The following is a 72,089-nucleotide window of genomic DNA, read 5'->3' as shown; positions in this document are numbered from 1 at the left end:
TGAGTTGCCCACTCCTTAATTCACATCCCGGAAGGAAGCAGAAATTTAACCAACAAGAGTAAAATATGAACTCCTTTCCGATGCAAGTCACTATACTCCACTCTAAGATATATCTTTGTTTCTCTTCTTTTTATTTCTTTATAAAATAATTGATTTATATGAAGATTTATTCTTTCATTCATTTCTATGAGCTTTAAATGTTTGAAATTCTACTCGTTTGTTGGCAATTTTACAAATTACTAAATAACACACTAATAATTCTTTCTCGTTGGTGTAGTTTCCCGTGTCCGCTTTTACTCAAAGAGTCTGTACCTAGTGTAAAGGGTCCCAAAACAGGGTCTGACTTTCACTTTTGTTCAGTATATGTTAGTTTTTATCATGATAAGGCTACCATCTTGAATATTTATATCATCATATTAATAGGCATCTAATGTTGTTTAAAATAATTTCAATCATCATTGTTTCATTCTGGTTATCATCATCTTTTTTTTCATGATCACTATCGTCATCATATTCCTTGGCCTACTAGACCCTATAATTGTTTTTGATCATCATTATTATTTTGATCGTTTTTGTTGATACTATCATTAACAATGTTAAAGCAATTATAGTTATAACACTGTTAGTTGTAGGCGTATTGGACCTGTAGGCTATTATTACATGGATTTAGACCTGCCTTACCATCTTTATTCGAGGTATACCTAATGACGGGCCCCGATGGGGATGTCATGGCAGTGACACTGCTGATGAGGGATACAATCATGTACCCTGCATGTGCAGTAGTGCCCACTACTACTTTTTTTTTTAATCACTGTCATCATCACTTATGATATAAGACGAATATTTTTTTTTCATACATTGTATATCATTAGGGGACCTACTGTATCATCGTCATCATCATCATCACCACCACCACCACCACCATCATCATCATCATCATCATCATCATCACCATCATCACCATCATCGCCATCATCATCATCATACCAAATAGTGCGGTGTGGCGCTTAGTAACGGTCTTTGTTCTTTTATGTTTTGATGAAATCTCAAACTCGGACAAAGTGGAAAAAGCGGTAATCTTTATTTCATGTGAAATCCTTTCTAGAAATCTTTTCTAATACTTTGTAGCATATAGGGGTCCAAAAGCCTGTAGTTACTAATCTTTTCTAATACTTTGTAGCATATAGGGGTCCAAAAGCCTGTAGTTACTGAACCTATCAACTTCGTACCCGTTCAATCTGTGGTCCCTTGATACTCACGTCCCACACATGTACATGGGTACGATCTTTTCGCGCGCGGAATTCGAAGTGCGGGAAATACTACTTCCGTCTTCCTTTTATATCTGATATACTGTAGCGTTGTGCCTACATTTGTCTCGCCGGTTTTGTTGCCAGTGTAATCGCACCACAAAATGTCTCTTCTTGACCAGTGTGAAGAGTTGTTCGGGTCGAAGAATCTTTATGATGTGCTTATGATCAAGAAAGATGCGACGGCGAGTGAAGGTACGTATGAAAAATGTGCATCCACGTAAACTTCAGTTTATCGTTTCTCATGAAGTTCTGCGTCATGTCACAGGAAATTTGCTTCAGCCCCACATACTGCAATTTCTGTGGGGTACGAGCATCGCGCCACAAAATCTGTCCGCGCAGTTTATTGAATTTACACTTGGTTACTAGACCCCCAGTATGTCTAAGGCAAAACTTGGAATGAGTAAAGTACGTGGAAACAGCTCCTCATGTATGTACCCCCTCCCCCCCCCCCCCCCCACATTGCATGTGCAGTTAAAGATAATATAAAGTTTTGGTACCTCAAAAGTTTCCCTGAATTTTTGCGTTTCAGGTTAAAGTACCTTTCATATAACTGACACTGTGACACTTACTCGCCCCAAAGTGCTCTCAAATGGTAGTCTCATGTGTTAGTAATCATGCAATTAACTGCGACCAGTAGCCCCATACGCATAGCGTAATGTTGACCGAAAGATCGGTCTGTATCTGTCCGTCGGGGAATGTTCGGCGGAGACTGCGTCTGGCTTCACGGATCCCCTCCGTATACAGACTGAAGTCAATGATTGCGGCTCCTGTGTGGAGCAGTCGCGCACAGATCAAACGTTACGATAAACCAAATTTCAGACAGCTTTTTTACATTCAAACAAGTATGACATGACATGACACATTATGCAGCAATATTTGGGATAAATTTCTCACATTGTGCAATCGAAATACTCACATAACCTCGGTTATAATGCAGAAATTTTATCGATATCGCAACATCGCCATTCGCGAGCAGTAAGTCGCCATTTTGAATCTGTAACAATTGCTAAGCCAATCACATGCGAGGTACGTGTTTTAGTAAAACAAACACGTAGAAACTACCTCGCATGTGATTGGCTAATAGATTCATAGTGTATGTTTCTGCAGTTTGAATGTGACGACGCGACAGGCTGTGTTTTACGTTGAAAATTCTCCTAAAATGTTGGATTATTCATTAATCTGGTGAGTGTAACGTATTCTTAAAAAAATAAATTCACCATACAAGCTTACATTTGCCGACCTAGGGCCGTGAATTAGACGCAATCGAGAAGGGTGAGGTACCTCACCCAATTTTCCATAGAGACAGTGGTTAAGAACATCCACACAGCAATGGGTACTGCAACCTTCCGTCTGTCTACGGAGGACAGCGTTAATGGCAAAATATAAAAGAGTCCTCCGGACAGACGGATCTTTCTGTCTAAGCGTAATGGGGCTTCGCATTGCAGCATTCAGGATCATGACAGATTTAGTATCGTGGGTAAATATCAACTTAAAATCCATAGATTTCTTCAATTTGAAGACTTACAGTACCAATTATTGAATTAAGTTGAAGTATTGAAAACAGGCTTTGGGCAACGTTTGGTTCTGTCAATAGTCCCTTTCTGTTCGAATTGATGACTGAATGTGACTCGGTCGAGAGGACCTTGGGAGAGCTACATACACTGAATACCATACTACGGCCAGCGCATGTGCACACAAACATCTTATCTGTTCATGGATTTGAAATTTGTGCGCATGTGATGTGTGCACATGCGCTGGTCGTAGTATTCAGTGTATGTAGCTCTCCCAAGGTCCACTCGACCGAGTCACATTCAGTCATCAATTTGAACAGAAAGGGACTATTGGCAGAACCAAACATTGCCCAAAGCCTGTTTTCAATACTTCAACTTAATTGGTAAGTCTTCAAATTGAAGAAATTTTTGAATTTTAAGTTGATATTTACCCGCGATACTAAATCTGTCATGATCCTGAATGCTACAATGCGAAGCCCCATTACGCTATGCGTATGGGGCTGCTGGTCGCAGTTAGCTATGCATACACATGTTTTGTATGGGGCTGCACGCTGCTGGTCGCAGTTATCATGCAATAATGGTTTCGCACAATACGTGTACTACCTCACCGTCGAACGGCGGCGGCTCTGGTACGAAACTATTATTGCATGATTACTAAAGACATGAGAGCACTTTGGGGCGAGTAAGTCTCACAGTGTTGGTTATATGAAAGGTACTTTAATCTGAAACACAAACTAAGACAAGGAAATTCAGGGAAACTTTTGAGGTACCAAAACTTTATATTATCTTTAACAGTTGTGCAAACTTTTAAACGCATGCTGTTGTACTTGTATGGTACTGAGTTGACCGACAAGTATGTCTAAGGCAAAAAACTTCTCATTTATAATAGTGACATTTGCTGGGTCAGTTGTTCGCTTCCTAGACAGACACCATTGAATCATACGCCATTGCGACGGTTTCCATCGTTCTGGCGGAAACGCAACTTCGACCCAGTTCCCCCCGCATAAAAATGGTTACCATTATTTTTTTCCAGCTTGGTTTTCAAACTGATCTGGAAAAAATATATACAGGATTAACCAGTAAACATTTTGACTCTCCTCTTCCACTGTTTCCTCCTGTTTTCTGGTTGTTTCCTTTGCAGCGCTCCCCAATTCATCGCCGCCCTTCGTTTGAAAAATGACAGCACGAACGTCTATGGCAAGCCAAATGCATGCTCCATACAATCACTATATCGGTACACTTACGTGCAGTAAACGTAAGTGTACTGATACAGTATAGTGATTGTATGGATCATGCATTTGGCTTGCCATAGACGTTCGTGCGGTGATTTTTCAAACGAAGGCAGCGATGAATTGGGGATCACTGCAAAGAAGTGGAGGAAAAACGGTTGAAACCGTCACAATGGCGTATGTACATTGTATCAATGGTGTCTGTCTAAGAAGCGAACAACTGACCCAGCAAATGTCATTATTATAAATGAGAAGTTTTTCGCCTTAGAAATACTTGTCGGTCAAGGTACTGTGTAGACGAGACTCTGGTCCCTAACACGTTAGATATCTACCGCACTCTATTGTCATATTAGTCTATCTGATGGATGGTATTGATATATTATGGTAATGACTAATAGTAATGTTAAGGTTTACTCATTGTTACAAGAGTCCTCAAACTGTTAGTACAGTTCTAACCATTATTAGTAACTTTTGTATTAATAGCAGACTTTCTGGGTCTATGCGTGCATACAATGTACATTTTAGTAACATTTTGGCAAATGGTGGGGACGTTAACACAGTGCAACACTGTAGCATAATACAATTACCACAATACACAGCATGCTTGGCCTGGCATGACAGCCTTGTGAAGTGCATGTTGAGTGGGACTCGGAAACTTGCATAAGTATGAGTTCGTTATTAATTTTTAAGCTGTAAACTGTGTGATCTAGAAGTCTACATGTAATCCTTCTACACTACATAGTAACTCTATAATGTTTTGACTTACCGGTAGGCCTACACTGTAAGAAAAAATGATTATCCTAAAATGTGTCTTTTGGTGGTTAGAAATCCATAATTATTTGTTTGTTTGTTTTTTGTGAGGCATTTGAGAAAGTTTGTTCGGCGTGTGAGCATTAGAAACACCCCTAAGGCAGAGACTCCAACCCTCCCGCTTTCGACAGGAGAATATCTCCTGGCGAAAGCCCATTTTTGCAAAATCTCCCGTTCTCCCGCTTGAGATTTGATTTCTCCCGCCCTGGCTCTGTGTCTCCCATTTGAAAGGATTTCCTACTTATTGCCATCATTTGTTGAAAAATAAGCCTTAGATAGCACGAGAGAGCATCTAAAACCTAGAGCTGGACCCCGGCCGCAAGGAACTCCACGCTCATGAAGTGCACTTTGCACACATCAAGTTGGAGTCTCCCGTTTGCTAGGGGTTTCAGGCGGGAGAATCTCCAGATCATCAGGTGATTGGGGTTGGAGTCTCTGCCTAAAGGTGTGAGTCTCACCTGGCTAATAATACACTAGACTTGGTTTCTTCTGCAATCAATGCTTAATAGCACTCCCCACCATGAACACTACTGCTCTGTTGAACTCATGCTGATTTCATGCTGATTTTCATTAACTCATTCAATGCTGATTGTGTTTTACCTTTTGGATCCTGCATGCTTATAGTGAAGAAAGGCTACTTCAAGCGGTCACTTCAGGTCCACCCTGACCGGGCTGCTAAAGAGGACAAGGATGAGGCCACACAAAAGTTCCAGGTCGTGTCCAAGGTCTACATGGTCCTGTCTGATAAGTCTCGGAGGAACCTTTATGATGAGTCAGGTTGGTAAAAGTTCTTGAGCTCTCAATTCCAATCAATGACATCACTACATCTGTCTGTGGCTCAGCATGAACATACAAATGCAAACAAAGCACCCCAGTGCATGTGCCAATCCGTGAACAAAGCTCGGCATTAAGGGTTAATATGTCATGGAGAAATGATTGCTCGGGCATGTATGGCTACATCATGCATGTTTTCTTCGCACAGAAGTTTAGACAAGACCCAAATGGCAGACTACTTCACTCATATGACACTCACTTTACGTGAATACATTCAGGCATCATATTTTTTTTTTCTTCTTTTCTACATACTAAAATTTGAAATTTGTGTTCACCTTGTGTAGCATAAATTTTAATCCACAAAGGATAATTGTGGTACAGCAACATGACTTCTTACCTTATCAAATATTTAAAGAGACTCTGAAAGTCGTTTAATGATATATTCACCCTTCAGGAGAAGTTGATGATGAGGTTGATATGGACCAACAGAAGGACTGGGATGCTTACTGGAGAATCCTCTTCAAGAAGGTCGACGTCAAGGACATAGAAGAGTTTGAAGAGAAATATCGAGGTAGGTATATCACTCTTTATGCATTTTTGTTCTTACTTTACATCTCTGTTGCATTCATGAAGTTAGGGGTTCTCTGACGTTACAATTTCAGTTCATTGTACAGGGGAAACTCGGTATAACGAACACTGCTATAACGAGATATCGGTTATTACGAGGAAATTTTGCCAGTCCCAAATTTCCTTCCACACAAGTCTATGTAAAATGCTACTCTTATAGCGAGATCGGCTATAACGAAATAACTGCTATAACGAGATAAATTTTGTGACTTCCAAACAAAGAAAAACATAGCCAATCAAACCTGTTATAGCGAGGTAAAGCAAAATGTCCTCGGGTGAAGCTTAACTTCGCCTGTGCTATCACCTTCCGAGATTGTAATAGCTCGATGCGCCTTGAGTCTTGTACACACATATTATTTTCTTCAGTGCACTCCAGCTAGCACCGCATGTTGTACGTGTATGTGTGCGTGTGTGCGCGCACACTGATACATGCAGAAAATGTGGTGGGAAGGCCATATGTATACATGACATCATCATGACGTTTAGCAGGTGTGAGGCAATCTGATGCTGTGATTGGCTTTCTACGTAGGGAATTCCCCATCTTCACACACACGCAGTCATAATGTACATACAGAATGTGTCACATACACACACAGCATTGTGCAGACCATATATTCCACACACCCATACCATAACCACATACTAATCTACAGATGATCTTGACACAATCGCAAGCTATATAATTTACAGATTCAAACATCCACAGTTAATAAGAAACACCCACAATTAATAAGAAACACATTCTTGATATTGGATTTCATTAGCGGAAAACATCTTCTTACCCATAAAGGTGAGTAATTCCCTCACACACATTATCAAGTTATCAGTATTGATTGAAAGATGATGGGTAGTCCCACATGTGCAAATTAATGTCTTTATGTTATGCTTTCTGTAATGCCTACTGATATAACGAGATATCGGCTATAACGAGAAAAATGACTCGGTCCAGACCATCTCGTTATATCGAGTTTCCACTGTATGTAGAGCAACTACTGTTGGATGAGCAGGTTTTAAGCTGTAGTTTCGTAGCTTATGAAAACTGCTCACATATAGCATGATGCACTGGTGACGCAAAGTCTCAGAGTTTACAGAATGCCTCTTTTAGTTGCAAAATTTGCTTCTCTTTCATTGGCTTTTTTTCCCTTTAGCTTTGTTTTGTGTTTGCTGGGCCCTTATTGTGATAAGAATTAGAAAAAAAGAAGATCCGATAGAATTTATATGCAAATTTGTGGTGAAATGAAAAGTCAATTGTACTTAATCTCATAGAGTCTGCTTAGAGTTGTTTTTCACTGATATAAGTTCAAGCTTTAGCTGACCACTGTATGGTAGAACTCAGACAGAACCTCCAGAATCTTGCCACCCAGGAGATAAGAATGTATGGCAGTTGTCGTCACAGTGCACTCCCATTATAAAAGGACACAGCCATAATGGAAGTCTTGTAACAATGGAGTGAAAATTCAGGTCCTAAATTTATTATTTGTAAAGCTTTATATGCCTTATTGTTCGAATGTAACAAAACTTTGATATAACAAAAGAAAACTGGGGGTCCTGAGGACTTAAATGGAGTCACCTGCATATCTTTAATTTCCGTGGAACAATTTCAGCATATCAGTGTGCAGAAACATTAAAAATGCTGCATTATAGATTAACTTTGCGCAATCTTAGAAAGTCATATTCATTCTTACTAAGCCAGTGGATCCAGTCATCAGTTTCACTTGATTTTTTAATGCAAAAAAACAAACAAACAAACAAACAAACAAAACCACATGATGAGAGCTGTCAGATTATGATATCTTTGTCATTTTTTGTCACATTATGTAGAGTCCGATGAATACGGTGGAACCACTCTGTAACAGTGTCAGATATAGCAAGATATGTGATATAACAAGGTAATATTGCAGGACTCATTCCTTTTATATTATTTTGTTCTTATCCCTACTAAAGGACAAGTTCACCTTCATAGACATGTGGGTTGAGTGAATGCAGCAATATTAGTAGAACACATCAATGAGAGTTTGAGGAAAATCGGACAATCCGTTCAAAAGTTATGATTTTTTGAAGTTTCTGCTCAGTCACGGCTGGATGAGAAGACTACTATAGCTTGTGATGTCATATGAGTACAACTATATAAAGAAAGTGTAAAGAAAATTCAAGATATTCTCACTTTTCTCACATAACAAAAGAACACTCGACTTCTCTCTTTCAGAAGTCAGGGGGAATAATATTACCCCTAATGTAAGTCAGTAACAAGTCGAAGAAATGTGCACTTTATTCAAAAAGTTAAGATTTGTGAAATTCTCTTTTTATTTTCCTTATATCGTTGTACGCATGTGACATCATACACTGTAGTAGTCTTCTCCTCCAGCAGTGATTGCACAGATATTTTAAAAATTCATAACTTTTGAACGGATTGTCGGATTTTCCCCAAACTTTCATTGATGTGTTCTACTAATAATGTTGCCTTCACTCAATCCACATGTCTGTGAAGGTGAACTTGTCCTTTAAAGGTAACCAATACAATGAGGATATTTCAGTGATTCCAAGCAGCTCATACAGAGGTTCCTGTGCAATTATATTCAGCGGAGAGAACTGACTACATTCTCATTCTTTCTTTTCAGGATCAGCAGAAGAGCTCGATGACCTGAAGGCAGCCTACATCGAGTTCGAGGGCGACATGGACGAAATCCTGGCGAACGTGATGTGTAGTACCATAGATGACGTCCCCAGATTCCGAAAGATCCTCAAGGGACTTGTGAAGAAGGGCGAGGTGCCAAAGTTTGAGGCGTTTGAAGAGAACAAGAAGCAGGAGAAAGCTAGACAGAAGAGAGTGAGTTTGACATGTTTGTTACCTCAAGAGATATTCAACATCAGAAGTTTCTAGATGTGTAATTTGCTTCTCCACTCCCCAAATCCTCATTGTAAGGTATATGTATGCATTTGGATTTTTCCTTTGTTATAACTTTTCTCTCTCATAATTTTTCCTTTTCAGTGTATATGTATCATGTATAAAAGATTCCTCACATGTTTGTTTTCATCAAATGCTTGTGTTTGTTTAGGTGTAATTTGTTAATTATGTGTGCGAATGTGTATTTGCAAATGTGTTTGATGTAAGATTAGTGTTAGTGTGATAAATGATATTTAATTCTTCATTGAAGATAGTGTGATGAGAAAACTTCAAAGCAGAAAGATGATCCAAAGTAGTCTCACCTCTGAAGAGCTATTGATCGATGTTCATTCCTGAACTCATTTCTTTGTCTATGAATGCCCCACCCCTCTTTTCTTTTCCACCCTATTCTTATCTCTTGAATATAGGCTGCTCAGGAGGCTGTGGAAGCAGAGGAGATGTCCAAGGAGCTGGGCCTTAACGGGGCCAGCGGTCCAGGGGACGGGGGCGACGATGCCCTGAAGGCCCTCATTCTTGGCAAACAGAAGAGCCGGGAGCAGCAGATGGATAACCTCTTCGCCAGCCTGGAGGCCAAGTACTGCCAGCCCAAGAAGGGAAAAGGGAAGAAGCAGAAGAGGTAATGGGCTACGACCACGCCCATTCTCCATTGCTCCCCAATTCTTCATTTCCCCATCTCAGCGGTGGGGCATTCTGGTTCTTAACCCGGTAATGGCCTGATTTCTCTCACCGGATCATCACACTTTCTTCTGTGCTGAAAGACTGGAGATATGAGAAACTAGAGCTATGAGGAACTAAAAAGCAATGTGCATTTTTTTTGTCTTCTGTTTTTCATTTTGCTTTTCACCCCAGTTTTTCATTAGTCATATTTGCTCATGTACCATAGCAACCTGAGTTTATATGGTATTTGTTCTGAAATTCGAAGCTTAGAAACTGGTTCCTCTGACGTCGATGATTGATTTCAAGGTTTTTCAACCAACCAACATTTTTTACTCTTAGAGAAGCGAAAGTGTGTCTTCACAGGAACTGCGATATGAGCGGGAATGCAAATTGTTCAAATTATGATATTTGATCAGTAATTTTGCATTTCACAGTCTTGCATGAAGCTTCCAACAATGTTAGTGCCTTTTCCACTTCACTTCCTTGTCTGTTTGTACAGCTGTCTCGAGGGAAATAGGGACTGCTGAAATAGCATGATATTATAGTTATACAAGAGGTATGTAACGGCATTTTGTATTTATCTTTACAACTTCTGAGTTCATCACTTATGAATTGTTTTCTACTATCTAATGTATTACACAGACTTCCGGCCTCCACAATTTGATTGATCCATGCGAGATTGAGCCCACTACTAAAGGCTCATGAAAATGTTAGAATCCCTAATGTAGTGTGCTTTCAGATATTCTCCATGCTGAAGTTTGCAATAAATTTTCCCTTTAAAGGGTGAGAAACCGAGAGTTGCCAACTAAACGCCCCTAAAAACACACCTGAAGAGGGACCATTGTGTAGCACAGATGAAAAAATGAAAGTGAAAATGCTGTCCCAAAGTTGACAAAGGTAAACTGTAGCTTTTCATCGGTATGACAGCTGGTGATCTATCGAGAACTTGTAGAACCTATATTGACTAAAGTCACTTTTGGTTCATTGCAAAATTATTGTATGTTGTCAGAGACTCCAACCCCAAGCACCTTTGATCTGGAGATTCTCCTGCCTGAAACCCCTAGCAAACGGGAGACTCCGACTCGATGTGAGCGAAGCGCGAAGTTCCTTGTGGCCGGCGTCCAGGGGTTAAGGGCCCTGGAAGCTCTAGGGTGTTAGATGCCCTCTCATGCTCTCTAAGGCTTATTTTTCAACATACGATGACACTAAGTAAGAAATCATGTCAAGCGGGAGACACAGAGCCAGGGCAGGAGAAATTAAATCTCAAGCGGGAGAACGGGAGATTTTGCAAAAATGGGCTTTCGGCGGGAGATCTCCTGTCGAAAGCGGGAGAGTTGGAGTCTCTGTGTTGTTAAATGTGTCAGTGTAATTGTGAAGTATTTAATGCACTTAGTCTTTGGATGACCTCCAAAACCCATGTAAGAATTGCTTTGTAAATATAAATGTAAAGTATATTATCAAACAAACTATTGCAGCTGTATTTATTTCTCATGAGACTTTTTCCCTTGGATGCCTGTAACGGCAATGAATTACATTGCTGCTTGTTGGAAAATAGAATGTGGTTGTGAGTACAGTCAACCTTGCCTATAAAGTTGAATCTATTTGGACTGAAGAAATAGCTTTGACTTAGAGAAAATTTGACTTCTGAGGGATTCAAATCGATAGAATGTAAAGAGAAGAGGACTTGCAAAGACCCTCGACTTAGGTGATTGTAATGCGAGGCAAGCAAGGTTGACTACTTGGATTTGTGTGTGTGTGTGTGTGTGTGTGTGTGTGTGCGTGTGTGTGTGTGTGTGTGTGTGTGTGTGTGCCATACGAGGCCATGTATTATATTTATGATATTTATCATATTATTTTTTTTTCTTCAAAATAACGTCACTGTTGATGTCAGATGATATAGGAACATTATTTTGGATAACATTAATACTTGTAATGTTTTGGAATCTCAAATCAGTATTTTTGATGTTTGGAATGGAATTAGGAGAATTTTGAATTGAGATATAAGGTCCTGTCACCCAAGGGACAACACATACATAGCGATACATACATACATTCACACATACATACATACATGCATACATAGGTAGATACATACTCCCCTTTGCACAAGATTATGATGTAAAAGCTTCATACTATGGATATATTTAAGACGTTTTCTGTAATTCCTGTATGCAATCTTGAAGGGGAATGAAACCCAAATATACATGTGGATTGAGTGAATGCAGCAGTATTAATAGAAAACATAAGTTTGATGAAAAAGTTTGAGGAATATCAAACAATCCATTCTAATCCGAAGTAATGAATTTTTAAAGTTTCAGTGCAGCCATTGCTGAACAAGAAGACTGCTGCAGTTCGCAATGCCATGCATGGAAAACTTTATAAAGATAATGGAGAGAATTCCACAAAATTTCATATATGCAGGGGTGCAAGAGCTCAGCTTCAAAGCTGATTTTTTTTTTTTTTTTTTTTTTTTTTTTTTTTTTTTGGGGGGGGGGGGGGGAGGGGTTGATTTTCGGCTTATTTTTCGCTTCTGGGGCACTTCCTCTGCTCTGCACCGTAATGTAGGAGCTTTTGTGACATCGGCTATGATGTTGAATTTTCTTTATTGTCCCCGCCGAACGAGTTCGAGCAGGGGACTATGAAACGGGCTCCGTACGTGTGTGTGTCCGTGTGTCCGTCCGTCCGTCCGTGTGTCCGTGTGTGCGTCCGTGTGTGCGTCCGTGTGTGATCAAAATCTTCAATTTGCTACTTCTCTGTCATTTATGAGCCAATTTTGATTCTGTTTGCTTTATATGATAGCACTACATGGGAGCTTTGAAACTTCTACACAGAATTTCAGTCGTGACCTTTGACCTTGACCTTTGACCTATATTGTACATTTTGCTACAAAATGCTACTCCTTCGCCATTTCAAACCCGATTTCGATTCTGTTTGCTTTATGTGATGGCACTAGGTGAGGGCTTCAAAACTTCTACACAGAATTTTGACCTTTGACTTCTTTGACCTTTGACCTTGATTTTTGACCTATATTGTACATTTTGCTACAAAATGCTACTCCTTCGCCATTTCTAACCCGATTTCGATTCCGTTTGCTTTATGTGATGGCACTAGGTGAGGGCTTCAAAACTTCTACACAGAATTTTGACCTTTGACTTCTTTGACCTTTGACCTTGATTTTTTGACCTTATTGTACATTTTGCTACAAAATGCTACTCCTTCGCCATTTCTAACCCGATTTCGATTCTGTTTGCTTTATGTGATGGCACTAGGTGAGGGCTTCAAAACTTCTACACAGAATTTTGACCTTTGACTTCTTTGACCTTTGACCTTGATTTTTGACCTGTATTGTTCATTTTGCTACAAAATGCTACTCCTTCGCCATTTCTAACCCGATTTCACTTCCGTTTGCTTTATGTGATGGCACTAGGTGAGGGCTTCAAAACTTCTACACAGAATTTTGACCTTTGACTTCTTTGACCTCTGACCTTGATTTTTGACCTATATTGTACATTGGCTACAAAATGCTACTCCTTTGCCATTTCTAACCCGATTTCGATTCTGTTTCCTTTATGTGATGGCACTAGGTGAGGGCTTCAAAACTTCTACACAGAATTTTGACCTTTGACTTCTTTGACCTTTGACCTTGATTTTTTACCTATATTGTACATTTTGCTACTAAATGCTACTTCCGGCGGGGACATATATTACGCACCGCGTAATTTCTACTTTTCCTTGTATTTTCTTCATATGTGACAGACATTCTGAAAATCCTGCAGGTTTTCTCACCTCAGTGCTTGACATTTGAACTTCAGGCACCCTGTGCTTGCTTGAGCTGAAATTTTGTGGAGATGGGATGTGTAGGTATGCAAAGCAAGCAACATTTGACCTTTGTAATGTTCATACAGAGAAGAAATCTACTGTATATTCCAAAAATAGCAAGTCAATTTTTTTGAGAATCAGGACTTCAACAATTTCATGAGTGGTAAGATTTATAATCATGGAGTAGCGCAATGAATGGAGAATTGTATGTATGTATGCTCTTTGCATTCATGTCAGGACTGGAGTTGATATTATCATGTGTTGATAAATGTGCAAATAGCACCCGACTAACAAAATTTGCAAAACAACAACAACAACAACAAACAAAAAAGCCAAATACATGAGTATGTTGCACATATCTTGGCACAAGAGAATAAAAGGCTTCAGACGTCTTGGCTATATGATATTCATAGTGATTTATTGAATGAATCTTTCATTTTTAAGGCATTCGAAAATTGCATAAATTACCAAGAATTAGGTACATATAAGAAAGTAGTATTACAAAATACAAGGTATTCTCAAGGCACTACAGTATACTGAATATCACACACAAACACACACTATTACAATAAACCATGGGACAGCCTAACTTCTCTAGGATTAATCAAAATGCTATAACTTGAGAGGCTCTTAAGTCCCCTTAGCATTCAGATCCTAATGACCAAGAGCTTTGACAAGTTAAGATATTTGACTTTGGATGTCAAATTCTCCAAGGTTGTACATATATATTACAACTACAGTACTACATCATACTTGCTTTACACACAGGTTTTGAGACATTTTTACAAATGTTTTAAGACACAGACTAAAAAAGGCCAAGTACAGTATATAAATCATCTCTTCTTTTCTTTTTCTTTTTGAATGACTTTTGACAGAAGTCAAATCAAGTAGAGCTCCATATTTAACATTACATGATATGTAACCACTCAAACAGTATGTGTAATATCAATTCAGTGAACTCAAAATGATGTGATTAAAACTTCTTGTTAGCTGGTGAAGGATTCATTAAAATTCAATTGATGTGTTCAATAATATCTCACAGCATACATATCAACCTAAAATAAAATTTCAGTGTCTTGATAAAATACAATGAAATGACATTTGTTTTTCTGTCTAGCTGCAACACAATGATGATGTTAAGAGTATTTAAGGAATCAAAGTACATTATGTGTCAAAGTTTCAAATAGGAAATATGCCAATCTATGCATATGTTAAGAAATTTGTACAGAGTTGAAATGGAGTGTTTGATTCCAGTATCAATATCAACATAGGAATTCCAACACTAAATGTAGTGGTCACTTTCCCTTCTGAAATGTAACTATTCCAATTCCCGATTGAAAACTTCTTCTTCACAAATTACAACAGGCCGTCTCTGTTGACACCACAGTGTACTATCAAGTGGCCAAAATTTGGACTACATGATTTCATATCATTATCTTTCATTAATAGTTGTTTAAAAAAATAAGATGTTACACTTCGAAATTTTTGAATATGCCACAGACGGGAAGTGCAACTTACTATCCTGGTGGTGCAATATAAAAATAGACTGTAGATAATACTTACCATATGAAATGTAAAGGCTCTTAAAGACACACTAGTCATTAAACAGACTGCTTAAATTATGTACTCATCAAGTCATGCATTCATCCCTTTTTCACATAGGTTGTCCAAAACAACCATACTGCTTGCTTGAATGTGACTGACATGGTGGCAGTTATTTGAACGCTCAGATTTAGATTCAGATTATATGACACACAGCAAAAGCCAAGTTATGAGCTATTCACTTTGCCTGATTCCTTCTAATGTTTTGTATCCAGCTTGAATTTCTTTGGTATCACTAATATCACAAAGGTCAGGCAAGCCTTTTCAGCAAATATCAAAACTTTGTGGCTGTCACTAATATCTTAATCAGAATGTGAAATGTAAAGCTATAGTAGAATCCTACATCAACGTGCATTTGCAATGGTAAGTCAAAATAATTGCATATCCATGGCATTCATTGCACACACTCATATATGTTGCTAAGAACTTACAATCTGTTACATCATGATCATTGTAGAAATTGTAAAAATAAACAATCATCAATTAATTCCTATCCTTCACCGCTTTAATCGACGCCTCCAGTCAATAGACAAATATTCTAACCCCAAACCATTTCTCGTTTCAGGAAACAACCTTTCCTTTTTAAAGATGTGTGAAAAAAGAAGACTAATTTCAGGTTCATTATATCAACAGTAACAGAAGTGGTACATGTATGATTTTTTGCTACTTGAATGACACACTAATGGAGAATGAATAGAGGTAAACTAATTTCTGGACACAAACCAACTTGTCATTTATACAACTCTGCATTCTCAGTGAGCCTGCATCATATTCACACAAATATAATGAAGAACATGATTTTGATTTGAGAGAGAACACACACAAATTCAGTATTCACAACATTTGTTATTACACCATGTGACACATTCAACAAGGTTTTAAATAGAATACACGCACCTATTACACATTAGGACTGGACAAGAAAACAGCTCACTATGCTACTTCTCTGTACACATGAATACACGATACATGGTATACATATTTTGCCAGATGTGATCGAATGCTTGCATCAGCTTTTCATCAATGACTTGACCTCAAAGTAGAAAGAAATATATTCAACAAATACTACACATATTTCATTAGATGTGATTAAAGCTTGCATGAGCTCACTGATGATATGAACTTGATTTACATACAAAGAATCATAATAAAAAATCAGACATTTGATGACTTTAAAAAACAAGAAGAAAAATTAAAAAAAATCACAAGAGTTGCACAGTAAAAGAGATGGTTGTACAATTCCACATATGAAAAGAAACGTTCCAACTGTCATTATTATTTTTTTACACATCTTTACACAGAGATGATATTATTTTTACACATCTTTGCACAGAGATTTTTTTAAACAACATATTTACACAAAGATGAGAAATTCAGAACACCTCATGAATAATGAGTCAGGACTAACATTACACGCTGGTATGTACAATAACTTATAAAATAAGCTACCCCGGTATGTAAAATAAATTGAAGCATACACATTGAAGAGCATAATTTCTTCCTTGTCTCCTGCCTTATACAAAACTCCCTCCTGTACTAGAAACCGTACAAACCTGAGAACATTTGAGGATGTATTTCAAGAGGATAGCAAACTGCTGAGAGCAAGTGACAATATTTACATTCAAAACCCCTTCTTTCTCCTGTACAAAGGTTAGGGGAGAAGAAAAAAGAAGACAAAGAGGGAAAATGACAGACATTGTACGTACGCACAATCTTAGGTACCATTTCCTGAGAGTGGACAAACTTCAAAGTACTTCAGTACTAGAGTCATACGACCCGTGTGATGATTATATGATGATGTAAAGGTACAGTAAAAGCTGTTATTTTTGCTAGGGTTTAATTTTCACAAAATTTCGCTGCTCACCGTTGGGTGGTGAATTTAACAACATATGAAAATATCATCACCTGATCTTGCTTGCATTAAATTTACGGACAGGCATCAGTGCACCTACGATAGCCTCGTTGTCAAATTGCAAAATATGTCTGTGACCTCCTCATTCGCGAAAATGTCTGCACACAAAAATAGCAGCTTTTACAGTACTTAGTATACTAGACAGCTCTGTAGAGGACGATGCTGGAAAACGCTAAACTTAAACACAGAGAAGTGCACTTCATTTCATCTACATCCTGATGCCCAACTCCCTGTTTGTATTTTCGTGTTTTCTTGCATCCCAAGCAATCTATGGGTGCGTTCGAGTGCTCTAAAGCGAACCAAAGCGAACTGAACCAAAGCGTACCATACCGAACTGTGCCAGTTTTGGAGCGTTCGAGCGCTCTGTCGAGAAAGTGTACCTCACGAGTTATTTTTAGAAAAGGTCACGAAGAATGTCATCCACCTGGCGCTTGAACTACTTACAGCTGTCCCGAACAAAGAGAATGATGTTTTTGCATTGTGACGTATACGCATGATACGCGCATGCTTTACAGCGAACTTTTGGTACGCTTTGGTACGCTTTTGGAGCACATCGGGAAGTGGTCCACTTTTGGCTGGGTACAGTACGGTACGGTACACTTTAGGAGCGTTCGAGCGCTCCTCTTGCGCGGGTACGGTACGGTACAGTTCACTTTAGGAGAGCGCTCGAACGTACCCTATGTTACTAGAAGTTATTGCTTTCATTTTTGGCTTTGGCTTTGGGTTTTTTTTTTTTTTATATATTCCAAGAGTTATTGCTCTTATATCATCTGAATATGATCTGAATACAGCTGCTGATATATGCAAACCAAAAATGGCACAAAAGACAAACAAACAAAAACAAACAAAGTGGCACACACATGCACACTTTTAACTGAGAATTTGATGGGAAAACATTTTCATATTTCCCATTTCTGTTCAAGGGTGGCAAAACAATAATTTTATGCTTGTTAACTGTCCTTCCAGGTAGAGTAACAACAGCAATCATTGAGTATTTACACCAATATGACAGATGCTGATTGGCTGTTGACCTCCTGTTGCCATAGAAACTGCAACTTCCAGTCATTGTCAAAGTTTTCTGAAGAACTCTGGGGGACACTATCACTATATTGGAGAGTGACCCAACCACTCTGCATTACAAGGACGGTAAAGAAAGAAAAAACACAATTCGATGTACAGGTAGGTAGATAGGTAAGTAGATAGATAGATAGATAGATAAATAGATAGATAGATAGATAGATAGATAGATAGATAGATAGATAGATAGATAAACAGATAGATAGATAGATAGATAGATAGATAGATAGATAGTGATATTGACATATTTATACATATATATGTATACTTGATATACTGTAAAAGTGGAAATTTTCGCGGTGTTGAAATTTTCGCGCATTTCGCGCAACCAGAAACTAGCGCGAAAATAAAAACACGTAAATATTTTTGCTTGCCATATGCTCCTGTGCGTGATGTCTTGATTCCGCGGAATTAAAAACACGTGAAACTCTTCTTACCTGGCGAAGCGCAAAAAATTAGTCGCGCGAAAATATCCACTTTTACAGTACATACTTATAGAGAGAGAGAGAGAGAGAGAAAAAAAAAAGTACCTAAACATATATGTATATAAATTTTGTATCATGCTGATGTCTGTGAGGTGTCTGAGTACTGCACAAGAGAACTTTCCAGAATATACTTTGTATTTTGCATTTCTCTCTGTACATAGCTCACGGGATAAAGAGGATTTGTGTGTGTGTGTGTGCTGTGTGCATTATCCCACAGTATCTTGTCAATAAGAGAACTTTCACTGTCAGTGCCAGCAGATTGTGCGATAGATAAAACTGGTATATGCACTCCATGGAGTGTTAAGGGAAGTTCAGCTCTTGTGCTTGCTAAAACAAATACTCATAATGTTGAATTTCAGTCTGAGAGACATGTGCTTTATAGATGCTATAGACTCGAGGCATATTGGTTAACTTCCAGTAATAATTCCTGAAAAATAAAGCGAAGAGTTCTATCTTGAAAATACATATGCATACACTCAAAATCACTGCAGCTAATACTGACACAGCAGTGAATCACCAAGATATCCATATTGCTTGAAGAGCTGCGTTTCTTTGATCGATATTAGACTGTAGTGTGAACAACTCCTTTGGCTTCATGCCCTGCGTAAGTGCATAGCAAATTACATTAGACTGTGCAGAGAACTGTAATCTATGCAAGTAAGAAACTGTGGAGAAACTCATGTTAAGGCAAAACAGTTTCGCATATCTCAGTAACAGTGAAAATAATGACCCACCACCATCAACCAAAATCTGAAGTGCGCCCTCTACTGGTGACTGGCAGTCATCACATCTTGTCGGTTCCTTGAACACAACAGAAGATGAGGACTACTTTTCCACTATTGTGCTCCACGACAAGTTTGACGTCCAAAGGCAAAGCAAACCACCACTCCTGACAGGCACAATATACATCACCATGGCGATGTCTCCGGAGAGGGATGCGATCCCTCTCACTTCTGGGTGCCTCCAGCTTTCCTCTTGGCACTGCGACGCCCCTTGAAGTTCTTCTCCAGGTTCATGGACACCTCCCGCTGCAGGTTGGGCTGGCGACCGGTGGCACCCTTCTTGGCCACCCACGGGTGCTTGAGGACCTGCTTGGCCTTGTAGCGCATCTTGACGTCCACAACGAGGAGGTGATCGATGAGGTCTTTGGCAGCTGAGGGAAGATTAAAATAGATTAAGATTTTTAGTGAATTGGCAGTTCTGGTTGTAACTTTTCATGGTAGCACTAGGAATAACCATTCAGCCACTGCCACACAAAAATAAGTGATAACTGAGTATGTGATTGTACTGTGTAGCAGAGGGAGAGACAGACAGAGATAGACAGACAGACAGAAAGGCAGACACACAGACAAAGAGGCAAAAAAAAACAACAACAACAACAATGAAAATGCAGGAGTCTGATTAAAGGAAGGGAAATGGATGGCAAACTGAAGGAAGATGAATAAATGCACTAGATTTATAAATAAGACAGAACAGATACTGACATATGAAGTTAAATACTCATCAAACGCTAAAATGAATATGACAAACAGATCTTTCTTGGGTACACATCGACGACGTAGCATGCAAACATGTAGATGCAAGGAACCAACATAAAGCATAAGAGATTGAACTGCAATGCTTATCACCTAACAGAAAAAAGTACATAAACTACAATGGGAAAAAAAAGACCTATTTATTTATATTCATGATATGATCAATCACTGAAATGAAGGGGGGGGGGGGGTAGGTGCAAAATTAAACTGTTGCTATGGATACCTTTGGAGATGTTGTCCCAGTAAGGGGAGATGTACTCAAAGTGGCCAGCCTGGATGAGTTCAAACAGTTCCTCCTGATCTCTGTCTGGGCTCCTGAAGGGAGGGAAGCCACACAGCAGGATGTAGGTGATGACTCCCAGGGCCCACATGTCAACCTCCAGGCCGTAACCTAGGCAACGAGGAGACGGGGAAGAGGAGGGATGTGGTCAGTGGATTGATTCAGCTCATAGAGGAGACAAAATAATCTATATAGACAACTGCAGGCCTTTGGTAGTGAGGTGGTAGTATTGATGCTTCACACATTGCTTCTTTTTTTTTAAAGACAGCTGCATTTACTTGTGAATTACTATGGAAATCAAAGAATTCTGTGAATAAATGTTACTTTTCAACCTTCAGGCATCAGGCATGAACAGTTTGCATGTTTTCCCTAGATTTTTATTCATTTATCATTATTATTCTTGTTTTTTTTTTTGGGGGGGGGGGTGGGATGTAGACCATAATGGACTTTCATTCTTTATAGGAAACTGATAACAGGAATATTTCCTGCCCTTCAACTAAACCAAGAAAGTGTACACTTTAAACTTCCTTTAAAGGGCATATACAGTTGTACTCTGGTTTCATTGAAATCACGTTCCAAGCCCATATAGCTGGTTCAGTTAGACCCATCCAGTCCCCAAAACTGCATTTTCTATGATTTGCAAGTTGTGTTAGTAAGTCTAATTTTAGCAAATCAGGACTTTGTGACAATTTTGCGAGTGGTTAAATTCATGGTAGCAGAGTCCAATTATGCATGGAGAAATATATGCATGCACATTGCATTCATGCTGGGATCAGAGTTTTGCAGTACTTTCATTTGTTGTTTAATTTGCAAATAGCATCCGACTGGTGACATTCACAAAAATAACAACACCTTACATTCATGCTGAGATCAGAGTTGTGTATTATTGTCACATGTTGTTTAATTCACAAAAAGTACCCGACCGGTAAAATTCGTGAAAAATACGACCTTATGATGGAATACCAAGTGTATGTCTTTATCCTAAATCTATGTTTGACTCTTTATTTTTTGGTATTTCAAAAGGTAGAGTAAAATACCTCCTTTCACTGGAACCCTTTGATGTTCATGCATAATTTACTGTTTCAGTTCCAGAATTTCTGAAATCATCCTAATTGCTAAAGCCATAATTGATTCCGATTTGGGAAACAAGTTTACGAAGATTGAAAGTTCTGTTTCCTCCCTCAAATTGTCAAATATTTGAAAACTTCTTTCTGACTTTGTGCAAGTGTATAGTATTGGTTGAGATGATGATTTAGCTTTTAACTTTATGCGAGATACTTACAAACTACTTTTAAAATGTTGAAGAGCATATACACAAGAGGAATTAAAGTTTATTTGATGAAAATCAGCTTTGAAATGGCTGAGATATCCAAAAACAAAGTAAAACAAAGTGATCCTAATAAAAGGTGGTTCCCATATTTTATAAGGATAGATTTGTTCTGCATATCTCAGCCATTTCAAAACCAATTTTCAACAAGTAAACTTTGAATTCCTCCTACAATTATTTGCTGTTTCATATTTCATATGAGGTTTCTCATTATCTCAAAAAAAGGTTGAAAACATGAAGCCCCATCTCAACCAAAACAATACCATCCTTTTAACCACCTCCGTCTAATCCTTATCCAATACATGATATGCAGTGCAAATTCAGTGTTGCCAATTTAGTGATGAAAATATGATAATTTCTGCAGCAAATTTCCCCAAGGATTTGATGGGTCAAAGGTCAAAATTTTCACCCACGCGTCCTCAGTCTGCTAGCAGATGTGATACCCAGAATCTGAAGGCCAAATCATACTCGTCACGAATGGGAGACTTTAATATATCTCTGACCTTGTGCATGTTTTCTCTCACCTCCGCTCTGACGTTTAATTATCATTTCAACGCATCGGAATGCAGACAACCCCAATACACAAAAATGTACAAAAAGATTTTGCCCGAGGCTAATTGAACCCAAACACGTGAAACATGTTTTGCTTCACAGTAAAGCAACTGCTTTTCTTTCTGCAACTGAGGTTTAACAAATTGATGTGTACTTGCATATCCCAAACATTAATGTATACTTTATAAATTGTACCAAATAGGGCAACTGCTGTAAGTAGAAAGCTGAATATAATAACTTCAAAGCCTGACATGTACAATATGGACCCGATTGCCCCCCTCCCCCCACCCAATATTGATTCCTAATTTATTGAGTTCGATAAAATTTCACTTCTACCCTGTGTCATTAAATTATTCATGGCATTGATGATTCATCCCAAAGCGCCCCCCCCCCCCCCCCCCCCCACCCCCTGATTGATTTGCCCCAACGCGACTGGATTCTTGATGCTGCCTAGCAGGTCACCTACAGATGTACAATGCAGAATTGAGAACTGAGTGCATTAGCATACTGAGTATATTGCACATGACACAGCCTGCCAAAGAGGTCATTAGAAATCGCAGACTCTGCTGTAAATGCAACCCAAGTTGTGGTTGTATCCGTTTGTCACACAACAATATCATCATATCATATTTAAGGCAATCCCAATATCCTCAATGTATTCATTTATACACTTGCTTCAGATTTGGGGGTTTGTTTTTGTACAATCTATAATTTTATCTCATGTACAAGAGTGAGGCAAATAGAATTGTGGTTAGAGTTTATATTGTTTCCACTTCACTTTTTGTTTAACACATTTTACAGTTATATCACTCTTCTTTTGAAATCATCTACACCTACATAAACTGTAGACATGCCACGTCTTGCGGTACTCGGAAATGATAGGTTCCAATTCCAAAACCACAGTGCATGTGCATGCCTTCAACCACAGTAGAAAACTAAGAAATATTTTTCTGTGGTATTCAATTTTGCAATGATAGGGAGCAGATGTCACAAAGGCAAAATAATTGACACTCAGCAAAAATAGATGTAGCTTGATGGATAGATATATTAAGGCATGAATAAATGAATAAACAAATGAACATACAAATAATTATAAATGAGCTTTCAGAATCCCATTACCAATAAACTACTAGTATGTAATAAAAAACAGATTAGGCATTAAAACTCATAGGTACATCTACCCTGAAGTCCTGTTGCTGAGTTTTGATCATAAGGAAGAATGGTTCTAATGTCATATGATGTGCAGACAGAGTAATAATGGCAGTCAAAAACAGAAACATTTCTTTGGATCCTGTTTAAAGAGACTCTTACCTGTCTCGGCGAGAATCTCTGGAGCCACATAGGTTGGCGTGCCACACACTGTAAAGATTGGTTCCTTCACCTCCATGGCCAGACCAAAGTCGGCTAACTTCAGCGTGATATCCCCTGTCTCAGACTTGTTCACCTGAATTGAAGTGAGCACAAGATTTTTATTCACTTGAATAACCGTGACATTGTAGAGTTAGAAATGTAAAAAAAAAAGGGTCTTTATGGATCTGTTTCTAACTTACTTCTGACAAGCTGGTCTTAGCTTGTCTTCAAGATTTCAGGAGAGTATTACTGTACTAAAAATGGGCATAATATACAAAAGTACAGGCAAGTAAAGTAAGAGGTTTCTTTGCATATGAGTGCAAAGTAAAATCATACCTGACTGGCAATCTCGGTTGGAACTATCATCTCTTTGTCTCACACACTAAACTAGAAAACAACATCCAGTAAAACAATCTGCAGTGTCTTAAAGGGACTGCACAGTACTGGTTGAGGCAGGGATTCATGTTTTGAACATTTCTAAGTGAGACAACGAAAAGCCTCTTATGAAATATGAAAGAGCATGTAATTTTAAGAAGGATTCAACGTTTATTTGATGAAAATTGGCTTTCAAATGGCTGAGATATCAAAAAAAGTGCTAATAATAAAAGACGACATGCCACAACTTTATTGGGATCTCTTTGTTTCACCTTGTTTTTGGATATCTCAGCCATTTCAAAACCGATTTTCATCGAGTAAACTTTTGATACCCCTTAGAACTGCATGCTCTTTGACATCTCATAGAGTGGTTTCTGAATATCTCGCAAAACGTTATAAGCTAAATCTTCACCTCGACCAGAATTGTACACACCCTTTAAGCTTTTTCAAACAAGCAAACAAAACAAAAAAATGCAGGCTTAGCTTTCTCTATTTCTTGCATTTTCTTCCACCAGTGTCTGAGGCAATCCACAATTCAACATTCAAAGCTGAACTTGCTGACAGAAACACAAACAATCAATACTATTTGACACGATCCAGATGCAAAATAAATATGCAAAGAGAAGAAAGACTATAATTCAGCACCAGGCAATTGTACACTCTGGTATAAATGAAATGCCAAGCACGAGTTGCATGTTTTGAAGGTGAGCATTCTGAGAAATACCACTGACTCACAAGATTAACAAGATTTCAAATTTAATTACTAGATATGCAAAAAATATTTAATATGTTTTTCCCTTTGTGTTTCATCCCTTAACAAGCCTGACAAGTTAAATAATCACAAGAGAAGAAAACAAATGGCCAAAGGAACTGATGACAGAGAAATTGTGTTGCACTCACCAGAAGGTTTTCGGGCTTCAGGTCCCTATGTACAACATTGAGGTCATGTAGGTACGCAAGGGCACTGGCAAGGTCCTCAACCATGAGGGCAGCATCACCCTCTGTGAACTTGACGCTCTCAGTGATGGCATCAAAGAGGTCACCACCCGACACGTACTCCATCACCAGGTAGATGTGGCCCCGGGTCTCGAACTCCTCGTACAGGCGTACGATGTTTGGGTGCCGTATGTACCTCATGATGGCGATCTCATTTTCCACCATGTGCTCCTTGTTCTTCAGCTTGGCCTTCTCAATGATCTTCATGGCATACATCTCATCTGTCTCCACATGCGTGGCCTCATGAACATCGGCGAAGTTTCCGTCGCCGATTTTCGTGCCAATGCTGTATTTCTCCAAGATGTGGGTCTTTTTGACGAGAGTCCTCGGCTGTCGCACGAATCTTTCCTCGGGCTCTGATTCTGGAACAGGGCTGTCCTCTGTGTCGTTCTCTTTGTATGTGATGTTTTCATTCTCATCGCGTGGTGAGGCTGATTCTGAATGACCGTCATCGTCCCCCTTTCTGTGTTTTTCCTCCTCTGCCCGGCGTTCTGCTTCTCTACGTAGCTCCGCCTCAAGCTGCGCCAATCGCTCAGCCTCCTCCCGTTTCCTGCGCTCCTCCTCCTGAGCCTCTTTGTACTCCTCAGCTTCCTTGGCTTTTCTCTCTGCTTCCTCCCGCGCCTGTTTCTCTGACATAGCTCTGCTCTCTGCCTCCTCCCTCGCTATCCTCTCCGCTTCCTTGGCCTGACGCTCTGCCTCCTCCTGCTCCTTGACTCTCTCTTCCTGCTGCAGCCGTTTCTTGGCCTCCTCCCGTGCTCTCCTCTCTGCTGACGCACGCCTTGCTGCCTGTTCCTTGGCAGTCATTTCAGCTTCAAGTCTGGCCCTTCTTGCAGACTCCTCCCTCTTCTTGAGTTCATCTTCTTCCTTGGCTCTCTTCTCCAGCTCCTTCCTCGCCCTCCTCTCTGCCTCCTCTCTTTTTGCCGCTTCCTCGTTGGCCCTCCTCTCTGCCGCTTCTCTGGCTTCCCTCTCAGCCCTGGCTTGCGCCTTCAACTCTGCCCCTTCGATCTTCCGCTGGGCGTCTGCCTCCAGCAGCTCCTGGAGTTTTTTTGCATCTTCACTCTCTTTACTTTTCAACTTTTCCTCTTTCTCTTTCAGCTCTGCCTCTTTCCTGGCCAACTCTTCCTCCCTCTCCCGATCTTTCCTCTCCCGATCTTCCTTCTCCTTCCTCAGCATCTCCTCTTCCTTCCGCCTCAGTTCCTCCTCCCGTTGCTGCAGTTCCTCTTCCCTCCGCTTGACTTCATCTTGCAACTTCTCCTCCCTCTTCCTCCTATCGAGCTCATCCTCTCCCTCTTTCCTCTTCCTGTCCGTGTCACTTGTCCTTTCATGGATGATCTCATCATAGTCTGAGCCCCTGCTATCATTCCCTCTGGAATCACTGTCCTTTGAGACCCGGGCTCTTCTGCTCTTTCTGTTCTTCTCATCCTCCTCACTGATCCCACTGTCAAGTTTTGCAACATCCTTCTTCTTCCCTTTCTTTTTCCGTGCAAACTGCGAGTATGAACTGTCGGGATAGAGTTCCTCATAGATGTCAACGACAGTTTCCTCCGTAAGGCTAGTCCTAGAAGGGGAGGCAATGAGCACCCCATCTTTGTCTCTGTAAAAGTCTGCCAAGCTTTTCACTTCCTTCCCTCTCAATGTGTACAGTTTGCGGATTCTGTTGTTCTTGTACTTTGGGTAGCCGAATGCATCGGAAATGTCCTGGATCAGCTGTTCGTACGATTGCACACTCCGCTTGTTGATCAGCAGCGACACCACCTTCCGGGGCCGTGACCCCGTCTTCACGATCTTGACCACTTTGGGTTTGATGGGGCTGCGATCAGAGTGCAGGATGCCAATAGCCTTGGACTCGTTCTCCACACTTTCTCCTGCGTTTCCCCGGTTGTAGGCAAATGACCCTGGGCCCGAATGGCCGGTGCCAAAGGTGGATCTCCCATAAGTCCCTGCATACTTTCCTGTAGGTGGGTAGGAGAACCCAACCGGGATGTGGGCGTAGAGATGAGACTCATTGTTCTGATGCTTCCCTGAAATGAAAAAGTAGAGAGAAAAATATTAATAACAATTGAATTGTAGAGATACTCATGAAGAAATGTAGGGTAGATTTTGTAATATCCTGAGAGTGTCATCCTCATGTGATAAGTTAAAGGTATTGATTGACAGTCCAAATCACCCAAACATTCCAGAATATGGAAATGGTACAACTGGATTGCACATCATTGTTTAATATAATGGTTAGTAGCACAATGCACAAAATCTTAGACATAGAAAATTAATTAAGTGCCAAAGGAAATAGAAAGTACCACTGAAAAATGACTGACTCCATTTGTGACTTAAAAAACACAGAAAATATCAATGTGACTGACATGTCAGAACGTATCTCCTCTTATTCCAGTACATCTTCGAACATTGTCATGTGAGGCAATGAAGACCAAAGGTTAAGTGCCGTGGTTAATCCGCTCTGTGATAGTGACGATCTGAATACCATACACAGTGGCAATCTGTAAGGCATCAGTATCCCACAGCTACTCTCTCTCTAATACTATACAGATCGATTCCTTTCGTACAATGATTACTTCCCTACGTTGATGGATATACATTGGTACAATGTATTTGTGTTTTGGTCGTCACATGGTTGTCATGGAACAGGGTGTGACTTGACAAGAAGGTTTGGCAGAAATTTGCATCTTCGTCACTGATCGCACTCAGAAGAAACTTGCACTGGCTGTTAGCAAAGTGCGAGCAAACAAGCATTCCCTTTCAACCACCAAATTCTTCATGAGATGCTGTTCCGTTGCCTGGACGATGAGCCAGAGATAGGCTGTGTGAACAGCACGTACAGTATGTACAGTCTATGTAATTTGCTATATAAATCCACTTAGTCTTGCTTCCAGGCTCCGTGCTATTTTTTTTCTTCTACTTTCTGCCATCTGTACTCTTGTCAAATTCATCAAATGCATTGGCAATGGATGACTAGTCTCATACAAGAAGCCAGCATATCTTGTTTCTTTGCTTTGGTTTTTTATGTTTCATTTAAGCAGTAAAACCTAGGAAATTTTCTCTTTAAACTAAGAGAGCTGACTGCAACCATTATTTTACTCATGTAAGCTGGCTCTGTCCTGTCTGCACATACATTGTAAGCCATCACATACAAAGACTAATAGCCAGATATATCACCTACACCGTATAAACCTGTACAATCACCATTAACAAAGTCTGGAAAGTTACTGGGAATTCCTAAATATTTCCCTCTTTTCTTTTTTGACAGAATGCAATATAAGTAAAATCATGTCATGAGCACAACTATCATCCATGCAGGGATTTTTCTCTGGAACCTGTCATTAATGTACATCTTTCATAGATTCCTTACGTTTAATGTCAAATTTAACAATGTACATGAAATTTGGGAAGATACAGTGTATTGATACTGGACTGTAAAGTGTGTTCACGAGGTATTCTGGAAATGGCCCAATTGACACTGTAAAATGAGTACAGAACTACCCTTTTTATTATCATTCCTTACAAATATATCTCATGCTGAAGTACAAAGACTCACCTGAATAATTTCTATAATAAAATGCAAAATTTCACACTGAATGTCGAGGACATGTGATTGTTTGGAGACAAGCAAGAATGCTGACTCTTCTGTCCTTTTTTTAAAACATCTTACTGTTAACAAAAACAGTTTCCTTGTAGCACATTGGCCCCTAAGCATTCACAATACACAGTGTGTCTATATTTACAAGGTTGGCCAATTCATTAGATGTGATATCTGTCCCTAATACTAGTAGGCCCTACATACGCTATTCTGCTTTCTGCTTGGTGAATAAACTACGTACATAATGGGGGTTAAAGACACTTATGCACTAAAAGTGTTTTGAGTGCAAAATATGTGTCATTATTATGGGTTGTTGTTTTTAAAGTGCACTTGTTAACCACTCGGTACAGAGAGACAATGAACATCAATAATTGCTGCTTTTACATATCTGTCAATTTGACTTGTCACTAGCATATTCTGGCATGGGTCTCCAGAGAATGTAGAATAAAGTAATCAAATCATATTCTGCAAGTACAAGCTTTTGTCCTTCTTTCAAGGGTGGGTGGATGATTGTCTTTGTGTTTTCTGAAGGTGCAGTACTGAGCAGGTGGGATAACAAATATAAACACACACTGAGTTAATTCAGCTTGCAAAATGAAAGCTACTTCCTCTTTGTGCCCTAAAAACAGGTTTTCTTTCACAATAGGGTTACATTGGCCTCATGCCATATTAAAGGCACAGTTCGGAATGTTTCTGATTTGCGAAATATGAGCTGCATTGGTTCTGCATGCTACCAACGTCTCTAGTATGATGACAATATCAAGATACTGTATATTGTGGTTGAAAGCAATTGTGACCTGCCACGACAAAAGGATCGTAAAGTCGCTAGTGACTGAGCCGAGCAAATATTGAGTTTAAAGTCAGATCATCAAAATCGGTCAAAACCATCAAATTTTGGTTTTTGGCAAAATTTTGTAGCATATCATCTGCTGAAATTTCGAAGCTATATGATTAAAAGGAAAGACAAGAAAATGTGCTTTTCTGGACCATGATTTTCTGACTTGCAATGGAACAGAAACATGTCCGAAGATTTGGATTTAGCACCACAGAGAGACTCCGCCCAAAGCAATGAGGGAGTGATCCTATTGGTCAGTGTGTGGCTCCCTGGTTACTGATTGGTTGTGTATAGACCTCTAGCACTAAGCTTGAATGAACATCACGGAGGTTGCGAGGACCATACCTTCTATTGTCAAGTGGTGAAAACTGTCTCACCTCCCCTTGATCGTGATTGCTTAGGAAGGAAAACTTCAAAGACAGTTTTCTCGAAACACTGATTTCCTAGACTACTCAACATGCTCTCATAAAATCATTGATTACTTTTATGAGTCGTGTTATTATATGAAATTAAAGCTGAAGAGTAAGGGAATAATTATATCATGTCATTTTCAGAAAATTGACTACCCCTGACTGTCAGATCCTTTGAATGTTTATCTACAACTGAAAGGCTGTAAAGTGCCTGGATCTACAGTGTACCACTATAGCTACTCAGTTTCATCCACAGAAAGTACACGCTGTAGTGTTTGAATAAACCATTAGCACTGAACAAATTAGCATAATTTACTGATTAGTCATTTTCCTACCATAGAATTCAATGGAACTGGATATTTCTTTTGTGTTCCATACACAAGGGAGAGTCTTCCACAACATGTAACTACTACAATAAACAACAACAAAGAGTTGCAACCACACAAAGTCAATTTGTAACTGGAAATGGCTTGGATATACGATATACTGTAAAAGTGGATATTTTCGCTCAACTACGCGTAATTTTTCGCACTTGGCCAGATGAAAACAGTTCACGTTTTTTTTAATCCACGGAATCAAGACATCAACCACTGGATCATACGACATGCAAAAATATTCGCGTGCTTTTATTTTCGCACTTGTTTCTGGTTGCGCGAAATGCGTGAAAATTTCAACACTGCAAAAATTTCCACTTTTACAGCAGAAATTCCTGGTAAAAAAAAAAAAGAAAAGAAAAAAGAATATGCAAATCGAATATGCTCAATTACATTTATTGATATCGAGTAACCTTGACATTATTATTAGTATTAGCTACTTTTATGACATTAACAAAACAATGTAATGACATTTCACGGTGGTAATACACTCGGTTGATACTAGCGCAAGGTACGTTATCCATTCCTTAATTGCTTCATCTCTTACATACCACAGGTAATACGGTTCGATGCTTCGAACAGGCATGATAAAATCAATGAATATTAAATTTCATCCCACACAAATGAAATGAAGCATGGAGATACAAACACAGTATTACTGTAGTTCCAAGGATGGAGCATACAAATTGTAGGGCCTACTTTATTAGAATTTGCATATATTCAACACACCACTGTACATGAGCTAGTAACCCACTGGCACTGACATAGCATGAGAGATATTTTGCTTTTTTTCCGGGGGGGGGGGGGGGTATTTGTAGGTATTTGTAGCAGATTATTTGAGTATTACTTAAAAGCTTGGTCCTGACAACTTACGCTGATTCTGATCCCTACCCCAGGTGTACCGTCTGAAGTAGGTTGGATGTCCATTGAACATCTTTCTAGCAAGCTTAAAACTAAAGGAAATTCCAGTATCACAAAACTCTTGCTAGAGTCAAAGGTGACTCCAGGAACAGGTGTGTAAAATCCAGCATGGGGCAATCCTTGTTCCAATGGAAAATGTCATTTCGCCCTCGATTAAGTCACGAAACCTCAGACAACTGTTCACATATTCTGTATCCTTCCAAAGCAGGCACAGAAGTAAAAAGGACATGTACTGTACCTACAATTGTCTAACACTTCATCTTTGCCATTCTGTTTTGCCTCGATGGAAATCCTTTAATAAAGTCCTCATTTCGTGCACACACTGTTCTCAAAAGTCCTCTAACAAACTATCACAATGTGAAGTAATTTGGGATTTATTTCATGGAACTTTCTCTCACGGGTCTACCCTGCCAACCTGTTGGGGAGAGAACACAATTCTTTGCTTTCCGTCCGGATGAATGTCAGATAGGATTAGAGTCAACAAGCAATTGATTACTCACGAAATGTGTGATGCACCGCTAATGTCGTTTGTAAGGGGAGCTACAGCGAAAATTCACTGCTGGTTAGCCACTACCACTGAGGAATTGATCAAATATTTGATGATCCACTGGGAAGAAGGAAAAATAAATATTCCTTTCTCTTTCTGCTCATGTCCGCAATTCTATTCTATGCCCTCAAAAGTAATGAAAAATCAATATATACCTTATAGTTCCTGCTGTGTGAGCACTGTTGAGAATGTGTGAATACTATTCATACTGCACCAACTTTTTTTCAGGTTGTAGAATAAATTCTGTGCTGGTTCATATCACAGTGAATTTGAAATGTTTAAATGCAAGCGGAATTGTGTGTGAAGTGCATCTTTTAACAAAGATCCACTCGTTATGTACATGCTTTTAATAGGCACAATCTATGCAAGATTGTACAAAATCCACTGCAGGTTAATACCAAACTTTGAAATTCTGCAGTTTTCATTTGCAAACCATCAAAGGAGACCGATTCAATGTTAATGAAGTCATGATTTGACCTTTAACACTCAACTCTCATGTTTACTGGTATTCATCCCCAAGCCGAAAGCCAAGTTTTTGATATGCTTTTTACAAAGAATCGGCAGACAGTCATTGCGTACGACTATTCATTATGGCAGACTGTTCAATTGTACGCCTGAGTGATTACCGAAGTCCCAATTGTACCTGTTGATGAGTCTTTTTCCAACACTCAATTTCTTTCTTCTTTTTCCTTTTAAAATGTCTGTAAGTCGGACATATCTGGCATTGGGGGCTGCATACAATGGCACAGACTGAAAACTCACTGGCAGGAACATTCTGCGCTGAAGTAAACACATCAAATTGTATGACATACATGTAGTATCACCCACACATGGTGTGCATTCATTTGAATTAAAAAAAAATACAACAAAAGTAAATTTGTGATGTCTGTACTGAGCACCGTTTTTGATCAGTGGTGAAATCTGCACAAATTCTATTGATGAAAGTTCAATGATACAACTGTATAGTGAAATATTTCTTTAAACTCTGTAAAAATTGTGCTATCATTGAAAGCAGGAGTGTTGAGTTTATGTCTGCAAGCAGTATTTCTTCTGCAGTATTTCTGGCCCTTTTTCTGAAACACTCCAAAGCAGAATCCACTCCCTGTTTAACTTTGAACACTCATACAGTAAAACTGTGATTCACAACATACACAACGTGTACATGTGACTATTGTAAAGGTTGATGCACAATGCCAATCATGAAATACTACTTCATATTGTATGCATGTGGTGACTGTGTAATACAGACTTACATTTTGTAAAACCTTTCATGAAGTAGCATTACATGGAAAATTTGCTCTGAATCAATATTCAAAGATTGATATTCCTTTGTTTGGCAATGTCTGCTGCAAATGACTGACTTTGATGGGATTTGTAACCAGGCTTTGTTCACATTAGATCTTCTTTCTACTGCAATTAAATGATTTTGATGGAAATATAAACCTATACCCATAAATTAGAAGTGCCTGTTAAGTGGTCTCAAAATCCAACCCTCCTGAGTGGATAACAAATCACTACAGTCATGCACTGATATGGTTGGGAACCACTTAAATGACTATTAACAGCTGAGTACATTCTTTAGAGCAAACTATAATGGAGCAATCTTGTTTCTAATTGCAGCACATATAAATCACAATGAAATTGAAACTCTGAAAGTTCTTGAGAGACTATTGGAAACGTGCAAACTGCATGACATCATAATTCTATGACATTGTATGAATGCCAATTAAAGGTCCTGTTTACCTTTGGGAACAGTGATTTAAAAATTTTTCAAGATATGACATTTAGTGCATACATGCATGTATGTGTACATGTCTGTTGCACCACAAAACATCCTATCATATAAAATTTTTGCAATAACGCCTAAAATATATAATTATATTGGAGATACAATATATATGGAGAGAAATATGTCCATAGATGTACACTTTATGATTTCATTTGTGTGTTGCGTGTGTACAACTGTTTTATAGTCATATTACTTCTTGCCATGACCTCTTTTCAGTGTGGGTGGTGCACACTTTGAAGCAAAATTAATCAAACAGAAACTTTTATACATTTCTTCATTCTTGAAAGCAATAACCAGAGATGGTGAAAAAAAAAAAGATTAAAAAATCTTCATTTTGAAAGCCCTTTAAACTTTTCTCCCGAGTCAGACCATTACCAAAACCATGGATGAATGTACCGTACTCCTAACACTTTTATTCCCATCCAGTACTTATCACACACGAGGACACTGTGCATCATTCAAGTGTATGAGGTTGTGGATATTGTACATGATTAGAAACTGAAGGACATCCCCATTGTGCAAATCACATGGTATGTTGATTTTGAACAGCTGAGTCACACAGGCAGTACATCAGTTTCACACTTCACTCTCTCCTCCTACACTAGTACGATTGTATTCATCTTTATACTTGTACAAATGTATACACTATCTTCAGGAACGTGTATCTCCGCCAGTCTTCCCTTCCTATTAAAGGTATTGTTTACCATTGGGAGCAGTAATTTCAAAAATGTATGAGTTATCACATGTTTGTTTTGCATAATGTGTAGGTCAGTTGTACAATGTATATACACAACATCTTTCTGCATAAAAAATTTTGCAATAAAGCCTTTATGAGGAGATATCACTATTTTTCTCAATAAACTATAATGGTAGACTGTTTATTCTTGAAACAATTTTATTATATTACTATTGTTATATTCTGTATACGTATTGTATACTAACAGTACTTGACATTCATTATACTAATAAACATTTTACATTGGTTGTTTCTAGATCCCTAACTCACATTTTAGAACTACAAGTATTTAAAGCACTAAAGCCAGTTTTTTTTTTTATTTCCTCTGCAAATGAAAAATAATGCCTTTAATAGATGTACTGCACATTATAACAGGCATGAACAATACCCCCCCCCCCCCATTTTATAGTTGATGAATGTTTAGTGGCTTTTATATTGGTTTGTGTGGGTTTTTCTTCTTTCCTTCAAAATTTTAAATTAGGTTAATAAGGATCATGACTTGTATGATTTTTAGATCAAAACTTTAAATGGTCAAAAAGGAAGTTTAGCTATGGGTCAGGTCTAATTCTGTATTTTCCCTTTAATAAAGAATTGCAGCTATGTTTATTTTTGAATGTGTATTCTATATGTAGAATCTCATAACATCATCGGTATTGCGTACTACATTCTTCTTTTACCAGCCAAGTAATATACTGAAAATGAATTAATCTCCAATGAGAGTAGCATATACTTGTGCAACTACTTCCTACAAATATAATAGCCGGGTTCACACGTACACCAATTAGCGGGATACAAATCTCGAGATTTGCATCGCGATCGTCATCCCGAGTTTTTTGCACGTGTGGACAGAAAAAACCCAAAAATTAGCGGGATAAGCATCGCGATGCTAATCCCAAGAAATCTTGCGCTGGTTCGCCAATTAGCGGGATAATTGGCCCCACGCTGGTACGTGTGAACGGTCGGGATTACAATCTCGAGTTTTTACATCCCATCATGCAAGAGCACATCACAACAGCGAGGCCTCTGCGAAGAGGTCCTTCACCTCTTTGGAGAACAATAACAACAGCGCGCGAACCACACCACTGACGCGTAAAAGACAATGGACAATGGTAAGTGCGCGCAGGCAGTGATAGAGAAGGGCGCTGTGTGACCCAGTTTGCAGGCTTTGCTGTTGTCTCTATCGGCAATTAGCGGGATAATTCGGTACGTGTGGACGCTCGCCAAATTAGCGGGATACCGATCGCGATCACTATCTCGCTAATTTGGTACGTGTGGACGCTCGCAAAAAAACTCGGGATGAGCATCGCGATCGTCATCCCGCTAATTTGTACGTGTGAACCCGGCTAATATCACAATTTTAATCACAGACTGCAGCATACAAATACATACATTGCATCGCTGATGTTACAATGACAATGCAGTGCAAATGTTGCATTTACACAAACTGTTTGAAATAATGGTGTGTAACATTTGAATATGCAACTTTTGTTTCATATGTTCATGGCCAGGTGAAATATTGATTTATTGATTTTTTGTTTTCTCCTCTGGCCAAATCCAGGTGGAAAGTTTGAGGCCACTGGAATGAGTATTCTTTGTTTGGTATCTATAAATAGCAATGATTGTATGAAAAATATACAACCTTGTACACTTCACTTCAGAATGCCACAAGGCATGGATGCTGTACATCTGCATAACAGTAGTAAGGCCCTCATGCATGGAAAGAAATAAAGAATCAATGTGACCATACAAGTATGAAAATCTCATGACCCTATCTTATTCTTAAGGGGGGTGTTTCTGTCTCATTTTTTCTTTGTTTGTTTGTTTGTTTGTGTGTTTTTTTTTTTTTTGCAATACGTAGAGATTCAGTTCAGGGGGGTGTTTCATCAACGTTTGTCGGCGCCGACAACTTGAATCACCATAGTAACAGTCAGTGACCAGAGCATCTCAGCCAATCAAAACCAAGGATTTTGCTGAAATTGGTCAGCGCCGACAAACGTTGATGAAACACCCCCTAGGTGTCATAAAAGTATGTCGTACAGTACAACTTGCACTAAAACCTTCTGGGGGGCGTTTCATCAACGAGTTCGTCGTAGGTTTTCACCGACAAATTTGCTATCAGCCAATCAGACGCAAGGATTTCAGTAGCTTTTAACAGTTGTCGGTGTAAATCACCGATAAAAAGTTTCATGAAACACCCCCTGTACTATTAAAAGTATTTGAAAAGTTCAAGTTTTGTACATAAATAAAAAACAAACAAACAAAACAGAGTATCCTGGTTTCCACTACAACAACATTAAAAAGGTGTTCTTTGTTTGTTTGTTTTTGTTTTCAATGGAGGCACTTTCAGCCGGTTTTGGTTATCTGATCAAGCTTTTTGAGTGAAAAACATTCTTCACTATTGTTAAAAAAAGAAAAGAAATTATGATTGCAGACATTCATATGAGAAATTTACAGTGAGATGAAGTTCTTGGGTAATTACCTTGGTCACTTTCGCTAACACTAAACCTCCTTGCTTGGCTTGGGATACTTCCCATGGCATGAAATCAGGTCTGGTTTTACAGTTCTAGCATTCTTCTTCTGTTGCAGTCTGCGCAGACGAAGAGCTTTGAGAAGATGTTTCGCTATCAACGATGCCAACATGATACCAGTCAATCGTCTTTGGGAACTAAGGGCTTTACGTATATGTTTCACACGCCATCTGAGTCATTAAGTATGCGGATGATCCAAAAATTCTTGACTCCATCAGAATACACACACACTGTTTTGAAGTGTGCTAAGTGGGCACATTTTCACCACTCTCGCACGTTTAATTTAAGAGCATAATTTATGAGCAAAGCTTTCTGCACGTGTCTGAGGTCAAACTTCAAACCTTGTATATTCTTATGCACTGTAAATACAATTTATGACTTCATTTGTAAATATTATGAGAAACAAACTTCTCTGATTGAACAGCTCTTTGATCAATGTTGCTAAGCAAGCAAAAATATCTCCCAAATACTAAAGAACATGAAAATATTTATTTGGTCCCATAAGTGTTTTATTTGATTAATCCAAATCACTAAGTAAAACCATCATGTACAGTGGTTGTTACAACACAAAAGAAGAGCATTGGTACCAATGGGTGGCCAGAAAAAAAGCAATACTTTAGCAGGAAATGCAGTCCCTGGTTTCTTGCTCCAAACCTCAAGTCACTGATCTTTGTAGTTGATGCGAACAGTTGCAGGTGTTGCTGTTAATTTGTTCCCTGCTCTTCTGAACAGTTGACACTTCACTTTATACCACTTGTCTCTCCCAAGGACAGAGTGGACACTCCCAAACAATAACATTGTATGTCAATCAGTCGACTGTGCATTCGAAAAGAATCCTCAAATAAAAAAATAATAATAATCTGTGCAGAATTTCAGACTTTTTCACCAGCTTCGAAGCACAACTTGAGCTACAACAACTCCCACTGAAAAAACACACCACTGGACTGCCACATATGCTACCACCTGTTGCATGCCCTGCAACCTAAATCTGTACTTCTATCAAGCTGTACAATGCACGTCACTCACAACATTACCAAAAGTAAAGGCATGGAATTAGTGGAGCAAAGGTTGCTTCCTTTGACTAGATCATCACATTTAAAGTTTGCTCTTACTCTGTTAACTACGTATAGCGCATTTTGTTTTCCTCTCCAGTGATGCTCCCTAGCAACCAAACACTCTACCGTTACTAGGATCAATAAAGCTACCATGCAGGTCAGCTGCACACTATAACAATGTAACCTCCGATGTAAAATGTTAGTTTTTATGATTAAGATGCAATTAAAGCCAACATGCATGCAAACTATAAAAGACAGGTGGAGGATGACAGGAAATATAAAGTTAAGTTTAGATGACAAGATCAACATCCTACGTGTTGATGGTCACAAATCACACCTAGTCAACAAAGCATACAATGTACATTATAGTGCATTGTTTATCAAAGTCCTTCTGCAAAATCTCCCTACCAAAATTCATCTAAAAAATGGCATTTGGCATGAGGAATATGCCTGAGACGTAAATGCCAAAAGGAGATGTTAATTCTGCATTAAATCCACTGTAGATGGACTTGTTGAATTTTTTTACCTGACCTCATTTTGGTATAAGACGACAATCATGTGATACATCGATACATAATACACTATAAAGTTGTATGATGCACTGCATGAACATTAAAATCACTGACAAATGGCATGTTCCCTCGATAAAAAGGATTTACAGCCAAAATTCCTCCACACATTAAAGGTGAAATACAGCAAAGCATGCCTTGTACCCCTTTCATAAACTCAATAATGCGAATAATATCCGCAACATTTGGTCGTAAAATCGGAACGGGGAAAGAATAATGCGCTATATTTCAACCCTTCTATTATCCGCATAATAGCAGCATCGGGACCAAATTTGGAGTTTATGAACGCAAACCCAAATAATGCGGATAATATTGCCGGGATGCGGTCAAACGTCACCTGTCTTTCCCGCAGGAGGGACGTGTGCAGTCACCATGACGATTATCCGCCTTTTTCAGGACGGGTGCTCGTAAAAATAATGCGGATTATTTTCAGAGTTTGTGAACGCATTTTTCATTGAATTGTCCGCATTATTCTTATGCGGATAATTGGAGGAAGAGTTTATGAAAGGGGTATTAGTTGTCACCTGTCCACGACAGCCAATGTCGTAACAATCCCTGGCAGCCATGGTCCTGCAAAGTTTTTCTCACAGAAATACTCTGCTTTAAAACACAGACCAGTAAAACCGATGTACAAGCATTACTATGGTGTCAAGTTACTTTATGGTGGTCGTAATTCCATGGGGTGATATCTGCCGGCAATGGCAACTATACCAATCTGAAACTATAGGCCACAGCTTACTCTTCAAATTTGAGGATTATCCGGAATCAGATCCTTTGCAGTTCCCCACTGCTGATGTGATTTTTTGGTTTCCTGTATCATGATTTGATTTATGAGATTTTGTCAATGATCAGTATCTTGAAGTTCATGTTGCATACAGCGGCATCATCTGCCTTTTGTTTAAGGCAGCGGAGCATTTTCTTGTTTCTGTTTTTGTTTCAAGGCTGCGTTGTGTATACATCCTGAAACGCCCCCCAGGTCTCAAATTCATCGATCAGACATGCTGAACTTGATAGCACAATGCAGCCCTGATCAGGGTATACAATCTTCCTGGTACCACTTTCTACTTTTATAAGCCTAAAATGGTGATTGCCTTGCAAAGGGGACTCTTTTACAACTTCCGTCTTCTTACGGTGACTTAATTTCATCAATACTGAAAAGGCCTTGCACTACAGTACTGCTCTGGCGTACTAACATGAAAGAGGAAGGCAACATCCTGTAATAATGTGTCTTTATATTATGTAGCATAACAACAATATGCTGGTATTTTCTTGCAGACGGAAAACAGGGGACTCTGCTTTAAAAAAAAAAAAAAAAAATTATATGTGACCCTGCACCTCAAAACAAACAAAAAGTCGCCAGACATGAATTTTTAGTTGAGACCATATTCTGAAAGAGCAGACTTTAAGCTTTGAAATGATGTATAACGTGTATAACTCAAATCAAATGGACTCTCCTAACCTATCTAAATATTGGAAAGAAAGCACAAACTCAGGAAAAGTGTGAACTGAGAAAAGAGGCTCTGAAGTACAGGTACAGTGTCTATTCAAGTGCTTAATCTTTACCAAACCGTGCTGGCTGTGCGATGAATGGGTCAAAAAGCAGGAAGTAAACCAACAGAGTAACAACAATGAAGGGATTATCAGATTAAACTGAAATTAACCATGCCTCATTAACACATTCTGTGATGATTAATGCCAACTTTAAAAGCAGTAGCACTATCCTTTCAAAAGTTATTAGAGTTGAAAGGGAAGAGTGTGGACAAGGTTTTTCAGAAATGAAAAAGGGATTCTAAAGACACACCTAATCACACTATTCTACCAAAAATGTTCGAGATAAACTGCTAAAAAACACACTTTCTCGCCCGTTTTATGATACCAAATTTTAGCATAATGTAAAAGAAGACCCGCACTTTCAGAAAATATGAAAAAGTCAAGTTCGGCTAGGTTGACCCATTTCACTTATTTTCAGTCCTCACGCAAAATCAGTGTGTGTGACTTTATGTTCGTTTTGAGGTGCACGGTCACATCATTCTTTTTTAAAGTTACAGATATTACAAATAGAGATGCACATCGTCGGGTGCCCGTGCATTGGCCGCTAACGCAATACAATTTGCATTGCGTTAGCGGCCAATGCACGGGCACCCGACGACATTATGTAGTACTGATGATACACAGAATTACTTCTTCACACAACTTTTTTTTTTCAGGTTCTAGAAATAAAAAGTCCTGCTATCATTCAAACGTATGACTTTTGGTTTGATAGCATCTCATTGATTATTAAAATACAAATAATAATTGGCGCTTTTGAATTGGTAAATAATGTCAGTGCTAAGATTTTCAAATTGAATAGATATTTACAATGTATCTATTCCATATAATCTGAACTGATCTCAATCATTGGTTTTATAATGGTATTTGACTTTTAGAAAACAGAAACATTGAATGTGATCCTTACCTTCCTTCATGTGGCTCACAGGAGGCTACACAAGGTTTTATCAGAGTGATTTATGGCATGACATGTTCCTGATAAGAAAGGTGATCTCTCTTTGACTGATCTAACATCCCAGTATCCTTATCCCTTTATCCTTCTAAGTTTATCAATCCATAGCACATTAGATGTGTACACCATCAACAAACAGTGTCCTGAACAGCATTTATAAACACTCCAAGGGGATCTAACATACTTCACTCAGTTCTTCGCACTGCCAACTTTATAGATGGCTCACAACACTTGTGAACTCTTAATCATGTTTCATGAAGAATTACACCTAATTCTGTCCACTGTACACGCAATCACGGCTACTCACTCATCTATTTCTTTTGTACAATGAAATAAAAGTGTGCCATGCACAAAACGTGGACAGAGATTACGTAAGGGCACAAGGTGCTCCATTTCTAATCTGTTTGTTCTCTCTCAGCAGAGGAGTATACACAGTTATTGTAGGATAGCAACACACAAGTCGTTGGTATTTGAACTACCCCCAAATGCCTTTGTCCACAGGTGGATTGTTTATCGCTTCCATGGCGATTTGGGCCGGGTCTGATTGGCTCATTGTTGGGCAGTAATGGAGACTACTTGCACTACACCAATGTAGGATATCTATACAGACTGTACCTCCTCCCTCTGAAGGGAGATTTGCCTAATATTATTAGAATTCAACACATTTTCATTTTTTAAAAAATGAATTACCTCTTTTAAAACACAGGGGAATTACCTTTTTAATAATCCGTTGAGGACGGGCTAATTTTGCTAAAACACACATTTCCCACAGACCCCTTCCAGAGTATACTCCGGACTCATCCTCAACAGGTTAACAGATCAATGTCAGTACATTCTGAACGTACATGAACCTGCCCCACTGTGACATCACAGATTGTGAAATTGTTGTATGTACGTACAGTACATGTAGTCTCCTACAGTGATTACATAATATACATGTATACCCAGTACAATGTTTGTACATGTAGCACATGGTTTTACTAAAACTTTACTGGTCGTCATAACTTTTGAATAGATTGTTTGATTTTCCTCAAACTTCATTGATGTGTACAGTTAAAATTTTTGCATTCACTGCATCCACTGTTGTTGGTTTGTTGGTTTGTTTGTTTGTTTGTTTTGTGTGTGTGTGTGTAATTCCCGATATTCCCCAGTGTCAGGTTCATCCAGAAATTCTTGTCACCAGCATACCCTATGAAGTTACATCTGTATATAAACACAGGCTACCTTTTTACTGTGGGATCTCAGTGGTCATCCTAATAGAGTGATGGTTGCGAGAAGATAAATTTCCCAATCAAGGACTGGGGGCGTGCAGCCAACAATATCCTTGTCTGTGCCAACTTTGCCATCTTAACGAGACAATATTCAGGATTAGAAAAACAAACACCACACATATACAATGTTATGATAACACGTTTGTATATGGTCCACTAATTATGGTAGTGATGTATAAAACACAGACAATGTAAACCAGTTGTGCTAGTATGAGCATGGAACACTGATTAACTGTTAAACACAAAAGAATATAAAATACCGGTACTACAAGTTTAATGAGTTTTTTGTTTGTTAACCCCTGACAGAAAACAAAATGGACATCTCTATAAAAGCCCATTATACATTTTGTCTATTTTCTACTTTCATGTTCTGTTTGGTCAATCATTTTCGTTTCTCATTTTCCTTTCATTAATACAAAAAGTTGAGTGTGACTGATGAACATAATCTTTGTATGGTGGAAGGTAAGCACAAATCCTATTCTTTCCACTGGACAGACCTGCTGTTTTAAAGAGATGGAATATATTTTATGGTACTCACTTGTGCTACTCCAGTGTGGGAGGCTGGAAGAGCCATACTTGATGCGTTTCAGTCTCTCAAATGATGCACAGACATACGACTCGCCATCTTTCAACTCCTGAATGTCTCTGATCTTTGACCCCTTGGGGGTGAAGATCTGCCTGACCCCATACGGCAGCTTCATGTTGCGGGTCAGCTCACTGAGCAAGTCCTCGAAGGAAGTATAGCGGTGCGGCGTGATCAGCATCCTCTTGCCCTTGAAGAAGCGGTCGCCGTTGCGGTAGAAGTAGACGTGGCGCGGACGGCGCATCTCCTGGTACCGCTCGTGGGTGAGCTCCTGCAGCTGCCTGGAGGCAGTCGCCATGGTGCGCGGCGAAATCATCAGCGGGTCGCTGCGTGGCGACAGCTGGCTGGGCAGGGATCGCGGAGACAGCATGGACGCCATGGCGGTGGGCGGGTCACTGAAGGGGAGCCTCCTGTCGGACTTACGCGGGCCAGACGGCCGAACTGCCCTAGGGAGCGAGTTGATTGGGATGGGGTACGGCACCAGGGTATCTGGGGAGGATGGCATCCAACCTCTGACCGGCTGTGCTCGCTGCTCATCTGTCATGCCATCCACCAAAAGGGGCTCTTCAATTTGCCAGAGGGAAGGACGTGGAATACAAACAATACATGGTTAGGTCTATCACCATCTGTGCGCCTCACATCACTGGTTTCCTTTCAAACTCCAAGCAAGATGATCTGTAAAAGAGTAAGACCAGTTGAAATTAAAGACAGGGATTCTTTTTTCTTCTGCTTCATAAAGGTTGTAATAGGTAATGTGTACAACTTGCCAATAGTTTGTGTATCTTGAAGAAATTAAAAATATTTTAATAGCTATTAACTTCACAAATTGTATGTTAGTAGAACAACATTCAAGACAATATACTATGACATACATATGTGTTAGCAAAATGGACAAACTCCCAGCTTCCTTGGGCAAAGTAAAGGACAATAATATTGTGACTAAATACATCCATAAAAGATCATCAGTACCATACATGAGAAAATAGCTGCACCTCCATTCTACAAGATTAATGTATTAGGTGGAGTACCTTGTGCTACCAATGGCATTCTACAATGTACGCACACATTTATGATTCGTGGTTGACTGTCCAATATGGCTGAAAACAGTTTTGCTTGGCTGTTCGGCAGTAGATCAGTAACATACTAGTTTTCTCATGATCTGCCTGAATGATACCATTCACTGACCATCACTGGTCACCAGGGACAAAAATGTGCACGGGGTCAATACTGTCCTGGTGCTTTCCAAAATGTGCATACAAGGAAGTGGACCCATGCTACAATGCAAATGCCATACCACAGAAGAGTTAAAACTCCATTTTTTCCAAACAAATGAGGAAAGCATACAATGACTGTCTTATCGGAGCACACACCTACAATACAAGAGTATCTCTCTCTCTCTCTCCTTATATCTCCCTGGATTACTACAGTATATAAAAGGTACAGATCTATCAATCTACCTACCTACTTGTATACATCATTTATCAATATTTAGATCCATCTATCCATCCACCTTGTACCGATCTATCAATTATCAATCTCTGGAAACATCTATCAATGCACTGTCCTATCTATCAATAATCAATATATTGATCCATCTATAAATGTACCTACCTATCTATCAAAAAACCAATCTAGTGATCAATTGATCTATCCATTCATTAATCTTGAATCTACATTGTACTCACAATGTACTCATTTATCTAGATCTATTTATTCAGTTATCTATCAATCTATCTATCCATCTATCATCTACCTTTATCTATCGATCTATATAGGCCTACCTATCTTCCTATATATTTATCTATCAATCTACCTATCTATTCATCTATTAATCTACATGTGTACATGTACCTTCTGTACCTACAACTGTATCTACTGTCTACCTACAATGTACATGTACCTGGAAATCTTCATCTATCTCTATTTATTCCATCTTCTTTAAAAGAAGGGTACTGGTAGCAGAGCTACAAAGGCTTACTTTACAAGGCAGCCCTGCATCAGTACACCAGCATTACCAAGTGTACACAAAAACAAAAACAGTTTTAACAAACAGTTGAATAAACAATCAACTTGTAAACTACATCTAGGTAGTTCAATTGGTGTATCTATCTATTTTGAATATACTATCTATGTGCATGTTCCTAGGGTATCTCGATCTACTCTTCTTCTTTCACTTCCTATTTTCTTAAAAGTCATCTCAGCATTCTTGCCAAGTGCACATTCTCTCTTGATCTCCTTTCACTCTCTTCGCCCATTATGTCACTGCCCCTGAAATCTGATAAATCTCATTTCCTCCACCTCAAATTTCCTGCCTGGGAGCGACAAAGAAATCCTAAAGAACTGGACTGTGCGAATGCTCTCCCGTCTGTGATTAGAGTACCAGCTCACAGCTGCACTCATGGCATTCTGTTCTTACAGCCCGTGAAAGAAACACCTCATTGGATTGTCGACAGCCGATGCACACTTCGCTCAAGTGTCGTTTCTATACTGTTCTAATTTCACAGATTCTGGTGAGTAAGAGTATGACTTTTTCTCTATAGTGTAGTCAGGGAGCTGCCCTGTTTTTGAGGAACTTGATTAACCAGTTTGGGTGGATTTTCCAATGACTCATTATTCATGACGGAAAGTGTGTGTGTGTGTGTGTGTGTGTGTGTGTGTGTTTTCTTTTCTTTAGTTAATGTCCTTAAAATGCACAATCAGTTTGTCTCTATCGATGCTGAAGAGTGAAGTCTACTGACTTTAATCTGCAAATAGAGGCTGACAGTGCATATTACTATTGGGTGCTCAAAGGTTAACCCTTTCTGTGCTACAGACTAATAAGGAAGTGTGTACAATGCTACGGGGTTTTTTTGTGCTGATCAGTGCTCAAAAGTACACAAAGGGTTAAAAGGTAGAAACTAGCCAATTACGACTACCTTTCATCAGCCTGTCTCCATGTACGGTAAAAGGTGTGTATGTGTGTCCATGATGCAACTGTGGCCTATATGTTGTAGTTCAGCTCAGATGCTGGTATCAATTACAGCAATGGGTTAATACAGTCATTACTGCACTATACGAAGCTTCTAGCCTATGATATTATCCCAGTCAGGTAACCTTGACTTTGACTATACATACATTTGTACTTTGGCAAGTGAAAGTGGAAAATAAGCTGCATATTGGCAGAATGAATGCGTTGTACACATACACTGTAAAGCGTGATTCCACTGGCCAAGGTAATAATGGTATGCATTGTGATACACCTTGTAGCTCTTTGAGTACCACCAAGTGGTGATCAAAAGCAACACTTTCTACTATTGTTATAATCATTGTGAGATCATATTTCTTGGCTCACAAGAGCTACGCATGGGTCTAGGAAATTGTACCGTCACTTTTACATTCTAGTGACATCCTTTCTTAATTACTTAATGGCTTTACTGCATACTGTCACTTCATTGATTTGGGGTAAAGTAGAGTAATAACCATTGGCTTTTAAGTGGTAGATAGTGTTCACTCTATTGAGTCTATAACATTAATATCATTTTGCTGCTAAAACCTTTAGTATCTCTGGTGACATTTAAAAAAGAAATAACAATAATTCTAAATCACGGAACATGGCACACGCACTTTCTAGACTATACAAAGCTGCAGAGCACAGGTTACTGTTGAAGAACAGCATGCTTTACAAATGGACATTTTATGTCAATGCATCATAGGAATTTATTTCTCCACACATCTGCTACCCTAGTAGGCCTACAGGTCCTGTCAGCTGTACTTGTACCAGATGAGGCTGCATAGTTTATTTGTATTTCCAACCATCTTCTTTATCTACAGTGTATATCAAAATCCCTGACAGTCACAAACTGCTTTAATGATTTGTCTCAAGAAATGACAATAGTAGCTTGACTGTCAAATATTTCCTTTGCTCTACCTGATCCTGTAACCTGTTGAAGACAGACTGAATTTCCTACATCATAGTACATGACGCATTTACATAAAGTAAATACTTCGGACTAGTCTTCAACGGGTTAATAACTATCCTCCCTGCCTTAACAAGTGAGTAAGATCTAATCATAGCTCACACAAGGTCTAAATCCTATTGATAAGACACTGAAGTGAAAGCCAACAGTAGCTACAATAGTACAATGGTAAGATGTCATGGTACATTGGCAAGATATGCAGAGTGCCCATCATGAGTCAATTCTCGTGCAACTCACGAAGTACAGGACAGCAACTCCTGTTATAAAGACATACTGTACGTGTATCGATGTATGTACAGTGTTTGTAGGTATATCCTTTTTTTTTTGGGGGGGGGGGGGGGTGAGGGGGGGGGGGGGATGGAGCAACTTCAAAGTTTGTCCAATTATTGCCAGTCACAGCCACATTCAAATTATCGTTTTCAAATGGTAACACTGGCATTTGTTTGCAGTTGAATCCTGGACATTCGAAGTACAAAATATAAATGTTTGAAGGGACAATGCTACATATAATCCTACAATCCACAATACCTTGCCAGAGTAAAAAATTAGTTGGCCCAAATGTACTGCATATCGATACATTCTTGTAGGGGGTATTCATCTAGAAACTAGGATCATGAATATTTTTAATTAATAACTTTTGTAAATCAAATCTGGCAATCGATACAACACCTTGAATTTTCATTGGCTTCTTCCGAGATGAATGGTGATATTCATTATAGTACACAGCCCTAACTATGATTGATATGTTACCTGTTATTTGATCAAACTAAATTTGCACACTTTTGCAAAATAATAATAATAATAATAATAATAATAATAATAATAATAATAATATAAAGAAGAAGAAAATACATTTATTAAGCTGTTTCTACATGTAAGTGCACGATTTACCGGGAAATTAAGATATTCTCACAGATATCTCATTTCCTATTTGATGAATGGTGCAACACACCAGAAGAATTATGAGACAAGTCATACTGTACAGTTAAATTTGTTTTTAAAGGTGCTAGGTACAGCTATATCACATCTCATTGTGCAGGTTGTCATGTTGCACTATTAACATCTGCATTATCTCTATACACAGTATAATGTTTCAATTCAATTACACCCAGAACACCATAAAATTTACTGCATATCTATATACATGTACACCAAATATTTCATGAGGCTTTTATTTTTCTGAATTTAGCGAGTCAGGTGCTATGATCGCAGATTTAAAAACAAACAAAAATAAAATTAACTCTGATTCAGACATGAATGTGACATGCAAACATACACCAGTACATTACTTCATTCAGTACTGGGTGCAAACCCCACAATCGTGAATTTAATCACTCACAAAATTGTCGGGAAGTGCCAATACATGAACAATTAGACTCACTAAATATATGGCATATTACAGTAGACGTGTCAGTTTGTAGTCGAAATCAGCGAAAGAAATCAGTGTCCAGAGCTGCCATTTCCTGTCACACAGTTTTACATTGCATAATTCATTCAATGTATCAGGTTTTACAGACAAGATCAATATGATATCTGAAGCATACAAAGATACTTTGCTCACTGTGTTCTCTTGTACCTACCCGTATGTACAATGTGTATTCTTGAGGATTCTACAGGTACATTGTATATACAGTAATTGTATGTGTTAAGTGATAGCACACCCAGTGTACTTCGAGTGAATTCAATTTACAGATTCTAAACTTTTTGAATGATATTCTTTGCAATGGTATTGAAAACTTGGATGTTTTGGGGTTTTTTTTCAAATTCCATTTTGCGTCGGATCAACTAAAAAATGTTCAGTTGAACTCTGTGTTATTGAGACATTGGTTGTGGTTAATATGAAAGTGTACAGTGACATTTAACCACAAGACAAGCTCTTGTGTCAATATTTTGATGTCATTATTGTATTGGTCCTCTGTTCTACCAAAACAAAAAACATTGCTATACCTTTTCTGTTTAATGACTGACAAGGTTTTACTGATAATGCAGGATCACCACAGAGAAAATTATTTAGCAGCTGCACATCTTGCAAAGATTAAATGCATGACTGACTGGAAAAAACCCAATATGCAAGATGTTGATGTACATGAAGCTCTCATTGTTAAGTTGAAGAGTTCAAAGAAAATACCCAGTCTTGCATACAATTTGCGGAACTCCAAACAAGTTCCCAACAAGCGTTAAATGAATATTGGGATAACAAGGTTTAGTACCGGTCAATCTGGATTGGGAAAAAGTACATGTTACAAATTTTACATGCTCTATTGATACTAAACTACACTCGTTTTATTTTAAAATCTTTCATAAAACAATAGCCCCAAATGAATTTTTGTATAAGATTAAAAGAAGAGACTCTCCAAACTGTTCTTTTTGTGATAGATTTGAAGAGACAATAATTCATTTATTTTGTGAATGTGAGAAGGTCACTCCAATTTGGGAATTTTTACAAGGTATATTAGTGCAAAAGTATTATTCTAATTTTAATTTTACAAATTTTAACAAGTTGTTTGGTGTATTATCTGACAAATTCGTAACGCATTTAATCTTAGTGGTAAAATATTTCACATTTATTTGTAAATTCAAAAATAATATTCCAAATATAAATGCATTTAAATCATTTGTTCAAAAACAGAAAGAAATTGAATACCATTTGGCTAAGAAAAGGAATAAGCTCCCGATTCATTTAAAAAAAATGGAGGTTTGAATTTGATACAGGTGCTTACAGATAAACTCTATTGGTGGTCAGTGTACTTACATTTGTATCAAGATTCATGCTGCTAGTGACAGTACCTTGATACACTGTATGTACTAGCTTTCTATCAGTGTATGGTACTCCAAGTGTATTATACAATGTATGCAGTGTATGTCATGTTTATAAATCATATGAGTTTGAATAATTATGTGTCATATTTAGTCACCATGGAAGGTATTTACCCTGGTGTCTATAGGTTAAGTAAGAGTTCTATCCCAAATGTTTCTCTTGTCTTTTTTTTTCTTTTCACACTAGCATTTCAGAAAGGTAATTACACTGCACGCAGTCAAGTAATACGATAAAATTAATAGTTGATACATGTAGCTTATTTTCTATAAGGACCTACAGTGTAGTAGATCTATACAAACCGCTTTGAGATGTTTTCTCTGGGTCAGCACTAGCGTAAAAACACACAAAATCTACCAGGCAGTGGCAGTACAATATCAATGAGTACATGGGATTTCAGAATGATGATTTGTTTTCAAACTACTGTAGTCATGTATGTTTGAATTGTTTGACTGCTATTATAAAGATTTCTAGAGTATGGAGCCTTTCCCAAACTTTCAGAGTAGTGTACAGGAGATAGTTCCCTTGCCAGATACACTTTAGTTTGGTTTTCACTGGTTGCAAAACAGTCATATAGTTGTGAGTTGAGAGCACATAACATTGTAGAATGGGAATGTCACACAAGACATTCCTCAATGTATTACATGGTACTCTATGATCGACATGTATAAAGTTATTCAGCTCTCAGACCCCCTTTCTTCCTTATAATTGTTCACAGTTTCCTTCAGATATCATATCCTTCAAGTGCACTTGATTTAACCAAGAAATCATGCCACTTCTACACATAACCAACCTCCATTGTATCCTCACAGAAATGTTAGTATTTCTTGATGAACTACAATGTACAATCATTACTCCATGTTTACCATCAATCCATGCACCCAGTTAAAGTTCAATTAATTTCTTTTGGAATCCTAGCTTTAATCAATACACCTAGCACCTGTTGCATAAAAGTTGTGATCAGACATAAGTAAAAAAAATAATTAAACACACCTAACTCTCTGAATACTCAATTATGATAAGCTAATGCCTGACTAATGCTTTTCTCACTAACAATCTATGTTTGATTTCATCTTTTTATGCAACAGCGCCCTGGCTCATTTTCTCATTAAATTCAATTCAGTGTACAACCCAATTAAAAAACAAACAAACATACAAACAAGAGAATGTACAGTTAATCTGGATCACTATGGTATATACAGATTCTCATATGACTAGACTAAGACCAAGGCATCTTCTGACCATCTGTATCTTTGGATGATGTTCTTATAAAATTCTTTTCTTTTTATCACCAGCACTACTGTACCTTACAAGTAAAATACATGTACACAGTATACAAAATAAATCTGGCATCAATAAAACTTGAGAAAAAAACCCAATAGAATTCTTAAGAGCAGGAAATGTTTGGTGAGGGATTTTTGTTTTCCACCAAATATTTGAGCAAATTATCTGGTAAGATCAAAATCTATCCCTATGTAAGTTTTAATATAAACGACTAGATACACCACTAGATGTACATAGCATCATCTATACTAAACTGTAACGACAACCATAGAAACTGCTCTAGAGATCTATCCTAGAACTGCACAGCTCAACATAGAATCTTGAATCAATATGATCTAGTAACATTGTATATGATATCTGTCTTTACTCCATTTTGAGTGGCCATGTGGCTATAAGCTGTGGCTAAGAAATGGCACTTTGACAGGTTGATATAAATTACAATTACATGTCAGCAACTTGTCATATGGTATCAATAAAATAGCAAAATTAGTTAAATACAAATACATTGTATTCATAGAAATTTTCAAGATCATACATACAATCTAGCACTGCCATACTTGAACAGAGCAATGACATCATTAAGTTTCAAGATCTATTCTTACAATGTAGGGCTTATTATTGTTGGTCAGTTCAACATGCAAACATGCCATGACCATCTCGTTCGTGATTACACACTGCATCATAGATGCCACAAAACTCAACTTGCTGGCCACTTTTACTCTAATAGAGTGGTCAATCCGTGGAACTCCCTCCCAGAGCATGTTGTGTCTGCACCCACTGTGGCATCCTTCAAGAGTAGACCGAGAGCCCTTCCCACAGGAATAGAGGGCTAATCAACCAAGTACATATCCAAGTAAGTAGTGTGTAGGTCTAGAGATATGGATCTACAGTAACTGGACATGCTAAACTTAGAGTCTATCTTTATTTTTCTGCACAAGACCTTTTCATCAGCCATGGCACTAAACCACATTCGCAATCTGCCTTTTGGTAGAGTCCTCATGCTAACTTTCTCGAATTCTTTGTGCTTTCACATTTATCCATTTACCCATTTGGTTTTTTAGCTTGAGTGAGACTTTTTCAGCAACATTTGGCTTGTACAAAATTACATTCACAAGCTGCCTTGGCCCTTCTTGGTGGAGTCTTCCAAGGTATTTTCTTCCTGGAGCAGTGCTTACACTTACTTACAAATCGACAATTTGCTTGGGACCACCCATTACCTAGGTCTAAAGTTTACCCTACTTAGCCATCAATGGCATCAATTTTACTTTTGTGGTAAGAATAAACTTTTATGATTTTATGTAAGTATCATCCACACTTATCGATACTTGATTTTGGTACATAGATAGCAGAGCCCAAGGTTCTATTTCTACCACTGTAGTACACATAATATTGATTAAAATTTATGCACGAGTAAATTTACCACTACCATGCCCTACACCTCTATAGAATAGAGTAGCGTACCCAGTTTGCGGCAGGTTAAGGCCTTTTCAACGGTATTTAGTAGTATTTCTAGTAAAACGGGCAACGGAAATTAAATATTTTTTTTATTTTTATTGGAAGAGGTACCAAAGGCCTCTTGACACTGCATCACAATTTTGTATGGTGGAAAATTACCCTAGTCATAATAATCAATTTTATGCAGAAAATTTGCAACCACCAAGAGGACCCGGTTTGCGGCGGGGCGGGGGGGGGGGGGGGGGGGGGGGGGGGGGGGGGGGGGGTCCAGTTTGCAGCACCCCACACAAAAATGTCCCCTGATTTCTTCAAACATTAAAATTTTGCAAAAACAAAATATTTTTGGATGGTCCAACTAGTTTTCAGCTTAATGTTAGAAAACTTAATTTGGATTCATTATCTCAATCCTTCACGATTTCATAGTTTTTCAAGATTGCATGTATTTCATCAATTTCCACCCATTTTGACACGTAAAATAGCGCTATGTGTGTAAATCCCATAGGGGTGCCGCAAACCGGACCCATCCCCGACATTTTGGTCACTGTTGCAATCCTCAAAACTGACAAAGGAAATTAATTTTAGAATATCTAAACACAGTTACACGAGGAATCCTTACCATGCCAGGCCTCTTTTGATAGCAAGATTTTGTATAAAGATACAAACAAGGGATGATGGTGGTTGCCTCGCAACAGAACAAAATCTTAACGTTTTGTTAAGAAAGTCATTTTGTTAGTCATAAATTACTAACTGTTACAGCGTGACGCAGACGGTTTAAATTAAAATAGAATTATGAAGGCCATCATCATCCGAGTTATTTCATGATTCTGGTATCAAAAGAAAGCTCTTCAGTTGCTCTTCAAATAAAACAATTTAGAAAAAAAATACCCATCTACTTTTGAAGATATGGTTAGATGCAGCAAACTGGTGCCCCAACTCTATGACTAGTAACAGTATTGTAAGCAGTAATTTACAGACTACAGCGGGGTACAGTACTGCCCAGTGTACCCATGAACATCATAAAAGTAAGTTAATGGGACTATACTAAGAACTCCCATAGCAATCAACATCGACGATTTTAAACCGAATTTACTGTAGTATTTCACACCTTCTCGCTAGGACCAAATGAAAAATACATACAAACATACCTGTGATATTTGAAATCACATCTCTCATGCCTATTGAATGGTCAAGTGTGTCATTTTCTAGCAAATTTTGGCTCGCTGCAGCTCTCAGCACGAAATCGCAGGCGATACGATATACGATAGTGACGTCACAAACTACGGAGATATGTTGGTTCCCTGGCGACGGGCAAAGCTTTCCCTGTCCGTCCCTTGTCTACAATACACATTGGACGGTGGTGTATCGATGCGTGTAAGTGAGTGCTGAGCTGCAGCTCAAGTGGTTTCAGGGTTTCCTTTCAGTATAAACTGCCGGGTACACAGCCGTATCCGGGATATTACAGTGTGCCATCCTATACTTTATTCAACCGTGAATGTGTCACCTTTGTTTCAGTTTCTGTGTTCACTTCCTCATCTTAAGCCTTTTCTAGGAAACAAAAAACAAAATTTAGTATTTACCATTCTTATAAAGTCCCGAGAAAGCTGCTGATTGGGGCCTATCATAAGCTTCATGTGTGAGCACATTGAAGAATTAAAACGGTTTTTAACATTCTATTACTCTTGGCGTTACGTCAATACAGATACAAATGATTTCTCAAAATTTGGTTGGGACACGAATGTCTCACAGAGATATGTAGGGCTTACATATAGGCCTAGGCCTACAGGACCTATTGCGAAACTAATCAATTTACTGTAACAAGAGAACTGGAAGTTTTAGTCATTACTCTCCATTTTTTCGACTCTAATAATTGCTATTACAGATCGATAAGCTTGGTTTTTTTTTCTTTCTATAGAAAATCACGAGGATGAGACAAACATATCATTGGTTCGTGTTTTAATTATGAAGATTAAATTGCACAATAACTGAAGTCTTCCTTTCGGGAAAATTCCATTGATAATAAGTAGGTAGAACAAAATCAAGTAACGATAAAATTTTCAGCTCAATGGAATGATGATGAGTAACATTTTTTTTTAAAGTTTTGTAACCATCTCCATAGAATCACATTAATTGGTCATGCTTCCTAATGACTGGCCATAGACCACTGTTTTGTGAAACTTTAAACTCCTGATCTATACGGGACTAACTTTCTGATTGAATGTCCAATCTCCTTACACTTCTATAACGAGAAAGGTCATTAATCATATTTTGCCTGATTACTTTAGTAACTCTCTTTATTAGAGGCAACTCAATACAAAATTGCACTGCAGTCTTAATGCTGTTGATTTGTATATCCAGCAATAATTTCAGTTTCACTTACAATAGTTTGAAAAGGTTCATGCTCAACGAAGTGACGCACCAAATGATGTTGTAGTCCGGATTCCTCTTGACCAAGAAGAAGGAAAGGTGTTTCGTCTTCTTCTTCTTCTTCTTCTTCTTCTTCTTTCTTCTTTTTGCGTATATGAGGGTACTGTGTCAAATTTAGATATTTGTAAGGTGTCGAAAAAAAATTAAATGAGAATTACAAATAGATTTCTGAATTGAACTGTTATAATGTTGGTGGATAGCAATACTGAGAAATCTTTAGACAGAATGAATTGTGAAACGGTGAATGTTAGTCAAACGAGAGAGTACAGGGAAGGACAAGCAGACTCAAGGATAAACAAGAAGGAAGGAGATTCGAGTAAAAACAGTGCATCATGAAGGAGATCATGCTTGAAATCAGTAGGACAAAGAGAAATCATTCATAAATGCATTGCACAAAAAACAGAAAAGAAAAGAAAAGAAGAAGAAACAAGAATACAGAGCCATGCTTCCATGGTATTTAATGCATGGTAGCAAACGAATGGAAGTTATTTCTGTAAATTCACTCAGCATGCTCATAAGCTTATCAGATGTACATGTTTCTCTGCCAGACTACAGGATATCTTTGTGACGTTTGCCAGTAATCTTCATGACCACACGACGCAAGAAAAAATGTCAACAACCATGCATATCATTATATTATATAATGTTGAGAATTCACGCATTGGCTCCACGAAGAAATGAAGAAATCAACTGGTAATGCATTTTTTTGCCAATAAAGAATGAGTTTATTTGACTCAACTTTTCAGCGGCCTCCGCCTTCTTCAGGAGTCTTGACATATGTATTTATATATATATATATATATATATATATATATATATATATATGATATAATATATATATTATATATACATATACAGTTGTAATTATAAATTTATATATATATATTTATATACATATACATATATGTATGTATATAATATATGGATTATATTTGATACCACATATATTATATTTAGATGCATATATGTGATAAATATATAAACACATAGATAAGTTTTATATTGATACATAATAATTAGACCTATTATATACAAACATTTTGATTTAGAGAGGGTTTAACGATAGTACATGCATTCTATATTGTAAGGAAGGAGAGAGGCGAGAAAGGGAGAGAGGCAGGAAAGGGCATAATAACAAAGCAAAAGAAGAGAGAGAGAGAGAGAGAGAGAGAGAGAGTCCACTGGGTGCGAACTGACGAAATATTATGTAACCCAGTGCCTGGCGAATTGTAGAACGCTGGATCACTTTGAATATGAAAGGAAATTATTTTTACGCATGCCCGCGCGCTATACTATAGGAAGACACCATAGACAATCATATAAACAGACCGCGCACAATCATTATATTGTTGTACGTTGCTGGCACAGTCACCGTAACCACGAGATGGTAGGCCTACACTAGTGGTGTGTCGATAACATCCAGGTAAGCAAGTCGTATTCGTTGATCATAATCATGATAATATCATTAAGGTGGCAACTTGACAAAATGTACTGTGATCGTTTACAAGCCTTCGATAATAAAACCCATGAAAATCATGGGTACATCCCTACTTCGTTGTTTTAAGGCTTGTCGCCGCTGTGGAGTATAGACATCATTACCATTGATTATACTCCGCTTGGTGTGATAGCCAGCAAGTGATGCAGCCTTCGTTTTCTAGCAACTGTTCATCTAATGATTTTGATGTATGGTGATGCGAAGCGTAAATGTCGAACACATCAAAGCCATTAGCACTAATTTTTGTTATACTGTCATCTTCTTTGGAAGTGTGACCTGCAGTGTATTCGGTATGCGAATTGGGATTGCAATTCTCCTATGTGTATAGAGATGTATTGCACTGTATAATGCGAACGTTCGAATCATAATATTGTGCGAATGATTGTGGTTTGCGAGAATAACGATATAAATTATATTAAAGTATACATGATTTTCTCCCCAAACGATACAGAACAAGTGCCCAATTTGTTTGTTTATTGACGTTATTGTCATTCACATAATCACACACGTATAATGTCAGAGAGCAGAAAATTATATATTGTTACAGCATGAACGACATCATAAGAGCAATTTTGTTTACTATGAAAACACCGCCATGACAAAAAAAAAAATAAAAACAAAACTAAAGTCTGTTCGTATTTTCTCGCGTCAGAAAGAGGAAAACTATAATGTCCATTTGAAATAGTGATAAGACAATAATCTTGTCCAGCATCCTAACAATCTTGCACATCTGAGCGGTGCAATATTTATATCGGTTTTACCTTCAAAGACAAATTTAGCCACATTTTTAACACGTAAAGGTTCAGTGAATACATAGGAAGGACAAATGGGTGAAATTTGAAGAAAATCCGGCAATAACAAAGAAAACATAAAGAAAATTCCACATGTTTTATCATTCCTATAGAGAACGCTGGACTTACATCCTTCAGACGGGCTTTAAGAATGATCAGTTACCCTTATACAATGTTCATAACAAGTCGAGAGAATCATATTCTTTTCGTAGAATATGAAACATTATGGCTTTCCTCTCTAGTCAGAGGCAAAATACCCTGTCCCTCGGATAGGACATATTAGATGAATGTCCCGTGTATGATAGAGTCGCAAATTATTCACGTAAAAGATGTCGCTTTATTAATTCAGCGCAAAGAGCAGGGTGCATAACCCGGTGAAGTGATCCGTCCCAAGTATACCTAAAACTATTAAAAGACCCCATGCATATAAAACCAGCCAATGCAGCTGAATATAGGCTATCTAGCCATACAAATTGAAAATGAAGACAAACATACTGAGCTTGAATCCTGTCCGGCGCATACACCTTGGGCAAATGCTTTACCAACTACACTTCCTCCTCATCCTGGTGTATCCGTGGATACTCGGCAAAACTTATTCATGACAGGGTCCTCAAAAACCTGAGCAGTGTTAGAAGTAAAAAACAAAATTATTATAGGCAAGCAATAAATAATCATGCCGTTGATCAATGTTATATATTAAGATCTCAACATCCAAAATTTAGATAATAATCAGGTCCGGTTTCTCACTTACTTTACAGATAGAGACTGTGCGTATCAAGTTTGAAAAGGTCATAATAATGCTTAATTAGCCATCACAACCATAATTATCACTTTATTGACCAATTTGATTTTCAAGTATGTCCACCGCTATACTTTCGTTGACTGAACTAAATGAATTTATTGTGCAAATGTCATGCCAGGCCTTGTCAGTTGTCACTATTATAGATTTCAATCCCAGTGAGGAAGCCTGCGATATGAGCTGTCAGGTTATTGCCATGGTATCAAGCCTTGTCGCAATGGGATTCGATGATCATTTCACAGACCATGATTGTAGGAGTCATCGCTTCTCTTCTAATGCTGTCTCGACAGTCAGTGTGCTTCATTTGAAGTCAAGCAGTCATGTCTTGTCGAACCTAATAACCGCCACCCACTTCAAAAGGGCGCATTCTGTTTGAGACAGAGAGGGAGGGAGAGAGACTCGAAATTATGAATCGTTGTTGAAACGTGGAGTACGAAACGATGAAAAAATAAAATAATCCAAAACGTTTCGAAGCATGAATGATATGTTCTGCAATACATAAAGGGTTATTACCACAATTGTCATAAACGTCACTATCATTACCGACCTCATCATTATCTGGATTATCCCGTCTTTTTTTTCTCCCCCTTTCCTCCCTACCCCACCTTTCTCTCCATGTTGTTGTGTTGTTGTTGTTAAAAAAAAAGAAAGAAATGGCACCTATTAAAAAGAAAATGTCTCAAACAATGCTGTCATCAAATTAGACCTCAATAAATCTTAAACAAATCAAACATTTACATCATCCATCTGAGGGTATAGCCCTCAAATAGAAAGCGAAAACTTAAATGATTTCCTTTTGATAATACGTCACTCCATCCGCAGTGATTTCCACTTCATATTCAGAGTTCATGAATGGTATCATGAGGTTTAAAGCTGTAAGAGAGAATGGGGTGTAAAGTTCGGGAGGGGTGGATCAATGAAGAGAAGGGGAGGGGGCAAGAATAAAGTGTCTCAGTTGACATGCACGAAACGTGCAGTTCGCGTGAGTTTTACTATAGGGAATGTAATATATCTACGTCTTTGAAGAGCAGGAAATGTGGGAATTAAGAGTTCTTGAGTATCATCCGATAAGAGAACCGTTTTAATCAATCAATCCCTGAATCAGACAGGAACATGAGCTACGTCATTAGCTACAAAACTTGTCACTGTGGTTAACTTGGCACATCGATGATTCTTGATTACGTCGTTTGGGATGGGAGGCGTACAAGCAGCTGTCGTTCAGACGTATTCATATTCATTCCATTTCATTTATTCATTTTCATTTTCAAAGAACTGGTTTAAAATATATAATGCTAAAATAGGCAATATGCAGTACATATTCTGCATATATCATTGAATAGTGTTTAATCACACAAAAGTTTTAGAAGCCAAGACGCATGATATTTATCGCACTTTTGGTAAATTTACCAATATTTGGATCCAAAGTGCAGTTCCCCCTCGCATGTTCAAGGTGCTTTAAACACTGTTAAAGGGAACCAAACCCCAAAGAGCAATGTGGAATGAGTGAAAGCAGCAACATTAGTAGAACAAATCAGTGAAAGTTTGAGGAAAATCAGACATTCGATGCAAAAGTTATTATTCAATTCAATTCAAAGGTTTTATTTTCACTTTTTTTTCAGCAGAATGTATAGTTTAAATTCGACATGCATTTGAAGGAATGATACATAGATAGCAAAGAATAACATCTGTCAGCCGTCATTACAAAGTGAGGCATTTTTCATGCAAACATATTTATACATTCTGCGAAAAAAAAAGTGGAGGTACCCACTCAAAAGACTGTGCTTGTACTATGTGGGCACCTCACAGGGAGAAAAAAAAAAATAGGTGAATAACTTAACTACAAATGTGGGGAAAATGAGAAAAGAAGGGGGAAAGGGGAGAGGGAGGAAACAGAAATAGAAGTGTGAAGAGACGAGACAACTAAATATAAAAAGCCTAGATCGATCAATACATTAAAGATCAAGCCCACAGAGACTATTAGCCATATTAGAAGTGTAGAGCGTTGAAAAGCGACCGAGAAAGTGACATATATTATGGAAATGCTGATAGCCGAACATATCATCTGTTCTGTAGGCACGTATAATAGTATACAAGTTCGCAATAAAATAAGCTAGGGATGTGATGTGGAATACCGCGAAAGACGCGACCTATAACATGCCTAAGAAGAATCAATAGCAGCCTGGTGCATACAAAACCTGCATAATTCAATTCTAAAAAAAAAAATAGACAAACAAACTTAGTTTCTTTCTGTTACCTCATAAGCCTTAAAGGGGAAGGCTAGTAACTGATCAGTGGAAATCAGTGGAAATGCTGGGAGATGATTGTTCCAATCCTTATGGGATTCATTCAAGAGTTCATTGTATATCTATTGTTGTGTGAAAATGATTTGCTTCAGAACGGTCTCATATTCAAGTAATGTGCAGATTAATGCTCCGTCACTGACCAGGGACGCTAACCTGGAAGCATTAAACTGCACATTACTTGAATATGAGACCATTCTGAAGCAAATCATTTTCACACAACAATAGATATACAATGAACTCTTGAATGAATCCCATAAGAATTGGAACAATCATCTCCCAGCATTTCCACTGATTCCCACTGATCAGTTACTAGCCTTCCCCTTTAAGGAGGAATGATTTCAATCTTTTTTTAAACGAATACAAAGAAGGAGCATTTTTTATGTCTGGACTAAGGGAGTTCCAGAATCTTGGACCTGTACACTGTAAAAACATCGGTGTTAGATTTAACACCATGGGTGTTAAATCTAACACCGATTAAACTTCAATAGAGGACCACACCCACAGGTGTAGAAAATATATTGTGACGGTGTTAAAAAGTGTTCACCTGGAACTTCGTGGTGTTAATTTGACACTGTGGCTGGAGATATTTTTGACACTGCCCTAGAATTAATTCAATAATGACACCGCATGGTGTTGATTTGATATTGGTGGTGTTAATTTCAATGGTATAACACCCGTCCAGCTTCAATAGGGGACCACACCAACTGGTGATACTGTGGTGTAAATGTGTTTACACATTTTTTTCAAAAATCAAGGACTTTATCGGAAAATTCTTTATCGTCTTGTTGAAGTTCAAAGTTAACAAGAAGTGCAGTAACTAAGAAACTATTCAAAAAACAATTTTAAATTCTGAAATGACACCCGGAGGTGTTAATCTAACACCATGAATGAGCACCGGAAATTTAACACCAACTCGGTGTTTCATATTTAACACCGGACTTTTTGCAGTGTATAAATAAATGTCTGCTGAGCTAAAACAGTTCTAAGCAGGGGCAAATGAAATTCATTAGACTGTCTTGTTGAGTAACTATGATGTGTCAGGTTAAGAGGAAACATGGAACCAGATATAAGCGGAAGACAGCTATTGTTATAACTATACATAAATTGTCCTAAATGAAATTAAAAAAAATCTCTAATTTTCAAAATTTTATTTTCAAAAAACAAAGAAGCGGTATGAGAGCAAGGAGCGGCATTACAAATGATTCGATGTGCCTTGTTTTGTAACAATAAAACCCTATCTAATAATGTTTGATGTGTGTTTCCCCACTGCTAAAATTCCGTAATTTAGATAAGGTAATATCAAAGACGAATACAGTATAAGTAATGAATGTTGGGGAAGAAACAATTTAAGCCTATTAATAACACCTATGTGATATATTACGTGGAATAATTTTACAAACATTATCTATAAACAATGTGAAATTTCCAAGAAAGTTTATTATCTACTGTAATTCCAAGAAATTTTATATATGAAACACTCTCTAGAACAGTATCATCAAAAGATATATCCATATTCAAATTATCTAAAGTGTTACTAAAAAGACATATACTTTGTTTTCTTAATATTCAGGGACAGCTTATTAGCTCGTATCCAATCACGTAAATTTTGTAACTCAGAATTTACTGTGTGCACTAGAATATTTGGATTTTCATGTGAAAAAAACCCCCACACATTTGAATCATCGGCGAAAAGTATGAATGATAACACTTGGGAGGAAGCCCAGAAATCATTCATATAAACAATAAACAGCAACGGACCCAATAAACTACCTTGTGGCACGCCACAATTAAATTCTCTCATATCACAGTTATACTTGTTTATAGAAACATATTGTTAATCTTTATAGTTTTGGTGTTGTAATCACTTGATAAGGAGACTACTAGATTTCATGACGTCAAGTGTTAACAATAATATAAAGAAAACATAGAGAGAATTCTACAAAAAAAAAAATCATTTTTCATGAAACTTACACATTCCATCTACTTGATACTGACATCTGTTAAGGGCAGTAATTATTTCCCCTGCTTTCTGAAAGCTGTTAGTCAAGTGCTCTTTCATTACTCTTGAAAAGTGAAAGCATGTTGAATTTTCTTTACATTTTCTTTTTAATTGTTGTCCACACATGATGTATTGTCGTAAACTCAAGTAGTCTCCTCATCCAGTGGTTCCAATACCAAAACTTCAAAAATTCAAAACTTTTGCATCGATTGTCCCATTTTCATCGAACTTTCACTGATGTGTTCTACTAATGTTGCTGCTTTCACTCAATCCACACTTCTCTTTGGGTTTTGGTTTCCTTCAAGAGTGAACTCAAACAAAGAGTATGACAAAAATTCAAACGAGCTCGTACACAAAATGATATAATGATATGACTTACAATGATAAGTTTTCGGCCGGGGAGAAGGGGTGGTACAGTTGCTATAAGGTTATGGAACAATAACATAATTTCTATAATAACATATTTGTGTACAGAATATAACGGAATAGTTGTGAGTTGATGACATCATCATATGATTCATCTTATTTGGATGTATGAACATTATGAGGCTAAACAAAAATGAAAAACAAAAAAACTTTTCCGTGAAAATTATGTTTGTAAACATTATGTCATTCGGGTGAAACGTTTAGCACCCAATTCGTTTGATTTTACTTAATTTTTTATCAAAGATCAAAGATGCACTTTGAGAAACAAAATTCTATTTCACTTTGCTGTCTCGCTGCATATCCAAAGGCTCAATTAAATAAAGTAAGTTTGCGACCAAATAATCAACCAGCTTGTAAAGCATTGTAAAGTCCAGCGTTTTGTTTTGTTTTGTTTTGTTTTCACTTTTGCAGCTACAGTATGTTTCGTTTCTATAGGTATCATAATGACCTTGGAGCAAAGCTTGCAGCAAGTTTCTTCACTTGAACCTGACTTCAGGCTAGATATGACGATAACTTTCTCAAGATCTCTTTACTCGAGACTGGATTCATTTTTTTTTCTCGGTAAATCAAAAAAAGTATACTTTTCCTGCGATCCCGCTCAATTTTATTGACTGAGCGACAGCGCATTGGGGAGTTCCCCGCAGCCCGGACGAACTCCCCATGCGTATTAGTCAGGAATGTTGGGGTTCATTTTGACCTCACCCCCCCCCCCCCCCCCCCCATGTCTCGCTAAGGTCGAATTTAGGCTCGCAAATTATGTTGGACATTTTACGCTGTCGGGTTGCAGGTTTATATTCCGGCAGTCCCTAATCAGAATGAAAAAAGGACAAAAATCAAACTGGATATTATTGTATAAATGGGGTAGAAATTAATGAACAATAAGTTGCCCGAAAAGGCATGGGTGAAATGTTGTGGGTTAATCATAAAGTCAAAAGAATTAGCTATGAATTCAATTTTCTGGCAATAACTTCCACTTTTATAGAGTCCAATGATGACGTTTTCTTGTGTGTGCATGTATGTGTGTGTATGTGTTGTGTGTGTGTATGTGTGTGTGTGTGTGTGTGTGTGTGTAATGGGCAGAAATAAATGGGAAAAAAAACTTTTTGTGAAGAGAAGGTTAAAGGTCACTCCTAAAGGTTTAAGTTGTCTGACAGAATATTATATAGACTTCATGACTGAAGTCAAAGACGAAGTACTTTTGCCTGAATAGAGTGATTGTGTGAGAGGAGGAGGAAGCTCATTGAATTGCTCTATTACAGTTTGAGTTACGAAAACTTTACGAGACGTTTATTGGTCAGTGTACACCCACACGCAAGTAAAATGATTGATTGCCTCATAACTCGACATATACACCGTAAACATACCATAAAGAAATAATTTTCACTGTTGTGTTTGCTGTATGTTACATTGTTTACTAATGTAATTTCTAACATGGGATAGCGTTTCTCTGCAAGGTCGTAGAAATACCACCAGCCCGTGGAATTTTGGTGGGGAAAAAAAATGCCGCCACACGCAACAGACATAAAATTGCACGTGATCCACGCTTTCCCGCGCGATGGTATTAAACTGTACGGGAGATTGTGGGGGCTTCCCCACAGTCCTTGCCATGCTTGTTTCATTCGGTCAGGGAGGTGTGTGATACCAGGGAGGTGATACCTGGTTCTTAGTTCGGAGGAATAGTCTCGTCAAAAACGCCCCTCACCCCATCACGGCAGTCACCGTTCCATGTTTTATTTAGGGTACGAGACATACTTTCACTTTATCGTTTACCATGATAGACTGATAATGTAATCATCATCGAGTGTTTGCATGTTTTCCTTTTTATTTGAATTTCAGCGCATTTTGGTTTTGGGGGGACTATACTGTTATCATGCGTATAATAATGTTATCGGCAGAAGTTGTAATAAAAGGAGGAAGACAACCCTCATTGAGTCCGTACATCATGTGTTTGCGTTTGCAACGCGTTTGCAACGCGCGGGATCATCAGACTGTTGCTATCGCTGTGAAGTTTGCTATTTCCTGATGTTCAGCAATCGTCAGTGATAAGTCGTGTCTCAACCAATCATTTCTTGCCTCAACAATGCACTTGCAAAAGCTTTTGATGTACATTTGACTCGATTAGGTTTGTAGCGTGTATACGTCCATGATTTCAGGAATGCTGACAATGTTTCTGTACGATTTCATCTGTCTTTTGTTGACAGCCAATCTTGAAAGCATTGTGCACTGGAATGAATTATTTGATTTATAATCATCTCTTCCTTTTTTTTTTTCTTTTTTTTTCTTTTTGGTAATGGCATCACTCCCTCGCCGTTGATCAATTCAGCGTGTCCATCACAGCGGAACGCAGTAAGCGCAAGGATGCATCGGTGCCTGGCAACACTGGTTAGACATATCCCTTCTCATTATTACATGTATACGACATGTACTACGGACATAATAGCTGAGTTCGTATACTCATGCCGGCGGATATGCACCCATGGGAACGTAATGAATGTTTGAGATAAGTTGATTATAATTATCATCTGTATTATATTGCGCTTCATTTTCAGGGCATTTTCTCTGCAGTGACACCCAGTTGATAGCTGCTGACGGAAGAGATGTCCCTTCGCCACTCAGTCGAACCCGATCCCAGCATCCTCTCCGGGGCACGGTGACGAAATTCATGGTAAGCATATATACCGCAAGAATGATATCAACAACAGGCTTGAAATTATATTCATCGCGTAAACTAGAACTAAACTAGCGTTTAGAGCACTATTTCCTGCCTGAGCCTCGATATAAATCTCCCCCCCCCACAATTTTGGCCCGCTTTGTTCAACAAAAATGAATACAAGTAGGGTCTATACCAGGGAGGTACTTAATACCTCCCTAAAACTGTCCGCTCCCCTATAAAGTGCCATGATGACGAGTGTATTTACGAAGACGGCCTAAAGACAACCCAAACGAACTGCAGATCGTTGCGACATTGCGCGCTTCTTTAGAGATAATCAATTTTGTCATAATCATATTATCAGTTTTTACGTACTCCCCGTTTCATCCTTGTATATCCCATCAGCCCAATCGTTTACTATACTGTACATGCATGTAAGCTGAGGTGCGGGTGTAGCATGCACGTGTTATGGTATAGAGACCAACGGGCTATGATACCGTTGATACCGGAGTATATTTCACATCATTTGTACTGAAGTACGTGCACATGTTTTGCGCGTAAACTCCATGTTTTCATGGTCAATCATGATTACTTGCCATCGTGTTTTACACAAATATTAGGTGATTGAAATTTAAACTTATATATCTTGTATACTCTTGGAAGTGGAATAATTTGACGTAATTTCGTCATACTTGTTTCCATTGGTATTATATTCCATATACCAATTGCCTTATTGACTTGACAAAATTAATAGCCAATGGCGTATTAACATGTCTCTACAACAGTATTGATAAAAAGTAATTGAGGAACGATATGCAATTCGTGATAATTATCATGACATTGCTTTAGAATCAGTGTCACGAATGTAGCGTACTTCTTATTTCCCCTTTGCGAATGTCACAAAATGGAGTGTGGTTGAATAATAATGTCTCCTAATATCATGTATGAAATCTGACGGTAGTACACCTCAGAGTTGAAAAAACAAATTGAAAAACTAATCCCATGGCACTCGAGAATACACTCCCCTCTTGTACCGAGAATAATGATAATGGTTTTTTTTTTCGGGGTCCGAATAAATTCTGTGGAAATCTATGATATTGTTTTCCTCTTTATCATAAAGACGTTTCCAGTTTTATCATCCGAAAGAAAAATTGGAATGTTACCTAATGTATACCAGCTTATGAAAGGGATCCAATTTTCAGGGTTGCATCAGGGAAACTCGAACTTTAAATCAGCGACTTAAAGTGGCTGCATCGTCACCTTAAGGTGATGCTAAGTGAATACCAGCTGGAGAATGTCATCCTCGGGACAACACACATACCAGCTGATGAGGCCCAAGCCGTTGATGCCCAGCCCCATAGCTTCATCGACTAGCATTAGACTTTAAAGGTGCTAGGCTGTTACAGAAACACGCGTCTGGACGAGCGTATTCTACTGTGCCTTTAACGCATCGCATTCCCGTCAAAAGAGGAAGTTCAATTATTTAAATCTCCCTCTCCTTCCCTCCCTCTCCATCTCTCCCCCCTCTCTCTCCCTCTCTCTCTCTCTTCCCCTCTCTCTCTCTCTCTTTGTCTTTTTCTCTCTCCCTTTTCAGCTCCCACCCTCCTCCTCCCTGCAAAAGAGAAACACACTGCATCAGTAGGAGAACATTTCACAAACTGTTCCATTGTACATGCACGTCGGATCAGTCTCCTCATTATGAACCTGTTATCGGAGCCAATGCATTAGCTAGCTCTGTCTGTTCAGAAAACCAGCGCTATATTTACACTAGATGAAACAGTCATAGGATATGATCAGGGTGACATAATTTTGCGTCTATATCTTATAGCACTGAAGGTAAATTTGATATTACTGACATGCCTTGTTAAAATATTTGCGTTTATCTTCTCTTCAATTAGCATGCGTATATTACGCTGTCACACCTGGAGGGCATGATAACCTACCTTTGTAATTTGAGTGCCATTTGAATTTTAGCTTTACATCATAGTTAACGTGGAATTAGAGGGTGGTGGTCATTTTATTAAAAGTAAGAGAGAAGAATACTGGTTGATGAAAGATCATAACAATAAACCTGGCTGAACCTTGGAATACCGGTAAACATTTCCGCATGTTCCATTACAACTTCTAGCTAACAAAATTTGTGTAAACACGCATATATTTTTAGTCCCTCACGCTCTATAAAACAAAGGTCCTTACTCTTATTTCATCATTTTCAGGAAAACGCCGCGTGGCCTTCCTTTCATCGATTCACGATACTATAAGATCGTAGGCCTACAGAACGCAAAACCATTCCAGTGTATGATGTTTACACGCATTTTTTAAAACCATTATTTCATTCCCTCTGATACGGTAATAAATACGCTGTTGAAATCAGTTTAGTTGCTCATCTCCTTGGGGGTCCAGTGCATTTATAGCGGTTTAAGTTACAGTGAATATAATAATGACATGATTTGTGCTTGGCTGTGCAATAAATATCACGTGATGGTTGTCATGTTTCGTGATAGCGCGGGGCCAACCGTGCGTGTCCCGTACTTGGGCAATAAATGTTATGAACATACTGAATTTACCATGACAAAATGATACGACGCGCTTTGTCATACAATATAATTATTCCAGGGCCCCGTTTTAATAAAAGATATAATCGCTTATAAATTTCCTTACCACACAGGCTGCAATAGACTTATGATAGAAATCCACTATATTGTAATCAATTATAACTCTTCATAAATAACAGGGCCAAGATTATATCCACTGGTGAATGCAAGATGATCAGCTGTACAATTCTAACCCACGTCTTCTTTTGGCATTGTGTTTCTCATTAAGCATAAACTGCACTCCTGCTAATAATGAGTTTCTCGTGTGGAGAGTATAGTACAGCGCATTTTAGTTCATGATCTTATTGATAGAATATTCCATATGAAGTTCCTAACTGGCATGATCATCATTTATTTCGTACTTAGAAAATGTCAGTGACTTTCTCGAATACAGACGATGAAATTTGACCATAAAATTCGGTAATTGGGCCTTGTAGTCCATGGGCCAGGCCAGATATTGGTACCATCTGAGGTGGCAAAACCTTTTTGGTGTCATTTTGTTCGTCGGGCATAGATATGCTTATCAAGCTATGATAGCATTTCCAAATGAGTAGCTTAGTCATAGTAAATGAATTTTTAACCAATTTGGTCTCGTTGTTATATCCCTACACTTCTGAATCGAAACTAACCGCTACACAAAGAAGAGCACTGTCTTCTATATGTTCCATGGAGCTGTAAAATGCAGCTCTATGGTATGTTCACAGGTGTTCTATTGTAAACGCGGTGCGCTTAGTGTTTATTCAAGGCAGCGAAGGGAATATCCAAAGGTTATGATGTCCACAGCGCTTAGTCTTTATTCTATACGGCGAAGGGAATATCCAAAGCGTATGATACAGTGTATATCCTTTTATCTAAAAACAACAACAACAACAAAAGCAATTCTTCGTGAATTTTACCGTATCTTTCAATTATTTATCATTTTCCGGCGAAAACGCTACGGTGAAAACGCTGATACCACGCCAATGTCGCTTTATTTCCCTCCAACAATATAAGATAATGCAAAAACAATGTACCGGTACACTACGATACATTATAATGAATGATATTGTAAATGAGCAGAGTGATTTTTGTTTAAAACTGATGTATTTGTTGATAGGGTAGTATAAAAACAGTATAGATAATCCCTTTTATGAGGAACTTTAGATATGATAACGGCACATTGGTCTAGATAAAGACTAGGCGCATCGCGTGACAGCTGTGGACATCATAACCCTTTGGATATTCCCTTCGCTGCCTTGAATAAAGACTAAGCGCACCGCGTTTACAACAGAACACCTGTGGACATACAGAACGTAGTGCTCTTCTTTGTATAGCGGTTTAGTTTCGATTCAGAAGTATAGGGATATAAAAACGAGACCAATTTGGTTAAAAATGCATTTATTATGACTAAGCTACTCATTTGGAAATGCTATCATAGCTTGATAAGCATATCTATGCCCGACAAACAAACTGACACCAAAAAGGTTGTGCCACCTCAGATGGTACCAACAACCCATTTTTCGGGTCTTGGCCCATGGACTATTGGTCAAAGAGGCATGGTCATCAGTTCTGAGGACTCCGGCCCGGTATCCGCATCATTTCAGCTTCACGCATGCACTATATAATAGCTTTGACGGATGTCAGAGCAGAGATTGGTGATTATTTGGTTAAAGCGTCGACCAGGTTGGCGGCATAATCATCGATTTTCACAAAATTTCAAAATCAAAGCCTTCACATTCACATCAATTCTCAAGACAAGCGTAGAAAGCAGTCATCCTCAGAATAGCATCCTGTATTATCATATTTTTACTCGAACACAGTTTTAGCATCTACCATGATGAGACAGTAATTAGACGCCCGAAATGTCCAATGTTCTTGGGGGTGTGACGCCGAATTATTTCGTTATTTATCAGTGCGTGTTAACCCCCTAAGGATCACGTCCGATCTATAAATTGTACAACTACTAGTATTATATTCCCTTTGGCTGTGATAGGCTGACCGCCTCGAAACAACTCGCCACGATCTTATCAAATGTCGTCGAATGGGGGTGGCGTAGGGCAGCCACCGATGAAGTATGACGAAGAATAACAACAGATTGAAGTAATCTGGATCACAGTACCGCGCTTGTCAAGCTGTGGTGTCATTTTTTTTTTTGTTCTTTTAAGAAATGGAGAAAAAAAAGGAGAAGATGAAAATTCTTTGGCTTATTTGTTCTATAGATGAGCTGTGATTCATGCAATAAGGTGCTACTTTTACTTTTGTGCGATATGCCTTATTTTTGTCCAATGAGATACAATTAGAGAATGCGGCATTATCTCAAGTAGGTTTCTCAAACCGTACAACGGGAGCTTCCACAGTTTTGTGTTGATATCAACTGGTGTATGGCTATCATTCATTACTTTAAGGCCCCGTCACACTATAGCGTATAAATCAGCAGATTATGATGATAACTTGTTCTTAATTCTAGGATTTAATCAAACGTTGTGAAGGCGAAGGAGATCGGGCCCTCATCGCTAACGGCTTTAATGAATTGTATGATTGATATCAACGATTAAATCCGTGGCTAAGCGGATGTTGAGCAACGTATGGAATCAGATGCGTTATTCTCTATCAGTAGGGATACAATATTAACCTTTGTGCCAGGGACTATAGACAGTGCGTATGTCACTCCCTTGCATTTTATACATGTACCCCTCTATGTGTGTTATAATGCAGTTATATTACCAAATAAACAAACAGATAATATAAATAGATAAATAAATAAATATACAATGATGATGATAATAATAATAGTAATAGTAATAATGATGATGATGATGATAATAATAATAATAATAATAATAATAATAATAATAATAATGATAATAATAATAATAATAATAATAATAATAATAATAATAATAATAATAATATTAATACATTGTTATCGGGTTTTCGGTGTCAATCGGAAACCAAAGCACACAGAGGGTTAATGAAGAGTTAGTGCCACTGGTGCAGCAGTACAAATAGCGCTTCTCGTCTTGCAATACAGTATTACGTGTCAGCTCATCTTCGTTTTATCAAGACTACAATTTCCTAGCGATTAATCGTCATAAGCTGCGTCATTGCATTGTGATTCTATAATCATACCACCTCTCTCAATTACTGACCTATATCACTCTTTCAAATTGTCTTTCGTGCCAGGAGCACAAGTGCCTATTACTGGTATAAAGCCCTTGTGCGATTTGAGGCTCATGATTAGCTCATCGTCATTGTAGTGCGAGTTGCTCTCATGCACGACTCAGGGCTATTACTTTGCATTACTCACGCACAAATCTGGATATAACGGAATCCTCGTCATAAGCTCACTTAATCCTAACGCAGCGTGGAGAGATCGATAGACGAAGTTTTTTGAAGATTAGCTAACATTACTAAAGCTTTCTCTTTTTTTATATATTTTTGTTCCGATACTTGACAACTTTTAAGCATCGGTCAAGCAGCTTGATATTATTATAGGCGCTACATTTAGGAAGAACACATTTAGCGGTAGAAATCATGACGATTTCAAACAGCAGGTATGCCGTCTTTGTTTTCAAAGTGAAAAATGCATCATGTTTGTTTGTTTATTATTATCATTTTGTTGTTATCATTATTATAATTATTATTATTATTATTATTATTATTATTATTATTATTATTGTTGTTGTTGTTGTTGTTGTTGTTGACTTTTTATGAAGAGCCTGCAAACCACCGAGGGCTTGGCACGGGGGCTACGATATCGTTCTCTTTCCAGTAGCTTTTCGCGGCTTCCATCTTTACCTTGCCGTTCACATCTTGACAGTAATACAGTGTGGGGCCTATGATACAGTATAGTTACAATCTCCAAAGAAAAAGAACAATCACCACCAGCACTAGAAAAACACTCGGCGAGTGCAGATCTCCGCCAAGCAGCTATTTCCATCCATATTGTGATTTCCATCCTATATCATAGTCCTACATTCACAATCATCTGTATTATGAGATCCCTTGACCACCAAAACATACTAGTACCCTCACTGCCGACGTCCAGTCGTTGTTACCTACGCCATACTTTCTGGGCCAAAAGCGCTATGGCTACGAGGGTCCCAAAAGTAAGCACGTCATCTAGCGTTTATGATTTGAACCCTTTACCAATAAAGAATCCTTCAAAAATTAGGAAAAAATCGTGGATTCAGTTTAAGCATCTGTTCAAAGTGTCATTATCAACTTTTTCTGAAAAATTTATCCAACTCTGTTCATAACTTTTCAATTGTTTTGC

The 72,089-nt window shown here is 38.3% G+C and overlaps 2 protein-coding genes across 2 annotated transcripts; one reads left to right on the top strand and one right to left on the bottom strand.

Annotated features, from left to right (window-relative positions):
- Positions 1 to 1,364: 1,364 nt before the first annotated feature.
- On the top strand, positions 1,365 to 9,963 carry LOC139736486 (dnaJ homolog subfamily C member 9-like). Its single transcript, XM_071647237.1, has 5 exons — positions 1,365 to 1,502; positions 5,485 to 5,637; positions 6,089 to 6,205; positions 8,880 to 9,088; positions 9,574 to 9,963. Exons 1-5 carry the CDS (start codon positions 1,412 to 1,414, stop codon positions 9,784 to 9,786), a joined length of 783 nt encoding a protein of 260 aa, XP_071503338.1. The 5' UTR covers positions 1,365 to 1,411; the 3' UTR covers positions 9,787 to 9,963.
- A 9,702-nt stretch (positions 9,964 to 19,665) lies between these two features.
- LOC139736499 (serine/threonine-protein kinase DCLK1-like) lies at positions 19,666 to 43,387 on the bottom strand. The gene is made up of 7 exons (XM_071647249.1): positions 42,808 to 43,387; positions 39,457 to 39,467; positions 39,086 to 39,089; positions 25,038 to 27,154; positions 23,724 to 23,856; positions 20,477 to 20,644; positions 19,666 to 19,871 (listed from the first exon to the last, which is right to left on the bottom strand). The coding sequence occupies exons 1-7, from the start codon at positions 43,385 to 43,387 to the stop codon at positions 19,666 to 19,668; spliced, it is 3,219 nt and encodes a 1,072-aa protein (XP_071503350.1).
- Between the last annotated feature and the right edge of the window lie 28,702 nt (positions 43,388 to 72,089).

The sequence above is a fragment of the Diadema antillarum genome, unplaced genomic scaffold (genome assembly GCF_040938485.1).
Source record: "Diadema antillarum isolate AM-2024a unplaced genomic scaffold, OU_Dant_1.0 seq00000649_RagTag, whole genome shotgun sequence".
Taxonomy (NCBI): Eukaryota; Metazoa; Echinodermata; class Echinoidea; order Diadematoida; family Diadematidae; genus Diadema; species Diadema antillarum.
This window is presented reverse-complemented; position numbering and strand designations above follow the sequence as displayed.

Bases quoted from the DNA above. Each gene is read 5' to 3' on its own strand.
- LOC139736499 (XM_071647249.1), bottom strand. From the start codon at position 43,387: ATGACAGATGAGCAGCGAGCACAGCCGGTCAGAGGTTGGATGCCATCC. The intron at 23,857-25,037 runs GTGAGTGCAACA...ACTTCAATTCAG, and splicing joins TGAAGCCCGAAAACCTTCTG to GTGAACAAGTCTGAGACAGG. The intron at 19,872-20,476 runs GTATCCATAGCA...ATCTTCCCTCAG, and splicing joins CTGGGACAACATCTCCAAAG to CTGCCAAAGACCTCATCGAT.
- LOC139736486 (XM_071647237.1), top strand. From the start codon at position 1,412: ATGTCTCTTCTTGACCAGTGTGAAGAGTTGTTCGGGTCGAAGAATCTT. The intron at 5,638-6,088 runs GTTGGTAAAAGT...TTCACCCTTCAG, and splicing joins GAACCTTTATGATGAGTCAG to GAGAAGTTGATGATGAGGTT. The intron at 6,206-8,879 runs GTAGGTATATCA...CTTTCTTTTCAG, and splicing joins GTTTGAAGAGAAATATCGAG to GATCAGCAGAAGAGCTCGAT.